Source organism: Mus musculus, chromosome 10, assembly GCF_000001635.26.
Source record: "Mus musculus strain C57BL/6J chromosome 10, GRCm38.p6 C57BL/6J".
In the NCBI taxonomy this organism is placed as follows: Eukaryota; Metazoa; Chordata; class Mammalia; order Rodentia; family Muridae; genus Mus; species Mus musculus.
Window position 1 is genome coordinate 56,427,612 of NC_000076.6, and position 72,089 is coordinate 56,499,700.

Here is a 72,089-nt window from a genome sequence, read left to right on the forward strand (position 1 = left end):
TCTCTAGTGTGCCCCAAGAATCCTCCACCCTATACATTTAGCCATCCTTGAATGACCACACCATGACTTGGTTCATTGTTTTATTTATTTTGCTAGTTGAGACAAGGTCTCACACAATTAGCACTGTCCTCAAACTCATTATGTAGGCAAAGATAATTTTGAACTTTTGATCCTTCTGTGTCTTCCCGCTACATGATGCCTGGCTTGCCATGTTTTTAAAATTAAAAAATTGTTCACAAATATCTGAATTTCAAAACTCTTATTGAGAATTGGATAATTTAATATCACTAGAGCCAGGTTTCTAAACTGAATAACCGCTAGCACTGAAGCAACGATCACTCCCTTAAAAAAACAAGCCTGTGACTTCCTTTTTTTTTTCTTTCATTGAAAATAGATTATTTGCATACAGTATATTCTGATTTTGGTTTCCCTTCCCTCAGCTCCTCCCAGGACCTCCCCATCTCTCCACCCATTCTAACTCACATCCATTTTGTTTGTTAGAACACAGGTAGGTATCTAAAATAAAATATAATAAAATGGAAACAGGCAAGTCAGAATAGGACCAAAGAACCAAACAAGAAAAAAGAAAAAAATATACATAAGAAAAAGAAAAAAAGCACAAGAAACACACACAAATACAGAGACACACACACACAGGAATATCATAAAAACAAAACTGGAAGTCATTTTGTGTGTGCAGTTGTGTGTATGTGCAAAAAACCTATAAGGGGGGGAACCCCCAAACCAAAAACCAACCAACCAAACAAACAAACAAAAAAACCCACCGCTGAAACAACATCATTAGACAAAAACTCTCTAAAGATGTCCCTAAGTTTGTTTTCTATTGGCTGTCTACTGCTAGGAACAGGGCCGGCCCTTAAGAGTGGTTTCGCAGAGAAAACCAATTTTTTACTTGCAAGTGGTTATCAAATGGAGATGGCTTCTGGGTTAGGGACCCATCTACTTCTCTCAGCTCTAGGACTCTGTCTGATGCAGACTGGTACAGGCCCTGTACATACTGCCTCAGTCTCTGTGAGTTCATATATGCTGGTCTGGTTGTGTCTAGAAGGCCTTGATTTTTTGTTTTGTTTTGTTTTGTTTTGTTTTGTTTTGTTTTGTTTTGTTTTGTTTTTCAAGACAGGGTTTCTCTGTATAGCCCTAACTGTCCTGGAACTCAGTTTGTAGACCAGGCTGGCCTCGAACTGAGAAATCCGCCTGCCTCTGCCTCCCGAGTGCTGGGATTAAAAGCGTGTGCCACCACGCCAAGCTTATATTTTTTGATGGTAGGTCTTAAAGAAAGGCTTTGTGTCTGCTAGGCAGTATCTCTATCACTGGGCACACCAGAAATCATTATTTTAGACTTAATTCCTTTACCAGGCTCTAATAGGTTGGGATGGACACCAAATGGACTGGGATCCTTGCTCTAAATTTGCTGAGTAACGGTAAAGTCCCCACCAAAAGGACAAGAAGTAACGGAAGGCAAAGGCTGCATTTGAAACCTGCAGCCCTTCACACTTTGATTGGCTGCTCTCACTGGGTCAGTGCTGAGTAAAGAGAGAGATCTTGCTGGTGAAGTTTTCATCCCCTCTGACAAAAGAACCACGGGGACTTCCGTCTTTGCTAGGACCCTTTCCTCCTCAGAGCTAGGCAACCTGGAAGGTTAGCTTGCATGACTTTCCCTCTGTTCTTTGTCTAAAAAGAGAAATGGGGGGAGGGGGGTCTGTGGTTGGGAGTGGGGAGAAAAAGTCCTTTGTGCCCAAATTTGTCATCAGAATTAAACTGATCTGAACTTCCGAGGAATCAGGATTAAAAAGAAAGTCAAATTTCTCAAGCATGTGTGCTTCAGTTATACAATGCTGTTTGTTCCCTTTGCTGATTCCTGCCAAAGACAAGGCAACCAATGCGTGCTAATAGAGCAGGTGTTTATTCTACTGTTCTGTCTTCTTCTCCTCCACCTTACAAAGCCAGTGGCTTTCTCATGACCAATTTGCCTTTCTGTTTTGCTGGAGAGACAAAGTCTCTTGTAGCCCGGGTTGGTGTTTAACTCATCTTCTGAAGAGGCTGGCCTTGAGTTCTTGATTCTCCTCTCTTCCCTCAATGCTGAAATCGGTCTTTTTCCACTATAAGTCAATTTGCTTTTCTCCTTCCTTCCTTCCTTCCTTCCTTCCTTCCTTCCTTCCTTCCTTCCTTCCTTCCTTCTTTTATTAGCAGAGTAGCATAGTAAAATATTAGCACACATTAAGACTATTCTCTTGACTAGCATGAACACCTGATTCTGTGGTCTCTGCCTGCTGGGGCTGTGTGGTTTGAGACCAGCCTGGGCTTTGTGGGAAAATCTTATTTCAAAAGGAGGTTGGAGACACAGTTTAGTACTGCTCTGTCAGAGGACTGAGTTTAATTCCCAGCACCCATCGGAAGGTCACAAGCACCTGAATCTAGAGGTCCAGAGGGATCTAATGCCACATACATCAATACATATCAATAACATTCATGTGTTATTAACATATCAATAATATATTATAATATTAGTAACATTTGTTAACACCTAATTAAAATTGAAATAAATAAATCTTAGGGTGTGGTAGTATATGATTTTAATCCCAACACTCTGGAGGCAGTGGCAGGAAATCTTTGTGAAATTGAGTCCAGTTTGAGGTCAGCCTGTCCTACAGAGTGAGTTCAAGAACAGCCAGAACTACATATCAGGACCTTGATTCACAAAACCCCAAACTAACAAACAAACAAAAATAAAGATAAAAGTCAGGTGTGAGCCGGGCGTGGTGGCACACGCCTTTAATCCCAGCACTTGGAAGGCAGAGGCAGGCGGATTTCTCAATTCGAGGCCAGCCTGGTCTACAGAGTGAGTTCCAGGACAGCCAGGGCTACACAGAGAAACCCTGTCTCGAGAAAAAAAAAAAACAAAAAACAACCAACCAAACAAACAAACAAAAGTCAGGAATGATGGTTCATGCCTGAACTAACTATGTTTGGGAGGTAGAGGCTGGACCATCAGAAGTTCATGGGTAACCTGAGCTACTTGAGACCCTATCTCCAATACAAGAGTGGGGGCTGGGGATAACTTGGTGGTGAAGAGTGCCTGCCGCTCCTCTAGAGGACCCAGGCTTGATTCCCAGCATCTGAGTGTCAGTTCACAGCTGGATGCACTTCCAGTCCCAGAGCATCCAGCGCCTCTTTGGATACCAATCAAGCATGTGGTGTACATACATATGTATAGATAGAACACTCATACACATAGAATAAGATAAATTATTTTTTTAAAAGGATGACAAAACAAAAGAAGGTAAAGACTCCTGCTCCCAAGCCTGAGGGATTGTTACATCCCCAGAACCCACAGGGTGAGAGAGGAGAACTGACTGCACTTTTTTAAAAGTAAATAAAAATCGAATTAAAGGCTGGGTGTGGTGGCCCATGCCTTTCATCCCAGCAGAGACAGGTGGATCTCAATGTTCAAGGTCAGTCTGGTCTACAAAGTGAATTCCAAGAAAGCCAGGATGCACAGAAAAAAAAAACAAAAAACAAACAAACAAAAAAACAAAACCCTGTCTCAAAAACAAAAACAAAACAAACAAGCAAAACCTAATTAAAAACAAAACAACAACATTCCAAGGGTCTAACATGGTGGTTGTAATTGTTACAACACTGTCTGCATTTATTTAGAATAAAAATGACTAGCTTATCATCCATCTTTTGTTCCCTGGATGTAGCACCCATTAAATACCCAGTAAATGTGTTGGATGAATAAATAAGGGAGTGAATCATAAGAATGAGGTACCTGAGGAGGAAAATGCTCGCCAGCCAAACAATGGAACCTCTATGGAGAAGAAAGAGGAGGAGGAGGAGGAGGAGGAGGAGGAGGAGGAGGAGGAGGAGGAGGAGGAGGAGAGGAAGTAAAGGTTGCTGAGTTCTGTTGACTAGGTGGTGATGAGCAGTGGAGAAAGCGGTCACCTTGGGAGAATTCTGCGAATGAAGGCAGGGCTGCGAATGAAGGCAGGGAGGTGGCAAGAGACTCCGTGAAGGAGAGATTGTCTGACAGTGAGGGTGGCATCAAAGGGCCAGGACTGGGCAACTCATGGTGACAAACAGAGGAGAGGAGCAGCTGCCTCTCTGGGGCTGTAGCACAGGCTAAGGAAGGAGAGAGGAAAATAAGAGTTGGGAGGGCTTGTTCCCAGTTCAGACAGAGCGAATGCATGTGGAAGGTTGCTCTGCAGGCGTTTCGCTCGGTTGTCTGGGGTTGCGATTAACATGCTCGGTGGATCCAAACATTCCAGGGGAAATAGCGGCAGCCTGCAGTAATTTGAAAGTCTGCCTTTAGGCTGTAACTTGAAACTGCGTTTCGGTGGTTTGAGACAGTCTGCAGCTGGCCTGGGAGGCAGACCCCAGAAAAAACAGGAGCTGGTAGTAGGCGCGGACTCTGGCTAGTCTGGGTTAGCCTGAAGAGATGACCCACCGGAATCAGGACACGAAAGGTTCACATCAGACGTTAAAGAGCATTTCTGAATCATCAGGACCCCGAAGGAGTCCCAGAAACAGCCAGTCTAACAAGCAAACCAGGTACCACACGTAGAACACGTTGATTTACGTTTGAGAAGATGCCCTTCTCAGGATGGCGAAGCCCTGCTTCAGTAGCTACTTCTGGATAAGACAAAGCTACAGCGGCTAAGCTCAGCTGTGATTGATAGCCATATTCCTTCCAAGTGTTTGCACTTGAAAGCTGTAGTGTTCTGATGCGAAGGATAACTTTAATCCTTGGCCACATTTTCATATAACTATCAAGATATTATATTATTCCCTGACTAGTATTACATTTTACCCGTTAGAGGGAATTGTGCAGGGAAGTTAATCACCAACAAGGAACATTCCCTTGTTATCAACAGGAGGAGATTCCTTCCAGGGCGTGTGAGGGTGTGTGTGTGTATACATTCTTCATTTTGCCTTCCTTCAGGATTTTGCTGTTCTCGAAGAGCAAATGATTTTGATTTAACGTCGGCGATGTGAGAGTCACCCAAAAATTATTTAGGGAGCTATCTAGGCTCATTTTAAGATTTTATACACTCTTTCCAGACCTCAGGTCAGTTTGCTCAGCTGTCACTCAGAACCTGCTCCTTAGAGAGCAAGTGTGCAAGTTGTACTGGGGCCTAATAAGAGAACACCTGTCTTCAGAGACTCAGATCCTAGAATAGGAGACCAAGAGGTTAAAAAATAACTGGGCCTGGGGGCTCATGTCTGTTACCCTAGCAGCAGCTCTGTGGCTGGTCTCAGCTTAGTTTCTAGTCTATAAGGTAAGAACTATTCCTGTGCAGGTCCTTTAGTGTTTAGTGAAATAACGTTCATACAGTTCATAGCAGATTGGCGTTTAATATTCAGTGAGAGCAAGACACCCTCATTTAAATATTGTTTATTAAAGAGAGGCCCTTCAGAGACGCCTTTCAATTTTAATTCTCTCTCTCTCTCTCTCTCTCTCTCTCTCCACTTATATACTTATCATATAGCTATCATCTCTCATTCTATTTATTGTGTGTATGGGGAGGAGGGGATGCCATGGGGTCAGAGAACAGCCTGAAGGAATTGGTTCTCTCCCACCATCTGAGTCTTGGGGATTGAATTCAGGTCCTTGGCTAATGTGTAAGGGAAGCAAATGCCCTTAGCCACTGAACCATCTCACTGTCCCAAGATACCCCTATTGAAGGCATTCTCATATTCATATCCTACGGCAAAACTACAGGAGCACAGTGCTCAGTAGCCTGATACTTTTAATGTATGTTTTTTTTTCTCTTAAAGCATTATATAGCTGTACTAATTACTCTTCCTTGTTCTGATAAATTACTTGATAGAAGCAACTTAAGGAATGAGATGATTATTTTGCCTCAGTTTCCATTGGGCACCGTAGGTAAGGCACATGGAAGTTTGTGGCAGCAGGAGCATGAGGCAGAGAGGCTCATCACTTCTGGATGTATTGGGAGACAGGGCTAATAGCCTACCTTTAATAACACGCATACATCCACTTGCTAGGCTCTGTATCGCAAAGATTTTCAAACTTCCCAAAACAATGTGATGAGCTGGGGACCAAGTATTCCAACCAAGAGTGCAAAGGGCACATTTTTGCTTCCTACTAGAACAGTAGCTAATGGTGGCTTAGCACATATACAGAATATGTTCTTTCATCTTCTAAATGGATATTAAGGTTATACATTTTGTGTATTCTTTTTTTCTTTTGGTAGCTCAGCTCTTTTAATGAGTAGAATTTATAATTTGCATAAGGGAGTTTACTTTTGGGGATATAAAAGGCATTTTTTTCCCCTACCAGGAATAGAGAGTCTCTTGAGAGGTGGCTTGTTCTGGTATAGCGACATTGACCAGCCGTGTTTATTTAAAATACCTGGCAGATTTCCTTGAACTTCTCTTCTTGAATAGACACAGGAGACATAACATACAAATGGTTTGTTTTGAAACTCCGTCTCTCTACATCCGTTAAAATAAAGGTTCTGGATAAGAAAATTCCCTAGTTCTTTTATTTACTTATTTTTATGAGACAGGTTCTTATTGTGCAGTCTGGGGTGGTGAGGAATTCACAGAGATCTTCCTGCCACTGTCAGCTTGCTTGCTGAGGTTAAAGTTGTGCTGTGATTAATTTGTGGGCCACTGTGGCTCCTTGTTCTTTTGTGAGACAGGGTCTCATTTAGCCCACCCAGGTTGACCAGGAACTGGCTGAGGCTTACCTTGAATTCCTGGTCCCCTTCCAACTAGGATTGTAGGCAGACCTGTGTACTACCACTCTGGTTTTAATTTTTATTTTTTGATGCAGGGGCAGATCCAGGATCTCCTGCATGCTAGCCTAGAATTTGAACAACAGCTGCTAACATTCTTAATCAAAAATTTCCTTAGTTCCTTCTGAGGTTTTTGTTTTAAAACATTCCTCCTTTAATAATGTTCCATTAGATCATCATTTTCTTAGGTTTTCAACCAAAGAGTGATATGTGTGTAAAGTCATGTTGATTTCCATGTGGCTTCATTATGAAGTGATGTTTATTTAGATATTTCTGAGCCCAACAGAAGCCAGAAAACACTGGAGAATAGGCAGTTCATTAAAGATCGCCAAGGTTCTGTTTCTCAGAACAACACAACCTCGAACCATAGCTATGAGATACTTGGTGAGCTCAAAATGACCAAGTCACTCCTGTGTAGGACATTCTGTGCTTCATAAAATGTGTCTCTGCAGAGCTTCAGAAACAATGAACCATCTCAACCATGACCTCTTCCACTGCCTGGAGGCAAAACGAGTCAATGGATGGAACAGGGCCTCATTAAAAATTGATGGTGAAAGATGAACGAGTGACTTAAGCATGGGAGAGTTTGGAAAATGTAAAGCCAACAGGCACTGGAGGAGAAGAACTAGCACCTACAAAGCTGACTTCATCAGTCCCCGAAGGTCTTGTCAATTACGTGAGACCATTTTTTTTTTTTTTTTTGGACAGGGTTTCTCTGTGTAGCCCTGGCTGTCCTGGAACTCACTCTGTAGACCAGGCTCGCCTCGAACTCAGAAATCCACCTGCCTCTGCCTCCCAAGTGCACCACCACGCCCGGCTGAGACCATTTTTAATAAGCAGCGTAATCTCCTCCATGTATGAAGGATCTCCTCAGTGTTCAGGAAAGGTTAGGGAATTGGAGAATTTAATAAAAATAATTAGAACAAATATTTCAGTAGGTCAATAGGGCTGTTTGAAATCCTTCCTAAATATAAGCATTCCACCATATACAGTGATGGAAATAAATAAAACATAGGGGGCTGGGAACAAGTCTCAGTGACTGAGAGTGTTTGCTCTGAAAGTGAGAGGTCCTGGGTTTGAATCTGTCTTAGTCAGGGTTTCTATCCCTGCACAAACACCATGACCAAGAAGCAAACTGGGGAGGAAAGGGTTTATTCAGCTTACATTTCCACATTGCTGTTGATCACCAAGGAAGTCAAGACTGGAACTCAAGCAGGTCAGGAAGCAGGAGCTGATGCAGAGGCCATGGAGGGATGTTCTTTACTGGCTTGCTTCCCCTGGCTTGCTCAGCCTGCTCTCTTATAGAACCAAGACTACCAGCCCAGAGATGGCACCACCCACAAGGGCCTTTCTCCCTTGATCACTAATTGAGGAAATGCCTTACAGCTGGATCTCATGGAGGCACTTCCCCAATTGAAGCTCCTTTCTTTTTGATAACTCCAGCCTGTGTCAAGTTGACACAAAACTAGTCAGTACAGAATCCCTATGCCTACACACAAGAAAAACTGGGCATGGCTGCTTGTGCCCATAGCCCCTGTACTGAGAAAGGAGGGTGTACAGATTCTAAAAGCTAGCTATCCAGGCAGCCTACCAAAAAGGGCAAATTTCTGTTTGGTAGGAGACTTTGTCTCAAACGTAAAGCAGGAGAGCAACAGAAGAAAATAAACTCCCACTCTGGCCTCCACGTGTGTGCACATAGCTAAAAAAATGCACTCAGATGCACACACAACATACATAAAGCACATGCCACACACACACAAACACACAAATAAGAAAATAAATAAAATATAGGTCTGGGATATAGCTCAGTGGTGGAACACTGACTAGAAATGTAAAGTCTTGGGTAGGACCTCCAGAAAAAAAAAAAAATCTTAACAAAATGAATCAACCTACAAACAAACCCAAATATAACCCATGAAATAACTAGAGACAGTAGCCACTGTGACCTGTCTGTATTGTTCTAAAAATGAGTTAGTCTTTAATAATATCTACAGTCACAGTGACACTGAAGCAAACAGGTACATTCATTTGGTCTATTTTTGAAAAGCAATGTTGTAACAGCTTTCAAAATATTAAACTATTTTGTTATGACACACTAGTGTTTCTCCCGTGGAGGCTAAGTAAGACAGAGTAATTTTAGTCCTCAGCAAAGATGAATTTGAAGTTCAAATTCAACGTTTCAGTGAGATAATATTGTATCTTTGGGTTTGCTCAGTGGAGGAATAGGTCATGAAATGCTTACTGACTGATCAAAGAGCTTTCATTATGGTGGGGATTAACTAAGTAGACATTTAGAAGTATGTGTGTCACCACTGTGTGTGAGTGTGTGTACTTGCTACTCCTTGTGAGGGTCAGAGGACAAGTAGAGGAGTCAGTTTTCTTTTTCCACTGTGCGTGCTGAGGGGTCAAACCCATGCCATTAGCTTTGGCCGCAAGACCATTCACCCACCAAGCCATGTTGCTGGCCTGCAGTAGATGTATCAATGAGACAAATAGTTTGGATCCTTAAGAAACCACGTGCGACTGAGGCAGCGCAGAGAATCTCTTCCTCTGGTTTATGTTCCTTTTTCCTGGACCCCATTCAATGGAAATTTATTGAGTAGATAAATCTGCTTCTAAAACTGTAGGTAAGAGAAAAAGAGAGAGATAATGTAAAAATTAAAACGTCATTAATCTGGTTTTAAGAGCAAAAGGAAATGGACACTTGGCTGAAGATTAAGAAGAAGTCAGGGGAGAAATTTTCAGCAGTTACAGATTTAGCCAGAAGTCCTGGCTGGATGAGGGCTGTAAACAATTTGTACTTTTAAGTTCTCCAAATTCTGTCACATTCATTAATCATATTTTACAATTAAAGCGGTGCCAAAGTCACGCCCTTGAAAGGTTTTCTAGGCTTTTCTCCTTTTTCTCTTCTTCTTCCTAATGATTTAAATTTTACTTTTGCACCTTTTGAGGTTTCTGCCTTCTGTTTCCTTTCTCTATCTCTTCCTTTTGGCTCACAGCTCAAAGGGATGGAAGCACGCTACTCGAATGGAAGCACGCTGCTCCACATTTAATTTATTGCGTCACGAAAAAAAATCTTATCAAACCTTTTCAGGCTGAGTTGGGAGGACCGCCAGAAGTTTCCTTTCTGTAGCAATTTCCAGGCCAGTCAGAGACCTTGTCCCTAAAAACAGTTACAAACGCCTCAAACAAACCCCAAGGACCACTGCACAAGGAACGTGGGCTGAATGTTCGAGGAAACCACAGCCGTTATTTCCCATCCTCCTCCTCCTGTTTTTCCTACGTTTTCCAGCCACCTTTAGTCGTCTGCACTCCAGTCCTTGCCTCCGCCCAACCCCCCCCCCCCCAAAAAAAAAAAAACCAACCCCGCCTCAGTTTGGCTTACCTTCTTCACATAACTTTAACTTCATTGCAAGTCAGAAAAGTTGAAAATGTTTTCAGCTCCTCCTAAGTGGCAGAACACTTCTTCAGGATCCTCTTTATGTGTCTCTTATCACATTCCGGGCCCAAAGTTCACATCATTCTGTAGATGGGCTTTAGATTGGGATTAAAGAACATTAAAAAAAAACAAAAAACCCAAAACCCAAAAACCAACCAACCAAAAACAAACAAACAAACAAACAAAAATACAAAAAAAAAAAAACCTATAGAAAAAAGTATAATTCCTGATGATTTGAGTGAAGAAGTCCTTGAAATAAGGAAAATTCACTCTGACCATAGAACCTTGCATTGTTATTTAATAGAAGATGAAAAAAAATTAGGGACCAAGAAACGTAAGATTTGCTTTTACTTCTACGTGGTTGCTTGTGTGTACGCACGTGCGTGAGCTGGTCAGTCTGGTCACTGAATACTTTACAGAGCTGGTGTTACAGGCATTTGCAGGGAGGGTTTCTTCCTTCTTTCCTCCCTTCTTCTCTCTTCCCCTTCTTCTCTTCTTCCTTCCTTCCTTCCCTCTCCCTACTCCTCTTCCTCCTTTCGTTGAGACAAGGTCTCATTGTGTAAGCACAGGTACCTTGGAACTAACAGTGTAGACCAGATTGACTTTAAACTCCCAGAGATCTCTCTGCCCCTCTTGGCCTCCTGAGTGCTGAGAGTAAAGGTCTACACCACCATGCTTGGCTAATCCTTTTCTTTTTAAGGCAGAGATTCCTGTAGTAGCCAGTGACACCCTTGAAGTCGGGATCCTCAAACCTCCATGTTCCAAGTGCTGCACTTACAGGCGTGTGACATCTTGCTGAGCTTAAAACCTTGAGGGTAAGTTTTGAGGGTATGTGGACGATGCACTTTATTAAGAAATTTCCTATCTTGGAAGACCTGAAGCTAGTTTAAAATTTCAATGTTCTAACACCAAGAAGTAAGAAGGAAAACATTGCCTTATTTACAGAGCAGGATAGTTCACCTCATAGGATATATGTGGATAAAATTATGTCACAGTATATTTTTTTTTCTATTGTGACAGAGTCTGTATATATTGCCAAAGTGGCCCTCAGATGCTTGGCACTCTCACTTCAGCTTCTGGAGTAGCTAGGAATAATAGTAGTAGAGGGCACAGCCAAGCTTGCCTCTGAGAGAGATAATAGCTATTCACAAAGACCGGCCATTTTGAGGGCATACTTGTGTAGAGATATTTAATGTGTAAATTATCAATAGCTGTACAAACTGAAAAAAGATACTCCATGCATATTAGAATGTGCCTTTAACCCCAGCACTTGTAAAGCAGAGGCAGGGGAATCCCTGTGAATGTAAGACCAGCTTGGCCCAACATAGTGAAGTTTAGGCTAGTGGATGCTATATAGCGAGATCCTGTCTCAAGAAATCAAAATAAACCAGGCAGTGGTGCCACATACCTTTAACTCCAGCACTTAAGAGGCAGAGGCAGGCTAATCTCTGGGTTGGAGGCCAGCCTGCTCTACAGCATGAGTTCTGGCAGGGCCAGGGTCACACAGAGATGTCCTGTTTTTGAAAATCCAACCAACCAAATGACCAACAAACAAAAATTTAGAATAAAGTGAACAAAAAATAAAGGGTGCTATAGAACATTAACAATAAAATGATTGTTACTGTTAACCAAATCCTTGATACTTACAATTACTTACAAATCAACACACAAACTGGCATTTAAAACAAAGACCTTAAGACATACTTTAACAATAGGTGGAAGCATTAATTTAACACGTTGGCTTTTACTTTGGTACATCATGAAGCTTCTGAAAAATGTTCCTCATCTTTTGTGTTTGATTGGAGTGTTCCACCTGATTCTCCTTTAGGAGCTGACAATCCGGAATGATGGAGCCTTCTGTGTGACTTTAAGGGTGTGCCCTGGAGACTATTCAAGCTGTAGCTGAATGTTGACCTGTGCTGTTGGAGGCAGTTCCAGGTTTGCTATCTCTGCCACCCCTCAGAGCTGTGCTATCAGCTTTGGGCAGGACTGAGTCTGGTGGTGGGGATTTTAGGGCAGAGGAGAAGGCAAGGGAGGCACGTGGTTTTCTTCAAAGTTTAAAAAATAAAAATGTAGCTGAGTGAAAACTTGTTCTAAGTTCGATGTGTTTCCGCTATGGACTCTATTTAAATCCCCTGGTTTGGACAAGCTGAAGAGTCAGTTTATCTAACAGATGAAGGTGCAGGACAGGATGTCATTCTAACTGATGCTCGCTTTGTTGACATTTCAGACAAACTCTGGACTTTTTATGTAAATACAATCCTCACCATATTTTTAACTTAGCTGATAAAGTTATGGCTAGGGGCGGAAGGGCTCGCTGGCCATGTGGTTCCAGGCTGAGGCTGTGTGCCCAGACGTTTGTCTTTTAAACTTTCATGCTGATCTTGTTTAGCAGAAATAAGACAGACTTTTTGAGAACTGAGAATGAAGGATATACAAAGGACAGGAGGTGGTGACAGAGCTGGGACCCGGAACAGTTTAAAAACAACCATATCTTTAAAAAAAAAAAAAAAAAAAAAAAGTGGAAGGGCGGAGGCCGGAAAAGCCGTCTCACAGGCTTTATTCGCTGGGCTTTTTAGAAGTGTTGTCCTATAGCCCGGTTGCCTTGAAACTCTGTATGTAGCTGAGATTAACCTTGAATTTCTGACCCTCTGCCTCTACCTCCCAGGAATTACAGGCCTGAGTAAATACTCCTAGATTTACAGTGTATTGGGGCTCAAAGCCAGGGCCTTTGCTTGTCTCACAAACATTCAACAAATGGAGCTATACCTCAGTCCTTTGGGGGGGGGGGGTTGTTTTGCTTTGTTTTGTTTGAGACTGATACTGTGTAGCCCAGGCTGGACTCAACTCACCTCCTGGATTTCATGTACTACAATACCCATCTTAAGAGGGAAGAGAGAGAAGGGGAGGGAAATGGAGGGGGGGGAGGAGATTTGAGAAGAATAAAGAGAGTAGGTGGGATGGAGCAGTGTGTAAATATGATCAAGAAACAATTGAGAGCTTTTAATGTACCAAAAGGAGAGTCTCAGCGTTGGCCCTGCCCACATCGTGATTCAGTGTGTGTGTGTGTGTGTGTGTGTGTGTGTGGTGGCCCTTGATGAAAGTGACGTCACTGTGGAGTAGGGAGACTTGAGCAGCGGTTCTGTGTAGGTTTTAGCAAGTAGTCCTGGGCAGTCAGGTGCGGGGTCTCCAGCCTCTGCCTTCCTTACCCACCCTAATTCTTCCTGCCTAAAGAAAATGAGTCATGTATACTAGGCCTGGGGATGTAGTTTTGTGGTAGAGCTCTGACCTAATGTATGAAGCCATGGGTTTGGTTCTAGACCAGCTCTACCACCCCCCACCCACACTCCACCCCCCGGCACAAAGCCCTCTGAGTCCACTTCTGGGAACACATCTGGAGTTCCCAACAGGAAGCTACAAAAGTTCACCAAGATAATTAAGGAACTACAGTTACTTATACACCAGAAACTTTGTCAGTGAATTCTGTTTGGAAGCAAAGCCCTATACTAGAATAAAGATATGCTCTGCATGTAGAGAGATTTAGAATTCCTGGGCTGATATAAAAGAAAAGAAAAAGAAAACAAACCTTTGTTGGCTTGCTTTTTAATTTTTTTCTTTAAATATACTGTATCATGTAAAAAATTGTAAATAAATAAAATATACTACACACCAAAAGACTATATAACTTAGTAAGCGCGCTCTCTCTCTCTCTCTTTCTTTCTCTCTTTCTCTCTTTCTCCAGACAAAGTTTTTCTATGTAGCCCTGGCTATCCTGTAACTGTCTCTGTAGACTAGGCTGGTTTAGAATTCAGAGATTTGCCTGCTTCTATCTGACAAGTGCTTGGATTAAAGGTATGCACTACCACTGCCTTGGTCCCTGAGCTTCTACACCGTTAGAATAGGCACTTGGACTGGAAATTTTAAAGACTGGTCTCATGTAGCCCAGGTTGGCCCCTTACCCTCTGAGAATGGCCTTGAGTTTTTGTTCCTTCTACCTCTAGCTCCCACATGCTGGGGTCTCAGGGGTCTACCACCCTTCCCAGTCTTATCTGGCGCTGGGAATGAATCTAGAGCATTGTGCTTGTTAAGCAAAATACCCCATCCGCTGAGTTGTATCACTAACCTCCCTTGTTCCTTTGTCTCTGTCTGATTCTCTTTCTGCTGTGGACTAAATCTAGGGCTTTGTTCTTGCTATTTACCATAGCGTTAAATCCTCAATATCTTCAAAACTTTTTAAAGGATTTATTATTATTATTATTGTTGTTGTTATTGTTGTTGTTATTGTTAGAGAAGGTCTCTGATTTAGTCAGTGTCCTGTGGCTGGGAAGAGACACCATGACTACAGCAAATCTTATAAATAAAAACATTTAATTGGAGCTGGTTTAAAGTTTCAGAGGTTTCCATTGTCATTATGGTGGGGAGCATGGTGGCATTCAGTGGACATGGTGCTGGAGAAGTAGCTCAGAGTTCTATATAGGGAGCAGCAGGCAGCAAGAAGAAGAAAGAACCACTGGGCCTGGCTTGAGCTTCTGAAACCTCAAAGCCCACATTCAGTGATACACTTTCTCCAATAAGGCCACACCCCCTAATCCTTTCAGAGCCATTCTTTTTTTTTTTTTTTAAAGTTTGTTTGTTTGTTTATTTATTTATCATATGTAAGTATACTGTAGCTGTCCTCAGACACTCCAGAAGAGGGCACCAGATTTCGTTATGGATGGTTGTGAGCCACCATGTGGTTGCTGGGATTTGAACTCGGGACCTTCGGAAGAGCAGTCACTGCTCTTAACCACTGAGCCATCTCGTCAGCCCCTGGGACTATTCTTATTCAAACCACTGTATTCATTCTGTATCTCTGGCTGGCCTGAAATTGACTGTATAGAGATCTGCCTGCCTCTGCCTCCAGAGTGCTAGAATTAAAGGAGCATCGAGAGGTAAAGGCATGTGTCACCATAACTGGCCTAAAAGGGTTTTTTTTCTTTTTATTAAATTTTGTCTATTTATTTTTTGCATGTGTATGTATGCATATTTGCAAGTGTGTCAGCACACATGTGTCTGCTGGTGTGTTTATATGTATGTATGTATGTTCATGTATATGTATGTATGTTCATGTGTATGTATGATTGTGCATGTGTATGTATATGCCTGAAACTGATTTTAGAAGTTTTCCCTGATTACTCTCTACCATTCCTGAGGTAGTCTGTCAGTTAAACCCAGACACGCCATTCTGGCTGGCATAGTTAGCTAGCTTGCTCTAGGGATCTCCTGTCTCTACCTTCAGAACACTGGATTTATAGGTGGGCTGCCATTCCTACCTGCCCTTTGCATGTGTGCTAAAGATCCAAACTCCGGTCCTCATGTGATGTGCAATTTACTTGATGGCTACCTAGCTCCTAGTATTATTGTTTTGAAACAAGGTCTCACATAGTTGAGGACTTGTTTTATGAAGGTTTCTTCCCACACCATACCCCCTCACTTGATTTAATTCTGGTTTTGAGAAATCGTCTCAGGCTGAGCCCAGGCTGGTATTGACCTCACACACTGGCTTTGTACCTGTACCTCTGGATTGCTGGGATTACAGGTGTGCACCACCATGTTGGCTTTCCTATATCATTTTCACTTGATCTTATTCATGCCCCATTTAGTGCCTTGACTTCAAGGGCCCCTTATACTGGACCTAAAATACACTTTAGAACATTGTATAGATTGGGAAAACAAAATTTGGCCTGAATGAGGTCATTTTAGAGATCTAGCTTTATTTTAAATCCTGTTGTATTCCCAGGAATGCAGTGGCATGTGTGTGTGTTTTGTTTTGTTTTATTATGACATTTGTTTTGTTTTTGGAAACAGGGTCTTACAACATCCCTTTAAGTCTGGGTCCTACAAACTTGACTAGAGGTTCAAGTAAATGAAGACAGGACAGACACATGTACAGGAATGCTGGGATTAGGTGGGTGTCTGCTACCTCTGATAGAAGGCACTTGCTGTTATTCTCAACTTAGAGCCTCATGGTACTTATTAGGTATAGCACGGGGGAGGGGTTAGCTAGTCTCAGTAGGAGGTTTCTATAGATGAGCACTCTCAGGCTTTAAACATCCAAGAGGAGGAGAAAGCTGAAGTTGCCGGGGCATTTGCACACTCTGGTCAATCATCCATTAACACGAACACTTGGAGTCCCAAGGAAAATTCTGCCGCTGTTTTGAGCCTGGTTCACATGGAGAAATAGATTAGCCATGAGTCTGAAGTCTTGGAGTTCTTGTCATGGCTCTGCCCACATTAGCAACACACATTCACTTACTCCAGACTTTCTTCATTCCCTACAGCAGTGGTTTTCAGCCTTTTTAATGCTGTGACCCTTTAATACAGTTCCTCTTATTGTGGTGACCCCCAGTAAGTTATTTTTGTTGCTACTTCATAACTGTAACTTTGCTACTGTTGTGAATCATAATGTAAGTCTCTGTGTTTTCTAATGTTCTTAGGCAACCCCTGTGAAATGGTTGTTTGACCCCATCAAAGGGGTGGCGACCCACAGGTTGAGAAAAACTGCCCTGCCAGGACTCACAGCCCAGGCTGGCTTCAAATTCACTCTGTGGCTGAAGATAACCCAGAACTTCTGCTTGTCCTGCCTCAGTTCTCAAATGATAGGGTTATGACTCTACACAAACACATGTACCAGTCCTGGTTTCATATGTAACGTGCTAAGAATTTATAGCTCAGCTGTAAACAGAGTAAATTTATGATGACTCCCAGAGGTCATGCCTGAATTCTCTTCCTTTTAAGATATCTCTTTCTCAATGCATTTGCTGTTTTGCAGGGTGGACTTAGCACCTATCTCTGTTTTGTAGATTTGCTGACTTCCCATCCTTCCTGTCATATGGTCTAAGTTGACGTGGGCTGTGGATAAATGTAACAAAGCTGTCTTGGACAGGGAGGGAGGCAGTCAATGAATCCATGCCAGATAGACATTTAGTCTTCTTCCAGCCATAGTCAGGTTATATCTGGTATTAAGGTTACATAAGTGTAAAACTACATATCAAAGACTATAGGTTCAACAAAACATATCGAAAAACATCTGGGGTTGTAGAGAGAACAGAAGTCAGAGGCTAAGAGACATCTCAGAGTGTATTGAAGGTCTTAGTTTGGCCACTTGAAATGTTATCCTGAAACTCTCAGACTCAGTATTAATGTCTGAAGAAAAGTCAGCTGTCTTAGACTATCCAGAAAAACATGTTCTGAGCAGGAAGGCATTGACTCACAACGCTCTGCCTGAAGCACTGTGCTCCCAGGTTCCAGAAGGCCAAGACTTTGGCATGTCTTCTGCTTCTACTCTGTTACTTCCACAGCAAACACCCATGGACTATGTCAGCACGATTGTCTCCCTGACATCTTGGCCGAGCATACTGCAGGAATCCCAACTGCTCAAAGTGCTGAGTTCAGATATGCTCAGACATTTCCCCCAAGCCACGGCAAGCTGAGTTATTATTATTTTTTTTTAACTTCACATGACAAGGGATAGGGATGGAACTCTTCCTTGACTCATCGTTTGAACATTACTAAAGATGAAACCCCAGATTACAACCTTATTTACCACAAGTTCAAGCATGGTAAATAAAATGTGCAGAGGCAAGGACAGAGAGAAACCACAGACACAGCTCTGGCTTATGATGGCCTAGATTTCCCTTAAGTATATTAACTATCGCGTGCTGAAAGTCAGCAGAATTGAAGGGATAAGCCACAAAATTGCTGTGTTTCAGCTCTCATCATGGCAAGATAGAGGCAATGGGAGAATGGAAATATATGTTAATCATTAATCTGGTAGTAGATTTTGTTTCATGCGCTTTTCAGCAAGTTGAGATTCTCCAAGTACAAGCTCACTCCTTTTCTTTATCACAGGTCTAATTCATTGCTTTGATTCATTCTATAGGTTTAAAAATTATATTTCTATACTCTCTTTGGAAGTTATCTGGGAAGGGAATCATGCCTTTATGCTGATTACATTTCCAATATCTGGTATTTAATTTGTGAAGCTCAATACAAGATTAAAATGTGGGGACTGGATTAGTTACTTTTAACACTGTTGTGACAAAAGTCTTGACCAAGGCAATTTAAAGGAAGAGGGGTAAATTTGGCTCACAGTTCAAGGGAAAACATTTTTTTTTTAATTTTTTTTCAGATTTTTATCATTTATTTTTTAATTTTTTTTATTCTTTTTATTTTCCTCGTTTACATTTTCAATGCTATCCCAAAGGTCCCCCATACCCACCCCCCAATCCACTACCCACCCACTCCCCCTTTTTGGCCCTGGCGTTCCCCTGTACTGGGGCATATAAAGTTTGCAAGTCCAATGGGCCTCTCTTTGCAGTGATGGCCGACTAGGCCATCTTTTGATACATATGCAGCTAGAGACAAGAGCTCCGGGGTACTGGTTAGTTCATATTGTTGTTCCACCTATAGGGTTGCAGTTCCCTTTAGCTCCTTGGGTAATTTCTCTAGCTCCTCCATTGGGGGCCGTGTGACCCATCCAATAGCTGACTGTGATCATCCACTTCTGTGTTTGCTAGGCCCCGGCATAGTCTCACAAGAGACAGCTATATCTGGGTCCTTTCAGCAAAATCTTGCTAGTGTATGCAATGGTGTCAGCGTTTGGAAGCTGATTATGGGGTGGATCCCTGCATATGGCAATCACTAGATGGTCCATCCTTTCATCACAGCTCCAAATTTTGTCTCTGTAACTCCTTCCATGGGTGTTTTGTTTCCTATTCTAAGAAGGGGCAAAGTGTCCACACTTTGGTCTTCGTTCTTCTTGAATTTCATGCGTTTAGCAAATTGTATCTTTTATCTTGTATATCCTAAGTTTCTGGGCTAATATTCACTTATCAGTGAGTACATATTATGCGAGTTCCTTTGTGATTGGGTTACCTCACTCAGGATGATGCCCTCCAGGTCCATTCATTTGCCTAGGAATTTCATAAATTCAGTTTTTTTTAATAGCTGAGTAGTATTCCATTGTGTAAATGTACCACATTTAATCGTGGTAGACAAGGCATAGCCATATGAGCTTGAGGCAGCAGGTTATATAACAAAGAGAGATCGATGATCATTTTTTTCTCTTATTCACCTGCAGGGATTGTGCCTCCTCCCTTTAGGGTAAGCTTTCTCACTTCAGTCTGCCCAGTCCAGAAACTCTACATAGATATACCTGTAGGTTTGTCTCTGTAGTGGTTTGAATATGTTTGGCCCAGCAAGTGGCCCTATTAAGAGGTGTGGTCGTGTTGGAGGAAGTGTGTTGGGGGGTGGGCTTTGAGACTGTCCTCCTGGATTCATAGAATGACAGTCTTCTCCTGACTGCCTTCAGATCAAGGTGTAGAACTTGTCTCCTTGTCTAGAACCAACTCTGTCTGGAAGATGCCAAGCTTCCCACCATGATGGTAATGCACTCAACCTCTGAAGCTGCAAGCCAGCCCCAATTAAATGTCCCTAATAAGAGTTACCTTGGTCATTTAATCTCTTCACAGTAATAGAAACCCTAACTAAGACAGCCTCCTCATTGATTCTAGATCCTTTTGAGTTGACAATCAACAGGAATCATCACAGGCACTCTTGCCCCAAGATGATTAGTTTTGTTTTGTTTTAAGATTTATTTATTTCATGTATGTGAGTACACTGTCGCTGTCTTCAGACACACCAGAAGAGGGTATCAGATGCCATTACAGATGGTTGTGAGCCACCATGTGGTTGCTGGGAATTGAACTCAGGACCTCTGGAAGAGCAGTCAGTGGTCTTAACTGCTGAGCCATCTCTCTAGCCAGAGGATTAGGTATTTTAAGAAAAGAGATATGCATTAAAGCAGGTTCAGAACCCTTTTGAAAGTAAGGCTCTGTACTATTCTACAGGTTGCAAGTTTATGAATTGGATGCTGTTGGCATAGAATAAACACTCAGTAAATTGTCTATTTACTATTGATGTACTAAACATATATTTAAAAGGGATATATCATGTCCCGAAGACTAGAAAGTAAATATTTATGAATTCTATACTATCAATTGATCTTTCAATAATCAGTATCAAAATTTCTTACATTTAATTCTTTATGCCCCCTTCACAACCAGATCTGCCCTGTGTGTCTCAAAAATCTATTCAATCTTAGGAAAAGAGGCCAATTTGAGTGTCATCTTCCACTCTATTTTTATTCATGTTTAAGTTCAATCATTTTAGCTGGGTGTGGTACCACACATCTGTAATTCTTGCACTTGGGAGGTAGAGGCAAAAGAAGGGAGAGTCCTAGGCCAGCCTTGGTTACATATTTCAAGGTCAGCTTGGGTTATCTCAGACAAAGTCTCAAAAGCAAAAATAAAACTTGAGAGTCTAAGACAGAATCACAGAGACAAAAGATTCAAGATCAGCTACATGAGACCTTGAGTTAAAAAACAAAACAAAACATAAAAATGCCATCGTTTCGGCAGTATTTAAAATTAGATTCATTTATTTCATTTGATGTGTGTGAGTGTTTAGCTTGCTCATATGTGTGTGCACCATGTGTGTACTTAAGGTCCAAGAAGGTCAGAAGAAAACACCAGATCTTCTAGAACTGGAGTTACAGATGTGAAGTTCTGAGCTAGCATGTGGGTGCTAAAAGCCGAACCCAGGTCCTCTGTAAGACTAGCAGGTGGCCTTAAGTGCTGAGCCAGCTGGGTATGGTGAAACATGGTTTTAATCCCACCACTTGGGAGCCAGAGGCAGGTGGGTCTCTACAGGTTTGAGGCTGGCCCAGTCTGTATAGTGCAGCAGTTCTTAACCTGTGGGTTGTAGCCCCTTTAGGGGTGTAACAACCCTTTCCCAAAGCTCACTTAAGACCATCAAAAAACACAGATATTTCCATTAAAATTCATAATGAAATTACAATTCTGAAGTAGCAATAGAAATAATTTTATGGTTAGGGGGTCACCACAGCATGAGGACCTGAATTGAAGGGTTACAGCATTAAGAAGGTTGAGAACCACTGGCATACTGAGTTCAAGGTCTGTCAAGGCTACATACTGAGGCCCAGTCTCAAAAAAACAAAATAAAGTACAAAAAAAAAAAAAAAGCCAAAACCAAGAAAAAACCTGCTGAGCCAGCTCTCCAGCCCCAGCACTTCCTGTTATAGCACTATCTTCTAATTATTTTGGTTATGTCAGTTGGAAGATCCAAACTAACGTGCAAAATAAATAAGGTTCTATATTATTTCCTATCTACATGTTTTAAAGTTAGAAATTTTGATTATACACACATTGCCTGGGTAATGCTGAAATAGTAGAATATAAGTAACTGCAATTATTGCTCTAGTGAGATAAATCGCGTCTGGGGAGTCTCATGCCACTGGTAACAGTCCAGACAACTTCAGAGGATAATCACGTAGGCTGAAATGTACTCAGCACCTCACAAATCAATGACAAAGAAGCTTCTCTCCCCAGCCCTTTACAAAATAGTTTCCCTCAACTGATATAGCAAACATAACCCTTTTCCAGTCATGAGCTGACACTGGAGTGGTAGGATGAGCTTTTTTGAAACTAATACCACTATCTACAGCAACGAAATGAACAGCAGTGCATGTACAACAATCAGTTTTTAAAAATGAACTTTATGTTTGGTCCCTTAGAGTTAAAGTGCAAGTCCCCTGGTTATAAACCATGATTGTTTGCCTGGAGTTTGCCTACAGGATTGCTATAGGGCTTAATGTTTTGCCCGTGTCAAGTTTCTTATTACATGTTGGTCAAGGGACACTGTAGAGCCATTCCAAACAATATTATCTCTGCCACAGTTATGCATCTTTACAGTGACTGTTCCCTTTTAAGGATTCACAGAAAGTCTTTTATTAAAACCAATGTGTGTGCGTGTGTTTGTGTGTGTGTGTGTCAGGGAGTAGTTTCCTGGAGATAGGGCTCAGCAGTTAAGAGCATTTGCTAGATTTGCAGCACCCATGTGACAACTCACCACCACCTGTAACCCTAATTTTGAGGGACTCAACACTCTCTTCTGGTCTCTGTGGTTACTACGTACTCACATGGTACATAGACATAAAAAAAAAAATCACCAGGAGCTGTAGAGATTGCTCAGAGGTTAAGAGCACCCTCTGCTCTTCCTGAGGTCCTGAGTTCAATTCCCAGCAACCACATGGTGGCTTGCAACTATCTGTAATGAGATCTGATGCCCTCTTCTGGTGTGTCTAAAGACAGCTACAGTGTATTCGTATACATAAAATAAATAAATCCGTTTAAAAAAATCACCAGTACACAGAAAATTAATTTAAATTAAAAGGAAAAATATTTTGAAGACCATTTGAAGCACTGGTTGCTTGAAGGGGAGACTTCACCCATCTAGAAGACAAGGAGCAGCATTGCATCCTTTATGTTTGAAAATGATGCTTCTTGAGAATCCATTGGCAGCATATTCTATTGAAACAGGGCTTCTCTGGGTAGCTCAAGCTGGCCTTGGTCTTAAAGTTGAACATCTCCTGCCTCCATTCCCAGCACACTGGCTCCCACACTAAGCTCAATGGTGTGCTCTAATTCTAGGGGTGGACGCCTTGAGCACTCACCTCACAGCAAGGAAAGTGGAATTCAGCCAGTGGTAGAAAAATATGCAAAATTTTCCAAAGAGGTCTGAATCTTGGTGAGTCTCTGAGTTCCATAGAGCCTCCTGCCTCTGGTGAGGCTTCCTGGCTGTTTAGTAACGGGCATTGTAGTGCTTTAAGGATCCTAGATGACACATTGTACTGTGCTCTGCCCAGCGGTTTCTTTCTTGCTGAGCATAGGAGTTGGATATGCCTAGTTCCTATGTTGTTCTTCCAGGAGCTGTTGCTTTAACCCCACCCCATTATCCTTTCTCACTTTTTTTTTTCATTTTTAAATTCCTTCTTTCTCTTATTTTTCACTTCTATCAATTGATGATCTATAAGTGCTTTCATGGGAACAAATGTATTATCACTGACCCTTGGGGGGGGGACAATAATTAAATCTTTCTATCAACACAGGGCAAGGCTGGCAATGGGGAAAGGAGGGGTGGGGAGGATGTAGCTCAGTTGGTACTCTGCTGGCCTAGAACTCATGAAACTCTGGAATCAATTTCTAGCACTGAAAACAAAACAAAACACCAGTACATGCCTTGTAGTTGGAAGCATCCTCAGCTACATAACAAGTTGTTGGCCAGCCTGGGCTGCGGAAGATCTTGTCTCCAAAAACCAAACTGGAGTCTGGTGAGAAGGCTTAGTGGCTAAAGGTACTTGCCTGACAACGTGAATTGGATCCTTAGAACCATTGTGATGGAAGGAGTCATCTTGCCAGCTCTGGATGTATAAAATATTTCTGCAGTGTGGGGTGATAGTTGAAAGTCGATCTGGATGTGCCAGCCCATGTTCTATTTGAGGAGCCTGCCGGTTACCTTAACAGCCATTGGAATACAAAAGTCGTTGTTATGTGCATAGTTAAATCATTTCTCATTGGTATAAATCTATGCATATTGGTACAAAAATTGAAATAAATATGGTTACTCTTAAAAAAAAAAACAAAAAACCAAAAAACCAAACCAAACCAAAAAAACCCCATGGTATTCGAGAGACTGTGCAGAGAGGAGAGATGGGGCAGCAGAGATGTAAGTGGTGATGGTAGCTAAGGATGAGGCAAGTGGAGGCAAGTGCAGAGGGTGGGACTTGGGAGCCAGTTAGAGAGACAAAACAGTAGGGAAAAACCAAAACTGTCCCTAGGAGGAGGGAGTCACTCACCGGGTGAAATAGTGTTGTCGAGACAAGATTAATCACTATTAATTTTGTAATGGGACAGAAGATTAGGACAAAAGGTTGTCTCCTGACTCAACTTTATGATGTGCCTTTGACCTAGTTTATAATGAGGAAAAGTTATCCTAGAACCAGGAAGTACCACACCCCTGGACCTCTGTTTTTCTATTTCACAAAGTTGAGAGCTATTTTACATCTCGAAAAGAACCCAAATCTACATGGCTGAGTATTATTTACTTTGGGGACATATCACAGAGTTGGCCTCTCCTTAATTACCTTGTTTAGTATGTTCTAGAAGGCTTTGAAACTCGGCTGAGACAATGGACAACGTCATAACTAAATGAATAGCTTGGGAGACCTCTGAGGGCAAAGCCATGAAAGAGAGCTACTGTTACTTATTGCTGCATGGAGTTTGCTCCCAGAGGTTCATAGGGCAGCTTACCATGAAGTGGCAAGGAATCCGTACCAGTAAAAGCCAGGATATAATCTGTGGCTGACCTTTTACAGAGATAATGATAGATAAAATGATGTGGTCTTGAATTCTTTGCTAGTTAAAATAGTCATAATTTGTAAACACAAACCAACTCAATTTGGCTTTATTGTTTTAGGCAATAAGGTTTATATTTTATTGTGCCACACTTCTTTTATTTTTTATTTTTTATTTTCCCAGAAGATTGGCTCAGCTGACACAGAGTTTGATGAGAGATTTCCAAGACAGAATCAGAGATCCTTTCAAGTGGTTTAGAGAAAACTTGTTTCTCTGCACTCAAGAAATGCTTACCATCTCTTAAAGGTAAGATTTTTTAATGAAGAGTGGATCTCATAGAGTCGGGGGTAACATTGAATGGCCTAGAGGGTGACTATGAACTTCTGACCTTCTTCTCTCCACATCCCAACAGCTGGGATGACAAACTTTGCCGGGTTTAGACGTATTTTTTTTTCCCTGAAGTTTATTGTTAATTTTGTCTTCCTCCTCCCTGTAGAGCTTAAGGCTTATTTAGTGATATAGTGGAGAACATAATAGAGTTAGAGTAACAGAAAAGACCAAGAGAATAGAATCTCTGGCCTCAGTAGAAACCTACCATTCTAGTTAGGATGGGTTAGTCACTTGGCCAAAGGACAGTCCCCAAGAAAGGTGGGCTCATCTGAAACCACGCTAAAGAGATATGGTAGAATAATTAGCCCTTTAATGTGATACTGGACTTTTCCTTCCCAGAATCCTCCCCTCCATTGCAGTAGCCTAGGTCACACAGATGTAGCTTAAGTGAAGCTGTTTTGAACTTTTTCTTTCCACTTTCACACCTCTTTTGTTTTGTCTTCTATCCCTTTGTTTATTTGAGACAGGGTCTTACTGTGTAGTTCAGGCTGACCTAGAACCTGTGGTCTTTCCGAGACAGGCTTCTCACTGGTGGGAGGACACGGATGTGTTGCTGGTGTTTACTTCATCCTAGCAGCTACAGAGTCTGAAGCTAGAACTGTGAACTTATCCTAGAACCATCCGCCCTTTGATTTCGTACTTTCCATTCTGACTTATCTTTCCATTCCAAGGGCAAACAGCCACAAGACACCTTTGTTTTTTTTCTTTCCTTTTGTTTCTTTTGAGACTCTGTTTCATTGTGTATGGAGCCAGACTGGCTTTCTTTGGTTCTGGCCTCCCAAGGGCTGTATTGCTAACATGTATCTTTGGGCCTGCCTCTCAGTCTCTTCTCTCTTTCTTCTTCTCTCTCTTTTTTTCTTGATTCTTGTCAGTTTCACACCATGCACCCCAATCCCACTCATCTCCCCATTTCTCCATATCCACCCTCTGCCCTTGCAAGCTCCCTCCTTAAAGAAAAGAAAAACAGAAAGCAATAAGGCATATATTGGAAGTTGCAGTGCATCACACAGCATACACTTTTGTTCAAAGAGCTTCACTTGCAAATGTTCATGGTCTGACTGAGGCCTCTGCCACACTTTCAATACTGGATCCTCACCTGGACTCCTCCCAGATATTCTGTTGTTGCCCTGTGTCATGGAGATCCTACAGCTTTGGATCTGCAGGACTGGCCCCTTCACACACTCTAGGTGTTCACAGGTAGGACAGATGTTGGGGTGGGCCAATTCAGAACCCTGGATCTGGGCCTGGGTGGTAGTGGAGTTGGTCTGCCCATCCACTCTAGTGCACCCACACTACCAAGGCCAGCTCTCCCACTCTACCCAGGTAAAGGGCAGGGCACCACTCCCATCTGTGGCAGCTGGCAAGGGGTGGGGCCAGCTCTCCTGCCTGATGCATGGGTTGCGGTGGGGGTGGGGCACGCAACTCTCCCATACTCTCACCACTGAATGGCTGGTAAAGGATAGGTACAGCTCTTCCTGTGCTCAGGCCTGTGGGGCCAGCTGATCCACACCCCTGCCATCAGGGGCAGATCTCTTGTGTTGTCCATCTGGGCGAGGTGCAGGGCCAGTCTCCCCGGTGCTGCAGCTAGCTCTGGGTAAGGCCAGCTTTCCTGCATCCACACGGTTGCCAGCTCTACAGTGCTGCCCAGACTGAGTGCTGTAACAGGCGAGGACCACACTCTTCTTTGTGAGAGCACCATGAGAACAGCACTCCACCTTAAGAAGCAAAGACTCTATAAAACTACATCTGGGTGAACATCTGTAATGCTGATGCTTGGTGGGCTGAGGCAGGAGAGTTACTGTGAGTTTAAGGTTAGCCTGGGATATATTGTGAGTAGGGGGCCAACCAAGACTATGCAACAATTTTACTAATTTTGCACCTCATGAGTAATTGAGTGCTGTGGAGTGGAAATGGAAGCGACCACTGACCTGTCCTCAGGAACAGCCAGAACTAACTGGATCTGAGTGGCAGTGTGGTTCCCTCCATAGCCACGACCACAAGCACAGAGGCATTGCAGGGCAAAGTGACAATCTGAGTGAGAAAAACGCTTGAAGGACCCAGGGACCTGATAGCCTTGCTCTCATTAGCAATCTCCAGAATTTAGAGCTTCTCTATTCTTGATTTCCACAGACATTTTCTCTCGTTGGGGTGGGAGGGTGGGATGCTGAGATTTAAAAGTTTTTAAAGTCTCTTGGCTATAAGTAAAGTGCTTTTCTATTGAGGTAAACCCAAGGCCCAAAGTCTTTTTCATTTTAGTTTAATTCTTTATTAATTAGTCAAGGTGGCACTATGTAGTCCTGGCTGGCCAGGAGCTAGCTGTGTAGACTGGGATGGCTTGAAACTCAGAGATCCACCTGCCTTTCTTTGCCTCCTGAATGCCAGGATTAAGTGTGTGTGTCATTACACTTAGCCCCTAATTTCATTTGTAAATTTAACAGACATCAATTGTTTAGTATGGGATACTTGCAAAATAATCAGTGTAGTGTATGCTGATTCAGTGTGGGCAGTTTCATCGAAAGTTGTCCAGTAACAGTCGACAGCTGTAAAGAATGAAGAAATGCGGTAACATTTTTTTCTTTTTTTCTTTTGTGTATGTGTGCATGTGTATGCATGTTTGTGCATATGTGTGCAACCCTGTACATAAGAGTATATGTGTACTTGATTGTCTGTGTGTGTGTGTGTATGTTCTTGTGTGTATATATATATGTATGTTCTGAGTAAGATCAGGCTGGCTTGGAACTTTTGATCTTCCTACACCCACCTCCCCCAGTTTAGAATTATGGCCAGGTACCACCACACCTGCTTTGATAAAACTTTTTTTTTTTTTTTTTTTTTGGTTTTTCGAGACAGGGTTGCTCTGTGTAGCCCTGGCTGTCCTGGAACTCACTCTGTAGACCAGGGTGGCCTCGAACTCTGAAATCTGCCTGCCTCTCCCTCCCAGGTGCTGGGATTAAAGGCGTGCGCCACCACGCCCGGCTAAATTGGACTTTTAAAAGGTAACCTTCAAAAGTTTTATCAAGCTGGGCATGGTGGCGCACTCCTTTAGTCCCAGCGCTTGGGAGGCAGAGGCAGGCAGATTTCTGAGTTCGAGGCCTGCCTGGTCTACAAAGTGAGTTCCAGGACAGCCAGGGCTACACAGAGAAACCCTATCTCGAATCCCCCCCCCCCCCCCAAAAAAAAAAGTCCAACTTAATTTGGCCTCGGATAGTAATCCTAGTCTGTAATCCTAGTCACTTGTAAGCTTGAGGCAGAAGAATCACTATTTCAAGGCCTGCCTGGATTGCAGAGTTAAGTTAAAGTCAGCTTGGGCAAGGTGGTGAGCTCCTGTTTCAAAATAAATTAAAAAAAAAAACATTTTGTTGTTGTTGTTTCAAAAAACTAAAAGACTTGGGAAAGGCTTAGGATATGAACATCACTGTGAGAGACATTTCAGAAGAGCTGGAGAAGGTTTTCCACAAGGATCTAGTAACAAAGTATTTTGTTAAGACTGCTTAGTGTAGCTGTGTGATAGGCAACTAGTTTCAGTATATACACTTTGATGCAATCATTGTGGTGAGGAAATAAATGTGTAAATTAGATTAAGCAATGTAGGAAAGTAGTTTCTTGAGATGATACATCTAAGAATATACCACATCCTTGTTCCAGAGTTTGTCATAGGGAAGACTTTTATGGCTATTTCCCCAGTGTTCTCTTTAGCGGTGTAGTCAGGAGTGGCTTAAACATATTGCTCATTTTTTTCCAGTGTGAATCAGAATGTCTTATCTAGTCAATGAATATCTTAATGGCTTAAGTAAAGGACTATTTGTTACACCCCTTGGGCAGATTCAACAAGGTAGCCTGACAGCTTACAACACGGAGGTATGTTGTAAGACATTTTCATCTTTGGAGATAGCCTTAGATAAAATCAACCATTGTTCTTTATTGTATAGTTACTTTGATAAAGATTCTCTGTGGCTCAGGTAATGGGGCAGGATTTCCAAATATGTGTGTAGACAGCAGACATGGATTCCTGCATGCTCTCCATCAGATGCTAACTACAAGGCGACTGCTGGAAATGGGAGCATCTATATCACATTTCTGAATCTCTTTCTGCATCTTCAGTCATGGGCATGCAGTTAGAGTTCGCCCTTCACCAATATTGCCTCTGTTAGGTGAACGTTTTAAGCACCATAAATCCAATAACAAAGGTCTCAAAGTGGTATGAACAAACAAACAAATGAAAAATAGTTTTAAAAAAGCAAACAACAACCAGATTTCCAAAACAGTGCTAGGAACGTACTTTGTTTTTTTATATTTAATATGTTATAAAATTGTCTTCCTGCCATGCTATTAAAAGCCAAATCATGTAAGACTTGAACTGAGGAGGGGAATATCAGGTGCTGCTTATACTGATCAGTGTTGACATTTCTTATTATTAATCTTATCATCAACATATCTATACTCTTTACTCTTCACAAAATGCCTCAGAAGTGATGGTGGGCATGTAGTCTGGGGTTCAGGGTTCAAATCATTATTCCATGCTTTTGTATTTTGTGATTTGGGGCAATTTGTTTTCTCTCTGTGTGTCACAGTTTTGTAATTAAAAATGAAACAAGCACACTGCTTACAAAATTGTGTGAGGAGTAAATGACTTAGCATACAGCCCCCAGGACTGGGTCTGGAGAGTCATAGATACTTGATATACTTTTATGCCTGTATTTACCTTCCTAGCTGTATTGAAGGGAAACCAGAGGGATGTGTTTTTATCATTATCTTATTCTAACACAACGACTGGTGTCTACTGAAAAGACCTGTAAAAAATCAATTCAAAATTCCAAATATAACTAATAATTTTATTAGAATAGCGATAAGAAAAACTATAGTTTTTTTGTTTTGTTCTGAAATGTTTTGTTTTATGTGACAGGGTTTATTGTATAGTATATTGATGTCATCCCACATCAAGATCTTGATCAAAAGCTTGTGTCTTCCAACTTCAATATCTGAATCACAGCTGTGTCCTCCATTTCTGGATTGTAGTTCATTCCAGATGTAGTCAGGTTGTCAACTGGGAATAGCCATCACAGAGAGTAGCATAGCTTAAAATATTTTTCCTATCTGAATCTAGGTTCATTAAATCTCATTAATAAGTGCTAGTTTTACTAATTTACTACAGATTAATTTGTCTTAATTCTGAGAATTATTTTATTTATAGAAAAATAAATCCAGTAGCACTGTTACATATATCACCATGCTCACAAATTACATGATAAAACAACTGATATATTGCTGTTAGTTAAAAATAAATGAATCTGGGTGGAGTAACATGCACGTGCCTTAAATCCCAGCACTTGGGAGGCAGAGGTAGGCAGATCTCTGAGTTTGAGGCCAGCCTGATCTACAGAGCAAGTTCCAAGTAAAGAATAGCTTAGGTCCAGTTGTAGTGGTATATTTTTTTAATCTGGGATATACCTTCTGCTGGAGACCCATGTAAGGACAATTGAAGAAGGAAGGCCTTCTCTTTTTCACCTGCTTGCACTTACTTGTCAGCACATTCCATTGAACAGATTGGAATTTATTTCTCCTCCTTAGATTTATTCCATCTAAAAGTTTACCACATTTTTAATAATGCTTTAGATATGGACTTAAGAACAAGAAAACACCGTGAATTTTTAGGTCTCTATACTTTGATAGTTGAAAATAATGTTTCCCTTGTTTTACGCCAAAATAATTTTACACAAACATGAAGTAAAAGTATTTGTGTCCTTTATGCAATTTCTTGTATATATTCAGGCAGATGTGCAAGAACAGATGTCAAGGCTCTGAATCCCACTTTGTACTCATATAGGCTTTGCTTTTTTCTTGGTCAAATAAAAAAAAAGAATTCAGATGGGATTTAGCTTTCAAGCTAAAGCATGCCTCAAACACAACATCAGGTCTTTCAAAATTGTTTGGCAGAGTTTGGTTTGGAAAATAAAAGGGCATGCTCTGGTTGGTGGAAAATGATAACCCACAAGGATAAGAAAATAACCCTAGTGAAATAATACCACAGACATCTGGGGTGTGTCTTCTAGAGCAAGCAAGGAATAACATAGTATTTGCAGATGGTAGCCTTCAAAATATTCCTTGGTTCTTTCTGGAAAAAGTAAGTAGAATTGGGGGTTACATTTATTAAGATAGCTTGAGCAGTTAACAACACCTGGTAGGACATTTCATTTCCCCATAAAGTCTATTTAAGTAGGAGAGAGGAAGTGAATAAAAATTTCTTCCCTGTTTAGAAATAAAAGTGAAAAAAACCTTGGTTTTGATTTCTCAGTTGAAAAATGGAGTTGGCTGTAAACTTCAGGTAAGAATTCAGGGCTCTTCCAACTATATGCTATAACTCCCCCTCCCTTCATTTTCAAGTCATAAGGGACTAAGGGTATATCTCACTTTCCCAATGTCTCTGAAGTTGTAGATTCAATTCTTAGTACTAAGAAAAAATTAAAATAAAAACTTTGAGTGTGCTGGTGCATCTCAGAACAGGGGTGATAGAAGCAAGAGGACCAGAGCTCAAGGTCAGACCAAGATCCTATCTGAAAACTGAACCAAAACAAGCAGTAAAAACAAGAAAAATCATAGTAGCCAGAAACAATGTCAAATATATGAAAGATATACCTTATTATCATACCATTCAGTACCCAATGTCACTGACACTAAGGGATAAAGGGTTTGTGTTGGTTTGAATAAGAATGTCCCCCATAGGCACATATATTTGAATGTAGCATATATAGTCAGCAGGAAATGGTAATATTTGAAAGGATTAGAAGGAGTAGGAGGTGCAGGCTTATTAGAGGAAGTATGTGACTATGGGTTGGTTTTGACATTTAAAAAGCCCATGCCAGATCCAAGCTTTCTCTCTGTCAGGATGTAGCCCTTAGCCCTGTCTCCAGCACCATGCCTGTCTGCTGCCACGCTGCCTACTGTGATGAAACTGGCCTAAGTCTCTGAAACTGTAAGCCAGTCCACAGTTAAAATTTTTTTTTTAAAGAGTTGCCTTGGTCTTGATGTCTCTTCACAGCAATAGAATGGTGACCAAGATAGAAAATACTTTAATATACATGGCTCTTTCCTTTTAGTTTGTATCTGAGAGTTGTGAACCTCCCTGCTCCCTCAGAATAAACATCCACATAGCTCTTAACTGGGTCAAGACCTTTGTACAGCTAAGCCTGGTGGGGCAGGCTGTAATCCCAGTACACAGAAGCCAAAAGCAGAAGCATTACAAGTGCTTCTAAAAGAAAAAGGGAAAAAGAAATGAATCAAAATAAACAAACAAAACAAAATTTTTTAATTGAAAACAAACAAATAACCAAAATAAAACAAAAGCAACATAAAGAAAAAGGCCTTTTTTTTTCTTTCATTCTTTAAGGTGCAAGGAGAGAAGGTGAACTAGGGGAGAAGGAAAGAGACAACAAATCTTGTTTGAAAAATCCATAAAACCTAAATATTTATTTGTGTGATTTTTTTTTAAAAAAGAGCATATAGCCGTAAATGGGACATCTATATCAACCCTGTAGCCCATTGCCAAGGCTCAAGGGAACATCCTGGAAGCAGGATCTGAAAGAATGTAAGAGCCAGAGGATGGAGAGAAATGCTAAAGAAAAATTCTCTTCTTGACAGGACATGGCTGTCAAATTCATGAGCTCACAGCAGTCATGTTTACCTGCTCAAGATCAAGCCAGTCAAAACTTTAACACAGATGAGGAAAGGGCTCATGGGGTTCCAGCCCTAACTACTGACAGGTGATGGCATCTGGTGATAGGGGAATAGTTTTTTGGGGGGAAATTGTGCATACCACACGATGGTGGTTCCAGAGTCACATGCAGGAGGGCAGTGCTAGCCTGACTCACTGGCCATAAAAAACCAGAAGGCGTGAGGGTGAACAGGTTGTAATGGGTGGAAGAGAAGTGTCAGGGATGGATACGATCAAAGAATGCTTATACACATATGCAATTATTGAAGAATAAATAAAAAGCATTTCTTAAAAAGAATATAATGGGCACTGGCAAAGCCCTAAGTTTAATGAGTGGCTTTGTATTTCCTTTAGATCTTAGAAGTAAGTAAGGCTGGAAGACCTTACCAAGCTGCAAACAGAGAAAAGGTTGCTGAGAAAAACAGAGGTAAACTTAGAGTCTGAGATGCTTTTGATTTCCACACAGCCCCACAACTGCTAATTTCAAATGTCACTCAGTCCCTGGGAGTTGCAGTAGTTTTCATCTATGAAATGGGACAACAGCAAAGATCACAGGACATTTTTAATGAGGGTATGAACATAAATCTACATGCAAATATAAGGAGATGCCTAAAACATGAATGCCTCTGAAAATATACATTACAATAAATCAAAAGCTGAGTGATAAAATATGGTAAATATATTGTTGTAAGACCAGGCATGAATGATGTTACATGCTATAACCTCAATAATTGGAAGGCAGAGGCAGAGTAAGGAGGTTTATAAGTTCTAGGCTGACATGGGTTGCATAGCAAGACTGGGCCTCAATAAGAGAAAAAGATTAATTAAAAAAAATCCAAAATGTCTTTAAAATCTAGCACTTTTACAAAAGATAGGTGGATCTTTGAATTCCAGGCTAATTTCATCTACATAATGAGTTCAAGTCAGCCAGTGCTATGTAGTAAGAACCTTTCTCAAAAATAAAAAAAAGTGTGAATAGACTGAACAAACCAGTTTTAATTTCCTATATTTAATGAAAATTTGAACTGTTATAAACTTGGAGCCATAGTAGTCTTTGTGCCTTTATAAAAGAAAACTACATTAACAGTTAAACTAGAGTGTAAATGTTGCTTTATTTCTTCAGATGATGTGATGAAATGATATCTGTACCAAAGATGTGTGAATATATGGTTTTGGGTGAGCCCAGAGCATTATTTTTCTGTTCTATTCCTGTGTCTAGGTAAGCCTAGAAGCTTCTAATCTTCTTACAATCTAATCTTCCAAGATGACTGATTCAATCCAGCTTCTCTCAGCTTCTGACTAAATTGCTGTGCCTGGCCTGATACTAACTTTGGCAATACATTCTAATCTACTGGATCCTCTATCCTTTGACTTTTTTCTGTCTTCACATGTGTCTAGATTGTTCTCTCCGTAACCTGCCTCTGTAAAACTGTCCTGGTCACACTGCCATAAGCACCTACCACCCACTACATACCACACCACCATCCTTTTTCTCTCTTGCTGTTCTCCCTCTTCTGTTCTTGTGTGAGTTGGGCATATCCTATCTCTGGCATATACTGTCAGTTCTTTCTCTGATTCATCACTTTGTCTGCCCCTCATTTCGACACTACTTTCAAACATGGCTGCTTCCTTCTACAAAGTAACCTTACCTTCATTGTTAGGGATTAAAAGTGCGTACTAGCCGGGTGGTGGCGCACGCCTTTAATCCCAGCACTCAGGAGGCAGAGGCAGGTGGGTTTCTGAGTTCGAGGCCAGCCTGGTCTACAGAGTGAGTTCCAGGACAGCCAAGACTATACAGAGAAACCCTGTCTCGAAAAAAAAAAAAGTGCGTACTAAGGGCATGCTGGTAGTACAGCTAGATCATACTGTAAGACAGAGTTTGTCTGCATTCCATCTAACACATACCTTTGGATGTGATCCCTTGTTAGAACAGCCATGCTCCTGGATTAAAATTCTTCTACACAATGCTTAACTGTATCCTGACTTCAGGAGCATACTGTTTTTTACAGCCCATGGGATATGGTAAAGTGTGCTACATCTTCTCCAAAAGATCTGGAAGTTCTCTTAACCTCTGAATCATCTCTGAAGCCCTTGATTTTCTTTTTCCTTGGAGTTTTTAAAAATTACATTTATTTATTTATTTATTTATTTATTTATTTATTTATATATAAGTGCACTATTGAAAGAACATAGGAGTTGTGTTCTTTCCTACCAAGTTGGGAGCTGAAGTATTTTGGTCTTCAGGCTTGGAGACAGCATGTTTACCTGTCCCCCCCACCCCCCCCACCCCCGCCTTGTTTTGAGACAGGGTCTCATTCAGTGTGACAGACAATCCTCAAACTCAACATAAAGCTGAGGATGATCCTCCTGCATCCTCTTCCTGAGGCCTATCATTAAAAGTTTGTGCAAACACACTGGTGTTTTCAGTGCTGGGAGGCAAGCATTCTGCCAACTGAGCAACATGCTAGTCCACCCTAACCCCCAATCTCTATCTCTGGTGAAGCAGGTTGGAGTTCTCACCCTGCTGGTTGGGTAGAGGCTGAAGGGTAGAATGTTCACACACACACATGACTGAAGTGCTATTTGGTCATTCCTCCTACCTGCTTCCTGACATCAACATACCAGTTAAAGTCATCGAGGTTCTCAGAAAACGTGGGGTAGAAATGTGCAGTCTTGTGAAAATATATTTTACCATCACCCAAACTATCAAGCTCTTTTAAAATTTATCCATAACTTAGACAGATATATTCTATTTTTGCTTGGGGAAAAAATTCAAATGGAATTAATGTAGTTTGCCTATTGTAAAACAAATATAATAGAATGGTATATGATACTATGTAAATCATTATGCAGCAAAATGAACACCCTTATTTCCATTTATAGTAATGAGCAACTGCTTAGCCATGTTGGCTTATTTATAATCTGGAATAGAAAGACATACTGTAGAAGTTCATTGGCCTTTACATTAGCTATTGTACCAATGTAACAATAGTACCACTTCAACATTTCAAGAAGAGACATAATAAAGAAGTTTCACGTATAGTGTGCACTAGAAGCTACTTGGAACTCTCTCCTTTCCTCTTGAATGCTGTAGGCTTTGGTCAGTTTGGGTTTTGGTTCCATGCACATTAGAGTCAAGTCTTTGGCTTATTTGTAGACTTATATAGAGCAACTCTGAATAAGAATTTGGAAATATGAGTGTACTTGTTTCTTTGCTATTGCTGTGACAAATTACCATAGCTAAGGCAACTGAGGGAATGAAGAGCTTATTTCAGGCTTACGGTTCCTATGGGATGCAGCAGGGAGACATGGCAACTGGAGCTGGAAGCTGAGAGCTGAGAGCTCATATATCTAACCACAAAGACAAAGAAGAGAGAAGGAAACAGCAGAGTTACTCTTCCTAAGTTTCCTGAAGTATCTACCAATTGGGAATGGAGTATTCAAACGCCTGGCTCTGGGGGTTAGCTTTCTCAAACAACCACAGTGAGTTAAATTCTTTTTCTATGTATTTGAAAGCACATTTCAACATGAACTTGAGGATGTTTGGGAAAAACATTCTATCATCCCACTTCAAGCCTGTGCCAAACACCAGACCCCTCTTATGCCCAGAAGTATAGTTTGTTTTAACACTAAAGTTTACACACACACATGTATACGGATACACATTGGCTCACTTGGGCAATCTTTGCTACTCAATTTGTGTAGCCTCTGTTGACCCTTTTGACCTACTATCCAAAGTTCAAATCTGCGTATTTGAATATTCAAGAGATTTTTTTGTGATGACTAAACACAGTGATCATTCTGTACTCTCTGGATTACTCTGGAGATTATAAAAGATGTAAAGGGTACTTTTCTTACAGTAGTAAGTAGGGGGGATAGGAGGGTAATAGTGAAGACAGGGTCTTGCCATGTAACCACAGCTGGCTTGGTCCTCAGTATATATATATACTGAGTATGTATCTTGCCTTAAACTCAGAGTAATTCTGCTCCTGCAGTCTCCCTAGTGTTGGGATTATAGACATTAACCACAACATTTAGTGAAGGCTAGAAATTATCAAATCTTTGATCTCTAGCTTCAGGTTTTCGTTGGCTTTGGATTATGTTCATAAAATTAAGTCTAGCATAGCTGACAAGAGCAATCACTAATAAATAATGGTGCATGCCTTTAGTCCCAGCATTCGGGAGGCAGAGGCAGGTGGATTTCTGAGTTCAAGGCCAGCCTGGTCTACAGAGTGAGTTCCAGGACAGCCAGGGCTACAGAGAGAAACCCTGTCTCGAAGAACAAAAATAAATAAATAAATAAATAAATAACCAAAAAGACCCAGCAGAGACAGCCTTCCTGAACAGTTTTTTCCCCTCATGATGAGCTGTGAGCATGTGACCTTGAGATATCCACAGGCTTTTTCTTGGGATCTAGCCCAAGAGTGACTTTAGTCAATGCAGTAGGAATGAGCTGTCTCAAGTGGTCATAACGAAGAAGGTATGCGGTAGGCCTTTTCCCAAGGGATGCAACATTTATTTGGCATAGAGTATCTAGGAAATAAGTGAAGCCTATGATCTGAAATCAATGGCTCCCACTCCAGTTGTTTGGGACCCATAGTAAGGTCAAGCTGCACATCTGCTTCATATGAGCACCAAACGTCTGGATACACCAGCTGAGCCAAATTGTCATAGAAAATTAACTATCGCACAGTAGAGTAGTCACTCAAAGCAATTGAAAGGACATTTAGATTCTAGAATTAATAAAATATGCCTATATATTACAGAAAAGTTAATTATGATTGATTTTTAGTTTGCCCAGAGTTAATATAATGTTGGCTAACATGTCTGAGGAAATTGTAGGACACAAGCCCCTAAATTAGAAAAAAAAAAAATCCTTGTCTTTTTACTCTTGAAAGCTATTTTTGGGAAATTTCCTAAACTTACATTAGAAACGACTTTTGATCATTAAAAACAATTCCTTATGGGGCTGGAGAAGTGGCTCAGTGGTTAAAAACACTGATTTGCTTTTTTCAAAGGACCTGGGTTCAATTCCTAGCACCTACATGGCAGCTTAAGCTGTTTGTTAACTCCAGTTTCAGGGGACCTGAGACACATGCAGGCAAAACACCAATGCACATAGAATTAATATAAATCATTAGAAGAATTTTAAAATAATTTATTACATACTGACAAGACGATGTAAGCCTAGAGACCTGAAATCCATTACTGGAACCCATGTAAATGTACAAGGAGAGAATTAACTCTCAAGGATTATTCTCTGACACTCACATATGTACCATGCCATGTCATGTGATCACCCCGCCTCTATCTGTCTTTGTTTCTGTCTCTCATACATATATGCACACTTACTAATAACTAAAACAAAAGTAAATACTTTATTTGGGGTTGGAGAGATTGCTCAGTGGCTAGAGCACTAGCTATTCTTTTAGAGGGACAGGGGTTGGTTTCCATCACATACATGATAGTGCATAGCCATGTGCAGCTCCAATCCCAAGGGGTGTGGTGACTCCTTTTTAGCTTCTTTGTGCCCCAGGCAGGTGGTACCTTGGGCATAAGACAAATATGTAGTCACAACACCCATACACATAAAATAAAATATTTTATTAATGTACATTTTCCATTTGTGATTTATTTATTTAGCAGCAGTATCTCATGTATGAGATTAGCGGCTGGCCTGTAATTTCTTTTTTTTTAAATTAAATTAAATTTTTAAAAAATGTATTCACTTTACATTTCGCTCACTGACCCCATCCTGATCGCCCCCTTCCACAATCCTTCCTTCATCCCTTTCCCCTTCTCCTCTGAGTGGGTGGGGCCTCCCTGGGTATTCCCTCCACCCTGGCACTTAAAGTCTCTGTGAGGCTAGGCACTTCCTCTTCCACTGAAGCCAGACAAGGCAGCCCAGGTAGTAGAACATATCCTGCATACAGGCAACAGCTTTCGGGATAGCCCCTGCTCCAGTTATTTGGGACCCACATTAAGGTCAAGCTGCACATCTGCTGCATATGAACAGGAAGGCCTAGGTCCAGCCTATGCATGCTCTTTGGCTGGTGGTTCAGACCTGACAGCCCCAAGGGGCCAGGTTAGTTGATTCTGTTTGTTTTCCTGTGGATTTCCTATCCCCCTTTGGGGCTGAAATCCTTCCTCCTATTCTTCCATAAAAGTTCCCAAGCTCCATCCACTGTTTGGCTGTGGCTGTCTGTAATTTGTCTGAGTCAGTTGCTGGGTGGAGCCTCTCAGAATACAACATTTTTCTGTCTGCAAACATAACAGAGTATCATTAATAGTGTTAGGGATTGGTGCTTGCCCATGGGATGGGTCTCAAGTTGAGTTGTGGTTACTGGTCGGTTGTTCCCTCAGTCTTGCTCCTTCCCCAGTGCCCATATTACTTGTAGACAGGATAATTTTGGGTTGAAAGTTTTGTGGGTTGGGTTGGTGTCTCTATCATTCCACTGGGGTTCCTGTCTGGCTACAGGAGGTAGCTTCTTCAGGTTCCATATCTCCAATGTAGTAAGACACAGCTAAGATCACCCCTGCTGTTTCTTGGGCACCTCCCTTGTCCCAGGCCATGTTTCATCTTGGAGATCCCCCCCCTACCCCCACACACCTCCTTACTCACTTCAGTTGTAGATTGCCATTCATTTTCATGGCCATCTAGTCATTTTTCCTGTCCTTCTCCACACCTGATCCTGAATCCCCCATTCCTCTCTCCATCTCCACTCCTTCCCAGTTCCCTCCATCCACTTGCCTCTTATGACTATTTTATTCCCTCTTCTAAGTGAGATCCAAGCATTCTCACTTAGACCTTCTTTCTTGTTTTGCTTCTTTGGGTCTGTGGAGTGTAGTATGGGTGGCCTGTATTTTATGGCTAAAGTGAGTACATACCACACACATCCTTTTGGGATTGGGTTACGTCACTCAGGATGATATTCTCAAGTTCCACCCACTTGCCTGCAAAATTCATGATGTCTTGGGTTTTAGTAGCTGAATAATATTCCATTGTGCAGATGTACCACATTTTCTTTATCTTTACTTTAGTTGAGGGACATCTAGGTTGTTCCCAGTTTCTGGCTATTACAAATAAAGCTGCTGTGAACATAGTTGAGCAAGTGTCCTTGTGGGATGTTGGGGTATCTTTTATGTATATACCCAGGAGGTATAGCTGGGTCTTGAGGTAGAATTAGTCCCAGTTTTCTGAGAAACTGCCAAATTGTTTTCCAGAGTGTTTGTTCAAGTTTGTACTCCCATCAACAATGGAGGAGTGTTCCCCTTGCTCCACATCCTTGCCAGCAAGTGCTATCACTTGAGTTTTTGATCTTAGCCATTCTGATGGGTATAAGATAGAACCTCATAGTTATTTTGATTTGCATTTCCTTGATGACTAAGGACTTTGAACATTTCTGGAAGTGCTTCTCAGCCATTGGATATTCCTCTGTTGAGAATTCTGTTTAGTTCTGTACCCCATTTTTTAACTGGGTTATTTGGGTTGTTAGTGTATAACTTCTTGAATTCCTTGTAAATTTTGGATATTAGCCCTCTGTCAGATGTAGGGTTGGTGAAGAGCCTTCCCCAATCTGAGGGTTGCCTAATTGTCCTATGTGACAGTGTCCTTTGCTTTACAAAAGCTTTGCAGTTTCATGAGGACCCATTTATCAATTGTTGATCTGAGAGCCTGAGCCACAGGTATAAACCACCACAATGTCTTCAAGTACATTTTTGTTTGTTTGTTTTGAGACAGGATCTTACTATGCAACAGAGGTTGGCTTGGAACTTGGCATATAGACAAAGGTAGCTTTGAACTCAGAGATCTATTTTCCAAGTACTGACATTAAAGGTTGTGCTGCCAGGCCTGGCCCAAGTACATTTTTTTTAATCAATTTTCTGCTCTGATTCTCAGCTGAAATATTATGTACCCGGTAAAAATGTGACAAGATATGAGCAACAAACTTCATGTGTTTTATTTAGCATATTCAAAACAGTTTGAACTAAATATAGGTAATTTGAATCTTCTGTGATTTGGTGTCAAACAGATCTCAAAAGATCACTAAGACTAGAGCTGACTAAGCTTTGTGAACAAGAGAAATAACTCAGCAGTAAAAAGTATTTCTTACTCTTATAATAGACCAGGTTAGGGTTCCCAGCACAACATAGCAGCTCATAACCATATATACCTCCAGTTCCAGGAGCTTGGACATGCATGATCTCCTGGACTCACACACATATACTCAAATATATATACCAAAAAATAAAATGTAATTAAAAAAAGAAGCAAACATGCTTATGCTTTATTTGATAAGTATATAATTGTTATCTTGGGTCTTGGTAAAAAGGTAATATAGTGCAGGAATTAACCAAATTCTTACTTTTCTCATTAAAACTGAGAAAGTTTGCTTTGCAAATTCTCCAGTTGTCATATTGGTTACTTTGAGCTTTTTAACTGACCTAAAGTCGGATGTGTGGAAGTGTCAGGCCAGCTTTCCTGGGTGTGATCCAACCGTCTGCCTAGAGACATAACTATGACACATTCCTCAAAGCCTAGCTTGCTGGCTCAATCATACAGGCTTTGAGTTTAAATCCGGAAAGTAAAGAAAACGGGAGATAGTGATCAGCAACAGGCTGGGATGAGCTGGTCTGTGTAAGCGTTGGATTGGCAGAGCAGGAAAATCAAGAAGTGCCATCAAAATACACGGTGTGTCTTGTTTCTGACCCCAGTAATTTAGGTTGGTTGCTAAACAAAATAAATGCAGCTTCTCTCATGTTCAAAGCACTTCCTCAAAGAAAACAAAGTTAAGTGCCTAATACCAGGCTGATTCTCAGTTTGCAGATGAAGAAGCTGATGAGAGAGAGTCTAAATGCCCTGGTGGAGCTTAGACAAAGCTGGGGGTTACAAAGAAAGTCCGGGTCTTGTCCCAACAGGGTCACTATCCTGCAACCTTCTAGCCTGTCCCCGTGAATCAGCAAGAATGCTGGCAGTCTGGATGCCACATGGAAGGAAGCAAGCCTGGAATCTCCAGTCTAGGATTTTTGGCTCAGCGGGGGCTGCACACAGGCTAGCTGAAATCCGGCTTCAGGTTAACACAGAAGGAAAGGCGTAAAACCCGGACAACAGAGATAGGCTGCTCATAACGTTCCCGGTACCGCTCCGGAAAATTCAAAACAAAGTTGTATCAAAACAAAGTTGTAAAAGGAAAGACGATCATTTTGGAGCCTTGCTCAGGAATTCCAGGCTTTCCGTTCTGCACTCTCCTCCTCGCAAGGAAAGCCGTCATTTCTGAAAAAATATACCCAGTTTTAGGAAGGCTATTCCGAGAGGCAGACAGCTTTCTGAGGAGATCATTTGAACATCTGGGTTTTTTCCATTCTGTTTTGCTACTAATTTGCAATATGGTAATGAAAGAGCCTTGGGAGAAAACACATTGAGAGAAAAATTGTGCCTCAAAAATTATATATCTTTGTTTTTATTTGTTTTTGTCCCCTCCCCCTTTAAATATACTAGACAGTTTACAGTAGTTTGGCCACAGAGATATTTCTGTGACTGGAATTTTTGCCGTTATGATCAGGCCCACAAGTTTGGTTGCATTCCAACTCTTTAGCTTCACATCCTCTTAGCTTCTCGATCCATACATTAACAGAAGTGAAATAAATTACTAGATAAGGCATTTCCAAAGCAATGCAGAGCACATACCATATAAATATCAATTACCTTGACTGTTGAGAATAATATCCATTAGGGAATCCATAGATATTACTATTTCCTGCCTAACAATGCTTTTTAAACAAACAAACAAGCAAATAAAAACGGAGGAAAGATGTCTATGGAAGACAAGAGGAGTTTGTTCCCGTGTGCCACTTTTCAAAGTTAACTGGAGGCTGTTAGAAGCCAGCATGTTTAAACCAGTGTGGTGCCATCTTATGAAACAGGGGTTTAGACAAGTCATGTCATAGTCTCCCTTTCCACGTTCACACCCAGAGTGAGGCTGCCTTCTCCAAGTGGGATGACAGAGGCAGATGAGAAATACTCCTGCTTGTAAGAATTGCCATCTGTCATTGTGAGAGGTTCATTTCCTTATCTTTCTATTTAGACAAGCTGACTGGAAGCTGAGCGGGGTCTCACCTGGACAAAAGCCTTCTTGGACAGACTAACTTTGCAGAGGTTGCACATAGAGCAGTAACCTCCTTCCCAGAGACTAGAAGGAAGACGAGCTACTGTTGCTTCTGCTGCTGGCCATCTTTGGGTTGCCTACGATATCATTCCGTATGTTCTACTTGTTGATGAATAGCAAACTTGTGATAACACGGAGAGGGGAGCAGAAGAAATGGCTTAATTGGTAAAGAGTTTGCTATAAAAGCATGGGATGGGGGTGGGGTGGGGGGCTGGGTTCAAGGTCTAGCCTCTAAAGCCAGGCTCCTGTTTGAGCCGTAATCACATTTCAGGGATGATAAGACAGGAAGTTCCCTGGCGTTTTTCTATTCAGGTAATCCAACTGCATCGGGGAGTTCCGGACTCACTGAGAGAACCTATCTCCAAAAATCAGATGGAGATGATCAAGGACAATCTGCTACTCTTCACTTTCTGATCTAGAAATAAGAATTATGAAAAAATATTTCAATGGATATTCCTGTCAAGATGACCATCACAGAGATGCTGTCCAGTTACAAAGTGTTTGCCTAACATAGCCAAGGCCTTGGGGTCCATCCCCAGAATCACTAAAATGGAAATGCAAGCAAGCAAACAAAAGTCAATGTGGTAGATCTAATATCTACCTTGAGAGGATGTGACAGTTTTTCTTCTCAAATTGCCTTTAACCCAGTGATTCTCAATTTTCCTAAAACTGTAACCCTTTAATACAGTCCCTAATGCTTACAGTTCCTAAAGCTGTGGTGTTCTCCAACCATAAAATTATTTCATTGCTACTTCATGACTGTAATCTTGCTACAGTGATGCATAGTAATGTAAATATCTGTGTTTTCTGATGGTCTTAGGAGAACCCTGTGGAAAGGTCTTTCAGATCTACTAAAGGGTGGGGACCCATAGGTTGTGAACCACTGTGTAGAGGGTAGAATGTCCTGATTTGCTCAAAACCCAAGTTTTAGTTGAATACAGTTGTACGTGCCGTGTAAGCCCAGCATTCGGGAGGCTGATCCAGAAGCTTCTCCAGTTCAAGGCCCCCCCCCCCCCCCCGCAACACACACACGCCACGCCCCACCCTGGGTGCTTAGTGGAACTCTGTCTCAATGTCAACCAAAACAAACAAGCAACACAGCCACATTTTAAATAGCACTTTGTACGTGAATAATCATATAAATAAAATGGAAAACCAGGAGTGGCAGCATCCCAGCACTTGAGAAGTGGAGCCCAGAGGACCAGAGTTCAAAGTCATCCTTACTTACATAGCAAGTTCAGGGCCAGCCTGGGCTTCATGTCACCAGTGAACACATACACTTTAAGTCATGATCGACACAAGCATTTGAAGCAGTGGAATGGATTTCATTCATATTTGCTGAGCAGATTCACGGATGCTTCTTTCCATATGCTTCCTTGTTAAGTGTCACCACATTTGCTAAAATGCTCGCAATGAGGTGTTTAAATGCTGGCTTCTGTCATGGGACTTTAAGTTTTTAGAGAGTAGATGACTTTCCTGCCTTCTTTTCTGTGTTTTTTTTATTAACTTTTACTTGGTAAATTCCAAACAAGTAGTTGTGAAATTTAATTTATATGTTGAATTTCTTCCCCTAAATTCGGTAGCATCTAAAACTAATTAAAACATCTTCAATATTAATCCTTTGAGTTTATATAGTATTCTTAAGCAATTCATCATTGTGATTATCTTGTCTTATTATATGCTTGTAATTTTCATATGTGGCGTTGACTTTCTAATATAATATTTATTATTTGTGAATTTCATATATATATCATACATATGGTGACTGGATATATTCCCTCTTTCCTCTTTAGGTCTCCAATTCTTCCTAGACTTGCCTGTCCACTTCTCTTCCCCGTTCATGTCTTCTCCCTCCTCTTCCTCCTCCTCCTTCTGTTTCATCTAATTTGTGCTGCCCATAAGTGCATAGGTTTGTGAGACCATGCACTCACTGACTGTAAGTGTATAGGTCTGTGGGTTCGTGCATTCAAGCATAGTACACCTATCAAGGGATGCACACCCTGAGGAAAGCTGGCTCTTTCCCATCCAGTAGGGGTAGAGTCTTGAAAGCCCCTCATTCATCTAGGTTGGAATGCTGACTGTCTTGAACTGATGTCCATCTTGTACAGGCAACCACAGCTGCTGTGAGCTCATGAATGTCATGGACTTCTGTGTCTAGAAGACGCAGCTTGATCACAGTTCTTCCTGAACTTTGACTCTTACAATCTTTTCACTTCTTTTGTGAAGTTGCTTGAGCTTTGTGAGGAGAAGGTGTGATATAGTTATCCTATTAATGGCTGATCACTCCATAGATGCATCCTCTGTACCAGCTGTGAGTCTCTGTACAAAGAAGCTTCTCTGATGGGGAAAAAGAACTACACAAATCTCAGTATAAAGACAAGTATTTGACGACAATTTGTTACTATGTCCATTGGGCACAGCAATAGTATTACATTATCCCACAGAGCTTATGAGTCATGGCTCCTGGGCCATATCTACAGCACCAGGAATGAAATTTGTCTTCTGTGAAATAAGCAATAAATCGACTAAAAAGATGGTTGGTTACCCTCAAAACATCTATGCCACTACAGCACCAGTGGCCATACTTGCTAGGGTAGTTGTTTCTGTAGGTTACAGTCTTCAGAGGTTGTTAAGACAGTTGGTGACTTATCCCCATAGCAATTTTCATCACACCTTCAGGTAATACAAAAACTAAAAGAGATGTATTCCTTTCCTGTTGAGCTATAAAATTAAAACAGAGAAGGCGTAAGAAGTGTTTTAAAGATCATTAGTGATAGAGAGTGAGGTAGACATTAGATGAGAGGTCCTGGAATCCTTTTTCGATAATATATACAAAGCCTTTGAGTTGGCATTTATTAAAATGCATTTAGATTGTTTTTGTTCCCTAGTATACAAACTAGTATGTAGCAGTTATGCTTTTGAATAATATCTCTGATAATTGATGTTTTGCTTGTAAAATAGTACAATAAAATGTACTCAGGTAGAGGGGCTGTGGACCACAGCTGCCTTTTATATCCAGGGCTCAAAAGTTCATTGCACAATAACACTAAGTTCAGCAGGAGAAAAGACGACCAAAAGGAATGGCATTGTTGTCCTGCATTTATTTCTTGAATTTAAAAATTTTGTCTAAAAAAAAAAAACAAACCAACAAAAACCTTGTATTGGTTCCATTAAAAGTTTATACCTTTGGAACAGGTAGAAAGGGATTCTGAAGCTGGGCGTGGTAAAGCATGACCACAGTCAGCATGATCGAGTGGAGAGATACACGAATTCAAGGTCATCCTTAGCAACATTGGAAGCCAGTCTGGGATACATGAGATTCTGTGTCAAAAGCTAGGGGGAAAAAAAAGGCAGGGGTAGAGGTATAGGCTAATATTATATATAATGGATCATAGTGACCATGACGGGTGAAAGAGAAATTAAATATTTTTATTACAAGTGCAAAATAGCTTTTTTTTTTTTTTTTTTTTTTTTTTTTTTTTTTTTTTTTGTATTTTCAAGACAAGGTTCTAATACATAGACTTGGCTGCCCTAGAATTTACTACATAGATGATACTGGCCTAGAACTCACCTGTCTCTGCCTCCTGGGTTCTGGGATTAAAGGTATATGCCACAGTGCTTAGCAATTGCTTAATTTTTTTTTTAAAGAAGTGATTATAAAGATTGGACTGGTTATCATTTGCTTCTGTGGTGTCCAGCTTTTCCTGGTAGAGTACGATGTTGCTTTGTATCTAGAGTCTGAACTTGCTTTAGTTATTAACGGAGTAGTTATAGGTCCTCCATTAAGAGTGCCAGCCTGTTCTCAGGATGGTATCAAATTAACCCAAGTACCTCCCAAAGGGGCAGGTACTCTAATCTCAATTAGAACTATATCAAATTAACTCCTTCAATACCTAAGGCAACAGTGGGAAGTGAGTGGTACTCTAATCTCAATTTGAGGAGAAGCTGAAGCACAGCAATTACAAAATCTATGAAGAATTCCACATGTAGTAAAGAATACTGCTAAAAACAGAGGTGTCACTAGCTGTCATAAGAACTCTGTTCAGGCAAGTTTCTTCTTTGGGCACTGAGATTAATAGGTTGGCCAGGCTGACTTTATCTGGTCATTGTGATTACTCTTCATGTAAACGTTAATGGATCACCAAGAATGCATTTCAGATGGTAGAACATTTGCCTAGCATGCACAATGCCTTGGGCTCCGTCCTTAATACAGCATAAGATCGGGTGTGGTACAGGCCCATAATCCTAGCATTTGAGAGGTAGAAACAGGCAGATCAGGGAGATCAAGTTATCCTTAGTTACTTGGTAAGTTCAAGGCCAGACTGGGATATGTGACAACCTGTCTCAATGGGGGAGGGGAGACAGAATTCAGCTTCTACTCATATTCAACTTTTATCCCAACAGCACGGCTCTCTGTCCTTTGTGGAATGCACATCACTGAGTGAAGAGAACAATTCCTGGGAGAGAGTGTGTTGCACTTTCGTTTCCAGCACCAGTTCTGTGCACGGAGCAAGTAACCCCAAGCACACCTATCAGGAAACTGGAAAGCCACTCAGTCCTTCAGGTGTTTCTCAAGACCTACTAGACATGGCATTGGACTATGTATGCGGATGGTGGCAGAATCTTTGCTGATGGTGCCATCACACCCAACAGCAGGAGAAAGGAGCTAGCCGATGCCTCTGTGCTGTGAAAGGCTCTGCCTTATTCTTGTCTCCAGTAGCCCAGCATGATGCTGAGCTTCTGTTGGGAGCCAGACTATGCCATGAATGATGGAGTTTCAGGCTTTGCTATGCCTGGAACATGTTGCTCAGTGGGAGGCAGGCGTCTTGTTTTCTTTTACTCCCATTTGGCCAGAGCATCTCATTATGTAAGACCGCCACTGTTTATCTGCACCGTATTTTTACAAGGGTTGTTCTAAGGTTTGGCAGATAGGAGGGAATATTTCATGAAGCAGGGTTCGTAATGAACAAGGCCTTAAATGAAGTTTCTGTAGGACCTAAAAGGTGTTCATTCTGAGAATATTTAATGCTTGCTTTCTCTCTCTCTCTCTCTCTCTCTCTCTCTCTCTCTCTCTCTCCCTCTCTCCCTCCCTCCCTCTCTCTCTCTCTCTCTCTCTCTTTCTTTCTTTCTTTCTTTCTTTCTTTCTTTCTTTCTTTCTTTCTTTCTTTCTTTCTTGTTCACATCCATTGGATTTAGATGAGAGGCCAATGGTGAGCCAGGAACTATTACTACATCTTATACTACATCTTAATTTATGTTTTAAAGAAACCAAAATGTATCATGCTGTTGCTAGAGAATATTTACCTTTATCTCATCTTGGCAAATACTTCTAAAACCTTGTCTGTCATGGAGCAGAGCCTTGTCTTTGGAAAGTCCTGTCTCTCCATGAGCCAACCTAAAACATACAGCGCCACTTTAAACGGCTTGTGGCTGACACTGAGTTGCCTATGAATGGGTTATTTCATGAAGGTGTAGTTGGGAAGATGGAATGACGTGCCAAGTGTGCTAAAAAATTAGTTCTTTGTTCAAATATTATTTTATTGTTAGCTCTTAGAGCATTGTAATCTAACAGTTACTACATAAATCTGGGAACTAATAAAATGGCTTCAACGCAAATGAGACATCACTTCACACTGAATTGTTCCAAAGCTGATTAATGTTACTGGTTACAGGAGAACTTTCATTTACTGGGGATCAAACCCAGAGCCTTGCTCATGTTAAAAGAGTATCCTACCACTGAAAGATAACACCAGACCCAGAACCGTTTCATGAGCAGACATCTTCACACATTGTGTTTAACTCATCACTGCCTGACCAAGCATCTTTTAAAACGAGTAGCATAAGCTTCTCAGCCCAATCTAGAAAAGTAGACTTTCCATTTATAGGAATGGTAGCATCTGAGACAGAACTGTAAAGTCAGGCCTGGCTTCTCCCTGTGAGCTTGTTATTCACTAAAGAACAGTCTTTCTTGTATGGTGGAAGCCCTTTAATTTGTACTAAACTATGCAGAAATGTCAGCTTCTCTCTCTCTCTCTCTCTCTCTCTCTCTCACACACACACACACACACACACACACACACACACACACACACACATATTTTTGAGCAGAGTGGTATGGCCGCAAAAACACTATATATGTGTTGAGGACATTGAATATGTTAGTCAGGACATCTCCATCTCATAATCGAAATTACAATTTCAACATTTTCGAAAAGTTGGTATTTCAAGAACTAATGCACGCAATCTTTCATAGATTCAGCTGATATAACTGCTTTGTAAGTTTTTAAGTAAAGTGGAATTCATATTTACCATGAAATTTTATTAACTTCAACCATTTAAAGTAAAACAATAAACAGTGAATGGCAAGGGCTTTTAGTAACATCACTTAGTAGGAAAAATTCTTTTTCCTGGATGACTGAAGCTGGATGAATAAATAGGAAAAAAAATACTTTGGTAAGAATTCACATTTTTTTCCTTTTAGACAGGTTCTTACTAAGTGACTCAAGCTGTCTTTGAACTTGTGGATTCTCCAACTTCAGCCTCCAGAGTGAGGATGTAATCCAACACAACACAACTAACTATAATCTCCCTCTCCCTCTCCCTCTCCCTCTCCCCTCTCCCCTCTCCCCTCTCCCCTCTCCCCTCTCCCCTCTCCCCTCTCCCCTCTCCCCTCTCCCTCTCTTTCTCTCTCTCCCTTCCTCTCACTTACTGAGGCAGTGTCTCATTCTGCTGTCTAAGCTAGCCTTAACACTTGACAATTATTTTGCCTCCTGTATCAGGTTCCAGAGTGCTGGGACTCTAGATGTGGGCCACTGTGTCTGACTACATTTGACTTTCTCAAGGCACAGTTATCAGCAGTTTGAAAAGTCACAGTACCATTTAAAATGTTATAAACAAAATGCTGGCTCAGGATGGCTTTGGTCTATCACTATTTGTGTTTTCATAGTCTTCAAAATATATAAAATTATAAACATGTATTACTTTTATAGCATCTCATTAAACACTTTCTCTGGATTCTATACTTCACTTTTTCAGCAGTTTCCTTCTTTTCTTATTGCTTCTATTTCTTCCCAGTTCTCTTTCTCGTAGATAAGTAAGTGTAGTATGTAGGTGGAAACAGTTTTCAGGGATGAATGGATTAGAATAACAAATGTAACATACAAGTTAAAGGCATAGAGTTGGGTGTGGTGGCAAAGCCTGTAATGCCAGGGCTCAAGAAAAGCAGGCAAAATCACAAGTTGAGGCCAGCCTGGGCTATGGAGCAAGCAAGACTTTGTGAAAACCAACTGGGTTAACAACCCTTCCCCACCCACAATCTGTTCCAAAACACACACACACACACACACACACACACACACACAGAGAGAGAGAACTGAGATGAACATAAATTTGTAGGCACACTAAGTTAAGACATAATAATCAATATATTACAAAGTTAAGAAACAAAAGCTGTATATTCTAGAAGTCTCTATGTGTGACTAAGTACATATGAGCTAGCTGTGTAACATTATGGCAATACAATAACAATTTAAGTATACAAAGGTAAGTAGAACAATAGAAGAAAAGAGGGACCTTCCCAGCTGTAAACTCTTCCCACTACTCAGTGTGCTTTCGGCTTTTGTTAAAGCTATAGAGCTTTGTCCACTTTGGAGCCTGATAAGTGACATTTAGAAGAGTTGAATGAGATGAAATTTAAACACCAAGAATGTTTTTTGTCCAGGAATACTTACAGATTGTTGTGGTTATTTACTTTGGAGGAATAGCTAATAAGATGAACGCCTCAAGTTAAAGTATACAGGAAAGAGTATACTAATTGTTAAAAAGAAAGAGTTGGTTTTCCTCAGTGTAAGAAACCCACAGAGCAGAGACAGACACAGGAGCCTATGCTAGTCATGAGAACCACTGTTCCAAGAGGAAGGGTTGGGAGGGACCCAGAGAAGCACAATAAGGATAATTACAGTTGAGAAACTGTCCTGGGAGAAAAGGCTAAAATAACAATGACATTTCATCTGGAAGAGAGAAAGCAGCACTTTGTCTCCACGGCTGAAGAGACCAGAGGACATGCTCCACTTTCTCCTTCTCCTGCCAATCACAATATGACAGTGAAAACAAGGGCCACGAACTGACTCTCTACCAAGTCCAGAAACAGAAACAGCCCATGTAGACAAAAAGACTTTCAAATCCACGTGCCCCTTAATGACGTAAATGTAAGACTGGAGCTGGAGGACAGTTCCATCTTTGCATTAATGGGAGGTTTTCCTCTTCTCAGAATGGAGGAAGTTCTAGCTCCATAAGGATTTGTTTATGCCCAATCCAGAGTAAGCATTATCAGTGTGGCCCCACCATGTGTGACTGGTAGAGTGTAGGGACTGTCTTAATACTTTGCATTTCTTGTTAAAACCCTTTCTTCAACTGCAAGGGGACTGCCTGGGTAGTTCTGGGGAGAAAAGGAGGTCACTAAAGAGAAAAGGTCTTTATTTAACATCCACACAATAACAGTTAGCACAAATTAGTTAACAATAACAGCAACAACAACCAGAAATGTCTATGCTAAGCATGGTGACATGGGCTCTGTACTGAGGAAACAGGTTAAAAGTCAGCCCTGAAGACTGGAGAGACAGATCAGTCGTTAAGACTGCTTGCTGCTCTTTGAGAGGACACAAGTTCAGTTCCCAGCACCCATGCCAGATGGCTGTCAAGTGCCTGTAAGTCCATCTTCAGGTCATCTGACACCGTCTTCTGACCCTCTCAGGTATCCATACATGTGGCATATATTCACACAAACACACACATACACTTAAGATCAAAGAAAAACACATATGAAACAACCAGCCTGAATGTCGAGAGAGAGAGAGAGAGAGAGAGAGAGAGAGAGAGAGAGAGAGAGAGAGAGAATAAAGCACTTGGTAGACAAAAGCAGGCAGATCTATATGAGTTCAAGGCCAGTCTGATTTATACAGAGAGTTCCAAGTAACCTTGGGCTTGGGGTCACACACACACACACACACACACACACACACACACACACATACACCCCAAACCAAACCAAATGCCCCAAACAAGAAGAAAATCACCAAACACACATGGCAAAATAAACTGTAATACTATGTGGTCCTTTTCCACACATGAAAGACCCCAGAAGGAAGTGTTAACCTCCAGTGAGAATTCCCTATTTTTAACCACTGTGGGAAAACAGAAATGAGCTTATAGGATGCACCGCAAACCTATTTCCCAAGAAACACCCTGAAGTGAAGTCACAGAAAAGTCCACTTAAAATGGCTTATGAGTTCTTTTATATTTAAGTCTTTACAGATTTCTGGGGCTTGCTGAGCAACACCAACTCTCCAAGCAGATCTGGCTTGTGTAAGATAATGGCTGGTATTCATACCACATCTTCCAGGGACAGATAGACTTTACTCAATACCTGGTGTTCTCAAGGAATGCCTACATAAGGGCACTCTGACACCTCAAAGCTCAAGCCAGAAATCTGGAAACCATGCTTTTTGCTTGAAATTTGACTTTTAAAACAAACTTGAAATAAATGATATGGGTCAAACTAATAAACGTTCATGAGGACTGAGTCTGGTTAGGGAAGGTGCCCCTTTGTAGTTCAGATTGATGTTCCTTTAAAAAAGATTAGAGCATTCAAAATCTTGCAGCCAGACAGCTGTCTACCTACATGACCCTGTAGTTTTCCCTAACCCTAGTCTTTAAAAGTTTTTTTTTTCTTTTCTTTTCTTTCCTTTTTCTTTTCTTTTTTTTTCTTTCTTTTTTTTTTTTTTAACTTTTTCATTGCACATTGAACTTTGCTGGTGAAGTAAAGGGAGAGAGGTTGGTGCCAGTACTCATGGGGATGAGATGTTTTCCTCTTCACAACTTCAGAGCAGAAATCCTTTGTGGGCAGTGAGTACCTGGGGTCTGGACTGCAGGAAGTAATAGCTTAGAAAATGGCCCAGCTAAAGTCCTGCCTAGAGTCAGGCCAGGAGGTCAGAGCAAATAGCTTCCCGGGTCTGATGACAGGCGTTAACTGCACTGTTCTGACCCATTTCTTGTGGTGTGTCCCAGTCTTTATGATGTGACTGTTACCTCCTACCTGTCATCAGGGCTGCTCTTCTGCTTTTAGAATAGAAAGACGTTCTTTCTTCCTCTGGTTGACTTGAGAAATGAATACAAAGAAAGGTTTCGGCCACTCTTCAATGGACAATACACCTCGAGTGCTTTTTCTATAGATTTTTAGAATCACTGGCTGCATAGACTTCGTGGAATGATGCAAGACGCCACCACGAAAGGTTTAATTCATACCTAAAATGTTGCCATTATCCTGGGTAATGATATATAATTAAGTTGCTGACTAGGTTCTCATGCTTTTCTATCCGTGATTCACAGGCTGTTGCCAAGAGCAGCGTCGGCAACTGAACTCATTTTGTTAAAGCCTTTCTTTGAAATACCCAACAAACAGGGTTTTCTTGATCCATCGGATCATCAAGGTAATTCGTGTGTTTTTGTGAAAACCTGAGTAGATGCCAGGTTCCCGCTGCACCCAGTACAGCTTTCCAGAAATATTTATGATGTTCCCATATAAGACGATTAGAGAGGGAGACAGAGAGACAGAGAGAAACACAGAGAGAGACAGACAGAAACAGAGAGAAAGAGAGAGAGAGGAGATGGAGACTTAGCTCTAGACACATTTACTGTTGTGTATTCCATAAAGCAACATTAAAGATAAACATAGGTTACAGAATATAAGGTCTTATCTTTTCCAAAGATAGTATTAACATCTCAAGAGTGTGTCTCATTGTTCAGAAGAGAATGAACACACAAAATAAATAATTTGTTCCAGGGTAGCTGTTCTTCCACAATGCCTTTGTGGGTGAATGTCCTAACAGCACAGGCCAAGGTCTGATGATAGAAACTCTTAGAATATAAGAGTCTATTACTGGGCTTGCAAGCCAGCTCAGCAGATTAGTAACAGTGCAGAACAAAATCTGTAAGTGGAAAGATTGTTCTATGAAGAATGGTTTTAATACCTTAGACCCCTGGTGATGGGTAAAAAGAAACCTGGATAGATTGAAACACACACACACACACACACACCTTCTTTATCTTTTGTTTGTATGAGACAGGACCTTGATATGGATCCCTGATTGGATGGGAAACTTCTGCTTTAGCCTTCCAAGTGCTGGGATTACAGGCATGTGCCGCTATGTGCAGCTATAACATAAACACTTTAAAGGTATAATTTGGCTTCACAATTTAATGTTGTGGCATGTAGAAGCAAAATTTTTACAAAAAAAGAAAAGAAAAACAGAAATGAACTCAGTTATTTTCTGAAGAAATTGTCAACTTCAGAAAACTGAATATATATCTCACAGCTGCTTTGACAATTATGGTTGGGAGGCCAGTCAGCTGTGTTGGATTTTACAGGGCTGAAAGTAAAGGAAAGAAAGAAGACTTGAAGTGCTTTTTCACTTGTGTGTGGGGGGGGGGAGGGGGGAATAAGGCATGGATCTCTGTTCCATAAGAGATGGGTCTTTATTCATGTCAGAGACAGACCTGTGTTCTATAGATTCTGGGTAGTTTCTTCTAGCTGTGGCTTGAGTTTTATAGTGAATATTTGAAGCCCAAATTACAAATTTAAATCGAAAGTTCCTGATCTAGCTCTCTTAGTCCAGGAGACTCAGGAATTCTGGTACTATTGAAATTACGAGTCATGTATTTTACAATGGCGAACGACAGCTTCTATGGGAAGGAAGGTAACACTATATATTTTTCTTCCTCTGCTAAGATCAGCTGGGGAAACAATAGAAAATGGAGATAATTATCTTGTCATCAGGACAAGACTTTCTAGAACCAGGCAGGTCGGGGCAGATCCCGCTCTGGGGTTCCCAAGCAAAGTAAAAGTGCTCTAGAATATATGACCTAGTTTTCAAGAAAAAAAACCAAAAAACAAAAAACGCTGACTTACTCCAGCCTGCTGCCAGTTCTGCAAGTCACGCTGTGACTGCATTTGAATAACTGCCTTTAGCTGAAACGCAAGTGACAGCATTCTCAGGGGCAGGATATGATGCACAGGAGCCTTGCCCTGTAATCCTTGCCTCTTGTTGCATATATCAACATGCTAATTACTGTCACTGAGCTAATCTTCTCATCTCAGGAACACTCAAGTATCACTTGCATTTTATAGAAGAAGAAAGCAAGATACAACTCAATCAAACGATTCATGTGAGCACAACTGGTAGAGTCTGGAGAGAATTATCACCCTGCCGGCAGTAGGTTTGGGAAGACAAGGAACCGGCAAGTGAGGGACAGGTTGTTGATTGATCCGGTGTCCCTTTGACCTGTGAGAAATAGATTCAAGTTGATTCCCTGAAGCTTACAAAAAAAAAATTTTTTTTTCTCAAGTTTACAAAAGGAGACGGAAGGTTTAGACATGTTAGCGTTCCCACTGTTTGCAGTCTGGACTGAAATCCACATTGTAGAAAGATCAGAAGACTTTTCAGTCATGATAAAAGCTTGGGACCCCAAAATGATTTGGGGGCTAAATGCATGAATACTCTTTTCCCTATCCAGAAGTTTGGTTGTATATAGACTGGACAGGGTTTAAACACTTGGTCCCTGACTCGTGTTTTGAGAGACTGTGGAAGCTTGGCCTAGCAGGCAGAAGTAGTTCTCTGGTGTCCCTGTTGAACGTGACCTCCACTTCTGTTTCTGAGCTCAAGCACTCTGTCTCACGATCCATCAAGATGTGATGGCAGCAGCCGCCACAAACTCTGCTCATTGTGGACTTGAACTGTCCAGCTGTCTTCTTTGAAATCTTTATGTCACTTCTATTGCGTAGTTTGTCCCTGTACGGAACACAGACGAACTCAGCATAGAGTATTATGACTTGTTTCCCTTTAAGTGCATGCAATTCACATTATGTCTGAATGCAAAAAAAAAGAAATAAAAAGGAAAGAAACATGATTGCTCTTAGGTCTGTTGGAGGAGAAAGTTTATTATATATATGTGGGAGAGCAGAGCTAGAGGCAGAGGCATCTGGGAGAGCCCAGAGTGGACATGAGTGAGGAAGGGAAGAGGAGAAGGAGAGGGGACAGAGTGGGGTCAGGCTCAGCAGCCAAGAGGCCCAAAGGCACAAAGAGGCTGGTAACCAAAATGGGTAGATTATATAGGAAAGAGTAACCAGAGAATTCAGGGTAGGGGGTGGGATATGCCAGCTAGCAGAACCCTGTAACTGGTAGGGACTCAGGGATTCAGGGAGATCCTGGTGGCCAGTGGCCACTTTAATATGTCAAATAGGCACCTCAACCATTTGTTATAGGTTTAGGGCCTAACATCCCAACCTTTTTTATGGATAATAAGTAATGTGGGGCAATGCAATCTTCTCTGTGACTACTTACTGCTGACTTTGGAGTATCTTTGTTGGGGGAAGTTAGAATGCTGGCCAAGGCCTGTCAAAACAGGCTGTTCGTTCACTGACCTGGCTCTGCAGGACCCTCTGGGTCTAGGGACCTACAGGCAGCAGCTGGAGCAGTTTTTGATGCTGGGGCTAGGGAAGTGCAGGCCACTTTTAAGTTATTCAGGATGCAGAATTTGAGGGAACATCTGGAGCTGGCAAATTGCTAGGGTATTCTCTAGTTTGTTTGAAATCTTCTGGGACAAATAGACTAGGGAGAGAAGGTAAAATGAAGGAGTTTAGGGGAACATTTTTATCTTGGGTGTTCATTTGAAACTTTCGGACCCAAAGGCCTGACAATTAGCTGAGCCCAAAGAGCAGAGGAGAGAGAGAGAGAGTTCCCACCCTCTGCAATAGGACGAATTGGCAAATGGGGAAGGGTGGTTGGTTGACAGTACTTATCTGGAGTCCTTTGTCCTGTGAGAAGTGGATTCAAGCTGATTCCCTGAAGCTTACAAGAAGCGTTTTTAAGTTTACAAAAAGAGACAAGAGGTTTAGATACGTTAGTATTACACCGTCTGCAATGTGTACTGAAATCCACAGTGCAGAAAAAGCAGGAGCCTAGAGCCTTTGAGTACTTAGAAATCGAAGACTTAATACTTTGCTTTCTCTTTCATGCACCCAAGTCACAATGTGACTCTGGATGCAGCCCCCTCCCCTGTTCCTCCTCTTCCTCCTCCTTCAGCCCCTCCTCTATTTGTCTGCTAGCTTGCCTGATACCTCACCAAATCATGCGCTGGTCTCGTGTCACTATCAGTTGCTAGACACGCCGGAGTCTTGGTATCTAGAATCCACTGGAAGAAATCATCAGAAGCGTCAGTGTTCGTGACTGTGGACTGAGCACAAGTAGAAACAATATCAACAGATATCTTGCAGCTACTTAAATAAGCCTCGAGAGGAGAGAACTGATGATTATGGCCAGAAATCAAAATATACAACTTCCCGCGAGGAACATATATATAGAGAGAAGAAAAATAAAAGTGTAGGGGGTAAATATTGATTTTGTTTCTATACTGAAGAACAAAACTGTGTGATGCTTGTCACTTTTATGGTAATTCCTAGTAATCTGTAGCCTATAAACTTCTTCTCTGTCTGGGTGGAAATTTTGAATAGGTATGTTGATCGGTTTTAATTTGCTGGCAAAGACCGAAACTGTATTGAAGTGGATGAATTCCAAGCGTTAATTAAATTCAAGTTAGGCAGGGGTATATGAATTGTACAGAGAAGGCCTGGGATTTTTCTCGTAGGTGTTAAAAATGACAATTACCCAGACAGGGTGCGAAACTATCATACAAGACAGATGAACATTGATGTGGGTTTGGGGGAGTGATATAACCATCATGGCATGTATGTCTGGTGAGTGTTGTCCAAACACACATGGCAATCTCTGCCAACACTCCAGATGTTGGGATCTGTTTCTATGGGGAAGCACTTGCCATGCTGTGGAACCATTGTCCTGGTCACGCCAAGCCATCTGCCTTGCCCAAACTTAGCTTACAGTTGAATTTTCAGCTGCGTCGTTGACACCTCTCAAGTTTTCCCTTTCTGATACAGGCTCAGAGGTATATCCTGTATGGTACCTGTCAGTTCTTGGAAATCTAATGACTCATTTCCTAAAACGAGTTGATGTTGTTTTTCTGAAACATCTTTAAAGAACAAAACATATAATGACAAGTTAACCTCAGGTGATGTTTATATTTTAGAAGGTTTTAAGATACATACTGGTTGCTGAGTTAGGTATAAAGGGGTGTGTGTGTGTGTGTGTGTGTGTGTGTATGTGTGTGTGTGTATGTGTGTGTGTGTGTGTGTGTGTGTGTGTGTGTGTGTGTGTATGTGTGTGTGTGTAGGGGGGTTACCTGCTGTCCAAACAACACTTCTTCAGCTAAGAGCTGTATATTCAAATTACTACAAGAACATATTGACAATTGGCAAGATGATATAATTTAAGTCAAGAATCCTTGAGAACAGTGAGACTTTCATTAATTTGTCAGACATTTGAAGGCCAGGACCTTGTCTTGTTTGCCCCTGATTTCTTTCTATTTCTTTTTGTTTTTTGAAACAGAGTCTCATCATGTAACCCTGGCTGGCCTTGGACTTGATAAGTGGAGCAAGGTGGCCTCTAAGTAGCAGAAATCAGCCTGCTTGCTGGGATTAAAGTTGTGCTACGCAGTGTCTGCCCACGCTACAGCACCCTTTGTGACAGGGTGTAGACCGGCCGAAACTAATGAGATATCCTGATGCCCCTGCCTCCATTTTCCCACACCCCCTACCCAACCCAACCAGCCAAGAAGCCTGGCCCACCTTTGTTGAAGCCTTTAAAAGGGCTCTCTGTACGTATTTCGGAAAGCTGGAGTGCTGGCAATCAGACTTTCCTCATTCTGGAGTATGAGAGTCACAGAATTTGTGGAAAACATAGACATACAAAAGAAAAGATTTATTGTGGGGATTTGAGTTTATAAAATAACTAGTTTACCTGGAATCAGGAGGTGAAGTCAGGAAGGTTGCAAATTTGACATTAACCTGGAATATACACTGACTGTTTCAAAACAACAAAAACAACCACTGGCCTGGCTGGTAATCCAGCTCAGCCCTAGAGTCGTTGCCCAAAAGATCAAGGACCTAGGTTCCATTCCTAGCACCCACTAACCAACCCCAAAAGAGCAACACAGTGGGAACTGGATTTTCTGCCTGGTGCTGGAGTCTGAATTTTTTAAGGGAGGCAGTGAGGAGGGCTGGGTGAGTATGAAGTGGGAGGTTCAAGGAAAACCCAGAGTCTTTGAAGCTTGACTGGAAACCACAATGAAGGAACAGAACTTCTGTCTGTCTGCCTCCAGGCCTCTAACGCTTAGGCTGGGGACACTGCGCAAGAGAAACTAGTGTCTTGTATGTCTAGGAGGTAAGGAAAAAAAACAAACCGCACTTGGCTCAGAAGTCAGAGAAAGTGAATCATGAGCTCCACTACTCACAGCACCAAGAGGTCCCAGCTGCAGCCCCACCCGACTCTGACTCTGCCGGCAACCGACTGTGAGTCAGCAGATAGGCAGTGCTAGAGGGGCTGCCTCATTCCTGCACCAACTTCCTGAGGAATGTTTGCACCTTCTTTTCTGTGTTCTAAACCTTTTGAAAACTATTTTCATGGCTCACATTAGCTCTGAATGACACAGAAGTGGGGAGGTCAACAACCGAAGCTCTTACTTAGGCAAACTGATATAACACAAATAATAATAATAACAATAGCTATTATTATTACCATTATTATTCCTGTCTAACCTTCTGTCAGGCTAGCATCCTTTCACATCTTTTAATGATGCTTAACTTCCAAATAAAGACAAACAGGAAATACTACCTCAGGCTAACATAACAAAAGCAACCCTCACACACATGAAAACATCCAGAAACTGACAGTGATCCTGTCCTAGGAGAAATAGATGGAGCCCTGGAAGATAGAGGAGGTATTCAACAGACATTTGCATTCCCTCTTTTAACTGTTATTAACAGCAATGCAGGAGTTAGAGCTTCAAGCCGATCTCTAGAGAATATATACAGAGCACTTTGGCCCTATACCTAGCAGAGGAACTCTTGGGTGTGGTAGGTAGCCTATGCCTGTAACCCTAGCACCTGAAATCCAGAGGAGGCTTTGAGTTAGAGGCTAGCCTGGACTTAACGGTGCGTTCACAAATAGACTAAGCCACAGTATGAGACTCTCTTAAAATACAATCAAACAAACAAAGGAAAGCAATGGGCTGAGGGAAGAAGAAATTCGCCAGGTTTGGAACAGGGACGGTTCTTTTCAAACAACTGACTTTTATTTTGTGTGTGTTTGACTGCATATATGCATGTGTACCTCATATTTGCCACACTTGCTCATGGAAGCTAGGCGAGGATATCAGATCTTCTGAAAGTGGAGTTAAAGACAGCATTGAGCTGCTGTGTGGATACTGGAAATTCAACCCAGGTCCTCTGCAAGAGCAGTAAGAACTCCTAACCACTGAGCCATCTCTCCATACATATGGATCTTGTATACTCCATTCCATAAAATCCCAAGACTTCTTTCCCTTTCAAAATGGGGATATTTGGGGTGGCGGGGTGGGGGGGACTAAAGATATTGCTCCATTGGTAGAAGGCTTGTCTAGTACACATAAGGCCTACGGTTTGATCAGCAGCACCACACAAACTAGGCACAGTGGGACATGTTTGTAATCCTGGCACTCAACAGGCAGAGGCAGAATCTGCAGTTCAAGACATTCTTGACTGTGTAATGAGTTTGAGGTTACCCTGGGAAACATGAGACCCTGTCTCAAAAATAAGGTACATTTTTGCTCAGGCCTAGAATTTAATTTGAGGTTCATGGCTCCAGAGGGTTAGTGTCCATGGACCTCATGGTTGAGACCATGATGGCAGGAAGGCAGGCATTGTGCCAGAGCAATGTCTGAGAGCTCATACCTCTACCCACAAGTGCAAGGCAAAAAGAGAAAGAGGGGGCTGAAGGTAGGAATGGCATGAGTTTTCTGAATCCCCCAAATCTGCCCTTAAATAACACACTTCCAGCAAGGGCTCATCTTCTAACCCTTTCTAAACAGTTCCACTAACTGGGTACCATGAATTCAAATATGGAGATGGGCCACTTTTATTCTAACCGCTACACATTGGTTTTATCCTTCCTCCTTTACATAGATCCTAATTATTGAATTCATGTACCCAGTCTTACTCAGCAAGTACTTTTACCATCTAAGCTATCTCACCATTTTGTTTACAACAAAATGTGATTAGCTGTTCACTTTGAGGCAGAGGAGAATCAAACATTTTTTTTTTTTAAATGAAAGTGTTATTCAAGTAACAGGTATTTTGTATGTAGGCTGCTGACTTTACTTTCAATACTTGGTTTTTTTTTTTTTTTTGGTTTTTCGAGACAGGGTTTCTATGTATAGCCCTGGCTGTCCTGGAACTCACTTTGTAGACCAGGCTGGCCTTGAACTCAGAAATCGGCCTGCCACTGCCTCCCAAGTGCTGGGATTAAAGGCGTGTACCGCCACCACCTGGCTTACTTTCAATAGTTGTAAAGAAATGAAAACTATATTCTGTGTGGGCTAGAAGAACATTTAAAAGACAGTAAGTAGATTTGGTGGCATATAATTTTATCAACTGTCTATGTCATTTCTGACTTATCTTTGTGATAAATACCTATCATAGGATCCTGTGTGCATATGAACAATGCTGGAAACTAGAAAGCAAGACAGAAACACATTTATACCTCTTCTGTTTAGCATGTCAACTCAGACCTGTAATCACAGCACTGAGGAGGTGGAGTTTGGAGGATGCCTGAGTTGCTGGATGCCGTGGGCTACAGAGAGACCCAACCCCCATGCCCCAAATAAAACAAAACAAAAATCTGTGCATGTCAGCCTACATCTGTAATCTCAGTATTTGGGCGGTAGAAGCAAGAGGATCAGGAGTTCAGAGTCACTGTGAATAGACAGTGCCAGCTAGCCTGAGCTACATGAGACCTTATCTCAAAAGAAACAAACAACAAAACAAAATCAATGCCAAACGAAACCCTAACATACTGTTTTCAATATGCAGTAACTATTCAACATCTTCAAATATGTTTTTTTTTAAATCTTCCCTCTTTCCTTATGACTTCTAACTACATATATATTGGTGTTCAAGGGTGTGGATTTGGTAGTTAACAAGGATATGAACATGAGGATGAATTTGACACAGTATTCATGCTTGCTGACCCTGAACCAGATGCAAGTGTAGACACTGGTCATGCACAGTGTCTGCTGACCTGACCTGCCTTATCACACACATTATGAATTGTTTCATAAACACTGCAGCTTGCTTTGCTCCTATCTCCATATTTGTATAGACACTGGCACAGATTTGTAGAACTTAAGGAAAACAGCATAAGCAGTGTGCTCACCGGGCCTTGGAAGCTATTTATTCTTACTTCAAGGCTATCTCAGAATGCTTGCAGTTTCCTTCAAGGCCCTGGTTTGAAAAGAAAGCCTTCTGTAAGTTTTTACTTGCTAAAGATGGGGTCAGCTTTTGCATTTAGTTAATTTTATTTTTGGTACCTTTTTTAAAATTTAATAACTTCATATAGAAAGAATGAAATGTCCATGAAAGATCAGTATCAAAGGAATGATTTAATATATCGATGAGCTAAGACTACTGGGGAGAAATTACAGATGGGAGTGTGGCTTTTCAGTGAACCCAAACTCCTCAGTCAAAAGATTTATGGTGAAGTTCAATCCATGTATGCTCTCTTAGGTGTGTTTTCCAACCAGACTCCTTACATACACAAAAACCCCAACAATTCCTGGCTAAAATAGAGCATTCTATTTTCCTAGATATTTCCAAGATAGCCACTAGAATGTTTTTACTTCAAAAGCCCATATAAAAATTAAAAAATTTAAAAATAAAACCAATTCATTTTATTTCAATTATATGTATGTATGTGTGGGTGTGTGCCTGCGTGTGTGGGTGTGTGTCTGTTCATAGGCTCAAGAGTGCCTGCAGAGGTCAGAGACATGAGGCCCTCTCAAGGTGGAGTTATAGTCCATCGGGTGTCAACCTATGTGGATGCTGGGAATTGCATTGGTTCTCTAGAAGAGCAGTAAGTGAGTTATCTTTCCAACTCATAAATTCTCTATTTATTTACTCACTTGTTTATAGACAGCGTCTCACTATGTATTCATGGCTAGACTGGAATACTAAATGTAGACCAGGCTGGCCTTGAACTCACGTAGGTTCCTTTGCCTCTGACTCCTGAGTGCATCAACGTGTCTTGCAGATTTCCAAGTTTCTGAGACAGGGTCTCATGTTTCCAGGACTGGCTTGGAACTCCCAATCATCCTGCCTCTACCTCTCAGGTACAGGCACTACAAGCCTGGCTCAAATTGTTAGAGTTTTAAAATACATTTTAATTATATCCACTTTGGCAAAACAAAGTATATCAAAGGTAACTATATTTTTTTATTAGAAGTGTAGAATTATTTCATTCAGAGGAAAAAGTGTATGTTTTATGTTTTACAGAGGAGAACTGCCTTATATTGTGACCAGTGAAAAATAGTAAAACAGTCAAGGGTCAAGTTGTTGGGAGGGAGATGGGACTACAGCTGTGAAATCCTGCGGTGGGCTGGCCAGAGCTCCAGGAGCCCAGGATATGATTCTCAATTGTATTTTACATTGGGCTTTGAATGGCTAGGGGAACACCGTCATGGGAATCTTACCCTAGTTGATTTCTTTTTTTTTTTTTTTTCCATTTTTTATTAGGTATTTAGCTCATTTACATTTCCAATGCTATACCAAAAGTCCCCCTTACCCACCCACCCCCACTCCCCTACCCACCCACTCCCCCCCTTTGGCCCTGGCGTTCCCCTGTACCGGGGCACACAAAGTCTGCGTGTCCAATGGGCCTCTCTTTCCAGTGATGGCCGACTAGGCCATCTTTTGATACATATGCAGCTAGAGTCAAGAGCTCAGGGGTACTGGTTAGTTCATAATGTTGTTCCACCTATAGGGTTGAAGATCCCTTTAGCTCACCCCATAATCAGCTTCCAAATGCTGACACCATTGCATACACTAGCAAGATTTTACTGAAAGGACCCAGATGTAGCTGTCTCTTGTGAGACTATGCCGGGGCCTAGCAAACACAGAAGTGGATGCTCACAGTCAGCTAATGGATGGATCCTAGTTGATTTCTATTGTTTTTTGTATTGCTCATTTCTCTTTTTAAAAAGGGAACTCTGGGAGAATTTATGTGTACGATCTTCAAACAGTGAAAAACACGGTTCTATACGAGACACTTCAATCAAGCAACCGCTCAGGGCTAAATCATGCACTCTTATTTAGCATCACAGTTTCGAAGTGGAAACGGGCCCAGGGAACTGGTTGTTGTACCCAAGGCCACGAGGCTAAGATAGAGGCGCCGTCACAGGATTTAAATCCAGATCTGTCCGACGATGGAAGCAATGTTCTTTCCAGGGCAGCCTTGTAACAACAAGTCGGTTTTGTCTCGAGTCTTTGTTTTGCTCTTCACTGCTGTAATCTTTTTATTTCCTGTTATGGCTGAATTGTTCGTTATGAAGTTTTCCATATACCATCGACCCCCCAACTTCATTCTCCTGTGTCTATGTGGAGGAGGGGTGGAGGGGTGAGGGGCTGCACTGGAGGTGCTTTAGGAAGAAGGACATTTTATGAGCAGTGCTGCATGCTCTGCTGACGTGTATGTGAGCGTGTGTGTGTGTGTGTGTGTGTGTGTGTGTGTGTGTGTATTGCCAAGTGGGTGTTTCAGAGGTCAGAGAACAATTTGTGGAAGCCATTTCTCTCCATCTATCATGTAGTTACTGGAGATGAAACTAAGGTTTTCAGACTTGCCAGCAGGTGCTTTTATCCATTGATCTATAGTCTTTAAAAATATGTAAATCACCTTTAAAATAGTATAGTGGAACTGGACACAGCAGCATGTGTCCATGTAATTCTAGAATTTAGGAGGCTGAGGAGAACGGATAGTAGATTTGAGGCTAACTTGGGCTACATAATGAGACCTTGTCTCTAAATAAATAAACGAAGCTAGGCGTGGTGCGACATGTCTCTAATCTCAGCAGTTGGAGGATTACCACAAATTCAAGGGCAGCCTGGTCTACACAGTGAGTCCTAGGCCAGTCAGTGAGGGTTATACCCTGAGACACTGTCAATAACAAAAACCAAAAGTAAATCTTATTTTATTCTTACAGCAATGTGAGAAAAAAAAACCCCTATTTTTCCCATAACTTTTTATCTTTTTTGAATATTGTGTTGTATTCATGTGTAAATGATCAAAATTATATATGGATTTCTGCATTTTGACCTGGTTGGATATGGCTGCTGAATAGAGATTAATTTTACTTCTACAATTTCAAAGCAGAAATTAAAAATAAAAATTAAATGACAATGACAATTTTATTGTTTTAGTGCTAAGGATGAAATCCAGACTTTCAACATCCTCAGCAAAATGTGTCCAACTGCAGAGAAAAACAAAAAAACCCAAAAAACCAAAAAACAAAAACGTGAACTTAAGAACATGGTTGGCTCAGTTATTTGTGGGTTCTTTGTGATCTGGCCCTCATTAGGTAACAGATTATATAAGTGATCACGGCATTTGGAGTTTAAATAAGATGCTGCACACAACAGTAATTTCAGCACAGATTTGGAGAGGGAAGACAGGATGCTATAGGTCATTTAACTTAGTGCTTTATTTGTGCAGATGCTTCTGTTTTAAGTGGCAGAACCAAAGAAAGGATGACGCTCTTTAAACTTGTCTTTGGCAGGATTATAATAGACCAATATGCCATGTGGCAAGTCTTGGCATGATGAGATTAGTTTTTGGACGAGTACCTGCAAAATGCTTTTTTTTCTTCCTTCCTTCCCTTCTTTCTTCCCTCTTCCTTCCCTTCTCTTCTCTTCTCTTCTCTTCTCTTCTCTTCTCTTCTCTTCTCTTCTCTTCTCTTCTCTTCTCTTCTCTCCTTGTTTTTGTTAAATTTTATTTTATTGAAAATAGATTTGTCTTTCATATAATATATTACTACCATAGTTTACCTTCTCTTCATTCTTCCCAGCTCCCCTATATACACTCCCCCCACCACAAACACACACAGACACACACACACCCCTCCCCTCTCCCACAGATACACTTCTCTGTTTCCTTTCAAAAGGAGCAGGCCTCCAAGAGACAACTCTCAAGCAGGACAAACAGGATACGAGGCAAAAACCCTCATGTTCAGGCTGGAGAAGGCAATCTAATAGGAGGGAAAGAGCCCCAAGCACAGGCCAGAGTCAGAGACTTACCTGCTTCCACTGTTAGGAGTCCCTTAAGGACACCAAATGAACAGCCATAACATGCATGCAGAGATAAGATATTCAGACTCTCAACTGTCTTCTCTTGCTCCCATGGTTTAGGAAAGGCATTTAAATGAAGGAGAATTTGTATCTAGAAAATGCTTTGCTTTATTTTCTGAAATTTCTGACTGTTGAAAATGCTTTGTGATGGCTACTATACTTGGGAAGAAATGATTACTGAGTTTTTAAGTGTTATTTTTTCTCCAGATAAACATGTGTAATACATGTGCATTCACTGTCAGGGAGGATTGCGCTACACATGGCAACCAAAGTGAGTTCATTATCACCAGGGTTAACATTACCATGGGCTTACAAGCGACATCAATGGCCAGGAAGCTGAAGATACAGAACATTTGCCTGTTGAAAAAGTGGGTGTAATTTTCTTAGATGAAAATCCTATTTACTATTTATTTGACCTACCATCAGCATATCTCTGGTCATCTAAAAATATTCTACATAAATTTATTTCACTTGGGCTGACATTTAAAAATACCAAATGTGTGAGATGAAACACACCAAACCTTGTACTAAGAGGCTGGCCCAATTCACTTCCTGGTGGAGGCTCTGGCTCTTTTCCTTTGCATTCACCTTTGGCAAATGACCCATGGATTCTACAGTAAGAATAATATCCACAAGGTAAAGCATCATTTATAGATTCTGTGAGTAGGCTGATTCACTGACATGGAAAGAAAATGGAGATGGGAATGCGTTTTCCCTTTTGTAGCTCAGACAAGCAGGCGGCAGGTTGGAATTCTTAGTCTCCTCATCTCCCTCCAGAGGCCTCCTTCACCACCATGTTGTGATACATTAAGTGCTGGGTTCCTCATATCCTGGCTCTGTTTTGAGCTAGCATTTTCTTTCTTTTCTTTCTTTCTTTGTTTCTTTCTTTGTTTCTTTGTTTCTTTGTTTCTTTGTTTGTTTGTTTGTTTCTTTCTTTCTTTCTTTCTTTCTTCCTTCCTTCCTTCCTTCCTTCCTTCCTTCCTTCCTTCCTTCCTTCCTTCCTTCCTCTCTTTCTCTCTCTCTCTTTCTTTGCTTGTTTCTTTTTTGTTTGTTTCTTGTTTTTTTCTCTCTTTCTCCCTCCCTCCCTCCCTCCCTCCCTCCCTCCCTCCCTCCCTCCCTTCCCCCCTCTCTTTCTTTCTTCCTTTCTTCCTTCCTTCCTTCCTTCCTTCCTTCCTTCCTTTCTTTCTTTCTTTCTTTCTTTCTTTCTTTCTTTCTTTCTTTCTTTCTTTCTTTCTTTCTTTCTTTCTTTCTATTCTCTGATTCTTGTTGGTACACATACTGGCAGTTTAAACATGAACACACATTATTGGAACAATTCTCAACCATTTAGAACTTTTTTCCAAGCAAGTTGAGCCACCTGAATTTAGAAATGTAAACTCCCATCAGGACCTGTGAACGTCTCTGTACTTCAGCAGCCCATCCAAATCACACACAGGCTTGATAGAGCACAGATCACAGGTCAGGTTAGGTCACATATGGTGTATTAGCAAGGACTGTCATATTCCTTTGTCTCCCAGTTCAACCTTGCAGAAGTTCCCTTCATAAAATGACATTAAGGCCCCAAATTAGACTCTATGCTAAACATAGGCAAAGAAAACAAAATGCTTTTAGATCCGAGATTTTCTTTCAATTTATAGACACCTACTACTGCCTTGCTGGTTTTCAAGAAAGAGCTGTTCATCACACCTGGTCTATTAAGCAACAATTAATTACGGTGGGGGGGGGCGGGACTGGGGGCACAAACAACTTTTGGTTAAGTCATGACGGCACTCGTTATTTTTGTCTGCCCAAATTTTCATCCTTGTGAATTTCCTCATTAGTCAAGCATTCTCATTAGCCTGGTATGTGTTACACAGTCCTCAGGCCCCTCCTGGTGGGTGTCCACAGATGATGTAATTTCTCCACTAAAGTAACATGCTGTGTCTAGAAATACACAGTGGCCTCTTTTTAGCAAGCTTTGTTTTTCTAAGAAATTTTAGGAAGTACAGCAGTGTCTTCACCTGGGTCACAGCATGGTACTTCAATCCCTTTTAGCAAAAGAAGCCACACTGGAGATGTTTCCTCTGCAGCTCATTCTTGCTTTCAATGGTACAGTAATTAAAAAAAACTGGTGTAGAGCAAGAGTTACTTCAAAGTTTTTATAATATTTCACCTATATCTATATATCTATGTGTGTGTGTGTATAAATGCATCTATTGTGTGTGTATGTGTGCACACACACACAGGCTTTTACACATTCTAACGTGCACATGGAGATCAAAACACAACTTAGGGTAGTCTACTGTCTCATTCAACCATGTGCGTCTCTGGGATCAAACTCAGGTTGTCAGGTGTGGCAGCAGATGCCCTACTTGTTAAGCTACCTCACCAGCCCAGGGACTGCTTTTAATACCCTGAAATTCAATGATGGGCTGACAATCCTAATTATTTTAGAGGGAATTTTTGTCATCAAATGTAAAAGTATTTGATAATTGGTTACCTTTTAAGCCTTATCTAGGAAGTTATTTTTCTTTTTGTTTTGGCATTATAGAAGTTGGGCAGTCTTCTTACTACTCATAGGCTCACAAGCACACACACACACACACACACACACACACACACACCCCACTTGCTTGTGTTTTTAGACATGGTTAAATAAATACCTACCATGCTTCAGGCACTGTACCTGGTGTTGGTGCTCAAATAGTCATACATGTTAAGTCTGTGCCCAGGAGGCCCTCACTATTTAGTTGAGGAGAGGACCTTTCTCAAGTTCATGGTAAAGTAGTCACTGAATTCTTGAAAAGAGGCGAAGGCAGAGTGCTGTATGAAATGGAAAGCCATGGTAACAAGCACTCACAGAAGGACTCCAAAGCCTGAACAATACCATCAGAAAGAAGCCTGGGGGTATATTTCAATTGCTAGAATGCGTGGCTAGGATGCCTGAAGCCTAGGATTCAGTCCCCAGCATAGTATAAATCAGGTCTGGTGGCACACACCTGTAATCCCAGTATTCAAGAGTGGAGGGCGGAGAATCAGAGATTCAAGGCCGTCTTATGTTCCTTATGAATTTGAGGCTAACCGGAGCTACTTGAGACACTAAGAACAACAACAACCACATCAACACAAAAGAACAACAACAACACAAAAGAACAACAACAACAATACCCCCAAATCCTAATTACAACAACAGAGGACTCTCGGCTATGTAATAAGCAACTATAAGTGAATTTCAAATGCCTCAAAAATGCTAAAGGAATGTGAGGAAAATGTTTCCCCAAAGGAGATTGAAAGATGGTTGAGAAAGCCTTACATGGTGCATGTATCAGGTTGAAGTCTGGACTTAGTTTGCAGGAGATGGGAGAAATAACTTGTGAGCAAGTTTGCTTCTTTGTTTTGGAATATCAGTTTGAAAACTGCTTATAAAATTAGGAACAATGATCTCGTAAATTGGGGTTTGTGATGGAATGCAGGGAGTGCTGCCTTCCTCTGTTATGTTTCTGGCAATGCTTGTCTATTCCCATAGCATCACAATTCTGCAGCACTCATCATGGGATTTTGTTATAAAGAAACGTTTCGGGCGTGATTCCGTCGTGCGCGTCTGTTCTGTGGAACAGGAGGCAGTTGTTTTCTGTCCGGCTTCTCCCACACCGAAGTGCGCGCCTCCACCTCATGGAAGACTCGATGGATATGTACATGAGTCCTCTTAGGCCTCAGAACTACCTTTTCGGCTGTGAACTAAAGGCTGACAAAGACTATCACTTTAAAGTGGATAATGATGAAAATGAGCACCAGTTGTCATTAAGAACGGTCAGTTTAGGAGCAGGGGCAAAAGATGAGTTACATCGTAGAGGCAGAAGCAATGAACTATGAAGGCAGTCCAATTAAAGTAACACTGGCAACTTTGAAAATGTCTGTACAACCAACAGTTTCCCTTGGGGGCTTTGAAATTACACCACCTGTGGTCTTACGGTTGAAGTGTGGTTCAGGGCCTGTGCACATTAGTGGACAGCATCTAGTAGCTGTAGAGGAAGATGCAGAGTCTGAAGATGAAGATGAGGAGGACGTAAAACTCTTAGGCATGTCTGGAAAGCGATCTGCTCCTGGAAGTGGTAACAAGGTTCCACAGAAAAAAGTAAAACTTGATGAAGATGATGAGGACGATGATGAGGATGATGAAGAAGAAGAAGAAGATGATTTTGATGAAGAGGAAACTGAAGAAAAGGTCCCAGTGAAGAAATCTGTACGAGATACCCCAGCCAAAAATGCACAAAAATCAAACCTAAATGGAAAAGACTTAAAACCGTCAACACCTAGATCAAAGGGTCAAGAGTCCTTCAAAAAACAGGAAAAGACTCCTAAAACACCAAAAGGACCTAGTTGTGTAGAAGACATTAAGGCAAAAATGCAAGCAAGTATAGAAAAAGCGCATTGAACATTCCTGGGCACTACTGGTAAATTAAGCCCAAAGATGGGGAAAGAGGAAAAGGAGAAACAAATATAGTACCATCAACAATCCAGACATCTCAATCCCCTTTCCTGATTGGCCATCCATCCCCCCTTGCAGGCTGGAAGCAATCTTGTTTTTCCTAAAGCACTTTTCTTTTACTCTTGTGATGCAGAACTTTACTTCTCTACCACTTGTGCATATGCCTCATTTCTTTGACCATGTTTTAACCTATGTATCCTTAGCTGCTCTCAATAAATTTTTAAATGAATCAAAAAAAAAAAAAAAAAAGAAACCTTTCCTGGTGATGGGTACCACAGACACACACACAGACACAGACACAGACACACACACAGACACAGACACAGACGCACACGAGCGGGCACACACACACACACACACACACACACACACACACACACACAGAGCTGAGCCTGGGAGCTGACATGGACAGTATACCCTTCTATACTTCCTCAAAAGCAAATTTTAATTTCCACGTCCCATTTAAATTGGAACAATAGATGATAGTTGTTATAAATGTATTGTTATAAACAAAATTGCCAAGTAAGTAGATTTTAAGTAGCCTCATCACCACAAAAAGTGATATGAGTATAAAATAATGCATAGGTTATATGTATTATGCACACTGTATGTGCATTAAGTACACATTATATGCATTATGCATATATTATATGCATAATGTTAACTTGATTTAGCCACCTACTACTGCATATATATGTAGATATAACATATATCCAACATACACATATGACATGTACATATATAACACATATATTACATACATATATGATAAGATGACATATACAAAGAACACATACATTTTTGTTAACCAAAAAATGAAGACCAACTTGGCAAAAATATAAATGGAAAATAAGTTGAACATTTGTCCATCTTTTTCATAATGTTCCTAAAACCATATATCTTTCTACTATCATTCTATAAATGGTTTTCCCCTCATGTGTAGCTTAAAAGAATTATGCAACCTTTAAAAACAATCCTGGAAAAATATGACTAGGTTTGTTACATTGGTGATTTTTAAAATTAATTAATCAATTAAAAAAATGAACAGTCATAGCTGTGAATAACACATCCGCAAAGTATATTCACTCACTGTAGCTGGAAATCTGACCGTTCTGAAGGCTGGAATTACTTGGGAGTGGCCAGTCTAGTGTGTCATGGAGTAGATAACCTCACTGTTTCCCTTAAAATCTGCTCCACCCAAAATGCCAAACTGCTTCTAATATGTTCAAATGAAGCCTGCTTTTGTAATAATTGCTAAAATCAGTGAATGAGGGCACATTGCAAAATTCACAGGAACTGTCTGGTTCTCAATGAAATGAGTCGTTTGTGGCAAACAGCTAGGCAGACATCACCCCATGCTTCCATTAGCAAGAGCTGTCAGGAATTCTGGGGATTGTTGTAGATTCTCATGGGGACCTAACTGCTTTAGAGCCAGAAATATTTCCCTTTGTTTCTTCATACTTAGAATTTGCAGGTGACTGTGGTATTGGATCCAAATGTCTCCCTGGAGCATAGAAATGTTTTCATATGAAATACTAACACC

The 72,089-nt window shown here is 41.2% G+C and overlaps 1 long non-coding RNA gene and 1 pseudogene across 2 annotated transcripts; both read left to right on the forward strand.

Moving 5' to 3' along the window:
- Positions 1 to 4,369: 4,369 nt before the first annotated feature.
- Positions 4,370 to 48,356, forward strand: Gm36595 (predicted gene, 36595). Of its 2 annotated transcripts, NR_152768.1 has the most exons (6): positions 4,370 to 4,572; positions 10,925 to 11,039; positions 12,053 to 12,162; positions 24,663 to 24,785; positions 42,663 to 42,908; positions 47,148 to 48,356. It is a non-coding gene; the product is annotated as a predicted gene, 36595 (long non-coding RNA). The 2 variants fall into 2 exon arrangements; NR_152769.1 differs by lacking the exon at positions 42,663 to 42,908.
- Gm9118 (predicted gene 9118) lies at positions 69,637 to 70,689 on the forward strand (annotated as a pseudogene).
- The last annotated feature ends 1,400 nt before the right edge of the window (positions 70,690 to 72,089 follow it).